Source organism: Hyperolius riggenbachi, chromosome 7, assembly GCF_040937935.1.
Source record: "Hyperolius riggenbachi isolate aHypRig1 chromosome 7, aHypRig1.pri, whole genome shotgun sequence".
Lineage (NCBI taxonomy): Eukaryota > Metazoa > Chordata > Amphibia > Anura > Hyperoliidae > Hyperolius > Hyperolius riggenbachi.
Genome location: NC_090652.1, coordinates 281,390,213 through 281,462,301, shown reverse-complemented (window position 1 = coordinate 281,462,301; position 72,089 = coordinate 281,390,213).

Below are 72,089 nucleotides of genomic sequence, written 5' to 3'. Positions count from 1 at the left end.
CCTATACTGGGCCACCACCTATACCTTGCTACCTATACTGGGCTGGAACCACCTATACCTAGCTATCTATACTGGGACACCACCTATACCTGGCTACCTATACTTGGGGGACCACCTATACTTAGCTACCTATACTGAGGGCACCACCTGTACCTGACTACCTATACTGGGGCACCACCTATACTTGGCTACTTATACTGTGGCGCCTATAGCTTGCTACCTATACTGAGGGCACCTGTACCTGGCTAACCTTTACTGGTGCACCACCCATACCAGGCTACCTATACTGGGGCAACTTTACCAGGCTATCTATACTGGGGCATCACCTATAGTTGAATACATATACTGGGGCACCTGTATCTTGCTGGCCTATACTGGGGCCCCAGCTATACCAGGCTACCTACACTGGGGGCATCTACACGAGACTACCTATACTGGGGCACCACCCAGGGCCGGGCCGAGGCATAGGCTGGAGAGGCTCCAGCCTCAGGGCGCATTGTAGGAGGGGGCGCACAATTCATTCAGCTGTCATTCCTAATTGTGTTTGAAGCAGAAAGAAATAAGAAAAGGAGATACATAGCAGTGACTGCAAGCCAGATAACTAGATATTAAGGTGTTGGGGAGGTTGTGGGCCCTGTGGCCCTCTTAGTGTAATAGCAATCAGTGTGTGACGGCTGGGGGGAGGGATGGAGGGGCGCACTTTGGTGTCTCAGCCTTGGGTGCTGGATGACCTTGTCCCGGCTCTGGCACCACCTATAGCTGGCTACTTATACTGGGGGAACATATACCTGGCTACCTATACTGGGGGTCACCTATACCTGGCTAGGGCAGGGGGACGAGCTGAGACAGAAGGGGACAAGAGGTAACACACGGGGACAAAAGAGGCACAGGGGGAACAGAGGTGGACAGAAGAGGCACAGGGAGGAAAGAGATGAGACGGGAACATGAGGTCACACAGAGGGACACAAAAGAGGCACAGGAAGGAAAGAGGGGGACAAAAGAGAACGGATAAAGGATAAGACCGAATCTACAAGTCCCTATCACATTTATTAACTGGGGACTACCTGTATTTTGCTAGTATTTGGCTCCACCCACAACATCCCATGGCCACGCCGACTTTTTGCTGCATCACACTGTGCATGCTACTTTCTTCAGTGTTGGATCCATGCACATTTTTCGCAACAGTGCACTTCGCCCATGGACACAGGGGGTGGGGTGGCTAGTGGGCGGGCACAGCAACCAGTGGGTGGGCCCAGGGAGGGGGGCCCAGGCCTGATGATGTGTGAGGGGCCCCAAAATATGTGATAGCACTTTGTACCTCATGCCCCCTTGTACCTCTTGTGCCTCCCTGTGTCCTCCTCTGTATTCCTGTGTCCTCCTCTATGCCCCTTTGTGTCTCTCATATCCTCCGTTTGTCCCCCTGTGTTCTCCTCTGTATGAGCACAGTACAAGGAGTCCCCAACATTGCAGCGGGTTGGAGGTTCGTATTGGCAGGCGTTCACAAGTCAGGAACTCCCTGCATTTGGACTATAAGATGCAGTGACATTTTTCGCTCACTTTTGGGGGAGAAAAAGTGAGTCTTATAGTCCAAAAAATACAGTAAATATTTTCTCCTTTATGGTTCTATCATATTTTAATTACACTGCAGCAAAACAAGGCCATGTTTGTACCAGCAGAGCTTGAGAATCACACCAGCAGGTGGAGCCCTAATCAGTCATTTCCTGCTGAAAAAAATATGTTCCGAATTCTCTCACAATTTTTTTTCACGTGTCGCCTGTCTGCCTCTGTTTATGTAAACATGATTCTCTTAAATAATGAAATATATATTTTATGTATTTTTGAATGAAAAATATGGAGCTATGCATCTTACCTATACTCCATTGTAGTAGAATAAGTCCTCTCTTGTAGAGAACAGAACAGAACTCACATTTTGTTCTGTTAAATTTCATTATTTCCTGATAAAAAAAAAATCTAGATTAAAAATTCCCAAAATTCCAAATATCTCTCATTTCTTCCTGGTTCTCTTTCTCTAATTTACCTTTTCTTTCTCCTTTCTCACTTCCCCTTCTATTTTTCCATGTCTTTCCTCTTTCTCTCTATTTTCCTCTTTTTATTTATTTTATATTTTCTTTCCTCTTTTTTGCATCAAAATATTATAAATATATCAGAGTTATTTTTTATTTAATTATTTATTTATTATTTATTTATTGTATTTATAAAGCGCCAACATATTATGCAGCGCTCCTGTACTCCGAGTACTAATATTAACTAGTTATGTAAACTTTATTTAACTGCAGCCAAAGCAGGCCTTTTTTGTACTTAAAGAGCTTGTCAGTCAAACCAACAGGTGGAGCTCTAAACAAATATCATTTTTTAATGTGTGATATTTAATATTGTTCTGAATTTTTTTTAAATAACAATAAAGTGATTAAAGAACAAAAAATGTGTACAAACTGTAGCAGTTTAGCTGTGTCTGACTGCTTGACTAAGGCCTGGAACCCACTAGGAATAACTGCAGCGCTGTGTGCAGCGATTCCTAGGGCGATTGCGCTCGTTTTCCCCTGACACTTAGAAGCGCTGTACAGTAAACTGTTCAGTGCTTTCGTTTAGCTATTTGCATTTTTTTTCCACTAAACTTTATTATACCTACCAGCTGTCTGGTTTCCGTCCGTAGCTCTGCCCTCTAAAGGAAGAAGTGCTTCTCTAGAACCAATAAGAGAAGCGCCTGTGACTTCTTCCTTTAGGGGGTGGGGCTACGGACAGAAGCAGGAAATCCAGACACCTAGTGAATATAATCCTGCGCAAGTGTCCAATTCCAGGAGAAAATCAGTCCACCTGAAAACATTTTTGCAGCATTGATTTCTAACAGATTTGATCAAATATTTGAATTGGACGGATGTCGAGGAAAAAAGCGATAAGTGTATGGCCACCGTAACACTAAAACGCCAGAGAGGTGAGTCAGAGTTTGGGGATTACTTTAGAGCAGCCTTTTTCAACCTTTTTACCCTGGAGGAACCCTGCAAATAACTTTTGGACCTCGAGGAACCCCTGCAAACAATTTTTTGATCTCGAGGAACCCCTGCATTTATTTTGCAGGAAGCATGGTTTTTAAAAGTATGTGTGGCTGTTTATTTCACTACTCCCTATTACACTGCCACTCATTATACTGTCTCCTGAGCCCCCCATTTAGTGCTTCTTGTTACACTACCACCTATTATAGTGTGCTCTATTATACTTCCCCCACGCTGGGGGAAAATGCCAAGGAACCCCTGCAGGGTGCTCAAGGAACCCTGGGGTTCCAGGGAACCCTGGTTGAGAAAGCCTGCTTTAGAGAGATAGCTACAGAGACAGATTTTTGAAAGGATACCAAGCTGAACCATACAGTAAAAATGGAAGGAGCAGGCATGTGTATGAAGTAGCCATCATGCCCACTGCTCCCCCATTCTCCTCTGTCAGCCATCTTTTGCCCACAAAAGCCCCCAGCAGCCATTTCCTGGCCCAGCTGCGCATGTCCTTGATGCCTCACCTGAGCATGTGTATAACGTAATGACGCCTTGAGCATGCACAGAGCTCTCCCTGCCGCGGTTGCACGCAGCTGGGACAGAGCCTGCGTACTGACGTGGCTGACCAGGAAGTGGCTGCGGAGAGCATTTGTGGGCGAAAGGAGGTTGACAAGGGAGAATGGGGGGAGCGGTGGGCATGAGGGCTTCTTCATACACATGCCTGCTCCCCCCGCTTTGTACTGTATGGTTAAGCTCTGGTATCCTTTAACTAGCAAATACAAAAAGTCACCTTTTTGGAACAACACAATGGCTGGATTCTGTCTGTAAAACAAACAAACAAAAAAAAAAAACCTGCTGACACACAGCCAAGCAGATTATAAGCATGAGAAATAAGGTGAATGAAATTTCAGTAAGTGATATTACTAGGGGTGCATTTTAATTTTGTGCATCCCGGAATGTAAAGGTTGTGTGAAGACGTTATTAGGAGAGGCACCTATCCCCGCTGTGCTGGAATGGTTCAGCCCGTTCTCCTCACAAAGGTGGGTCACACAGTTGTCTCCTTACATTTGGCAGGAAATCCTCAGCAGAAAAACACAGATGTCACGCAGGACAATGCCGGAGCTGTCACAGAAAATATTTTATTTTCACAGGGGATTATAGAGACACATTCGTACCACAACCAGAACTAAAACCCTGAGATAGGAGCTGCTGAGGAGCTCAGGATAATGCTGTTTATGGACCATACCTTCTGACCTGATACAGAAACCTAGCTTAACCCATTCCGCACTCAGACTCCCTGCACATATCTGCACAGACAGCAGAACACTGAGGCCACAGCACAATTCAGGCTAGGTACACACTTAGCAAAAACACTACATTTTTGCCGCTAAAGGAAGTCTATGGGCCGCAGGAAAAAAATGCAGATCAAAAACGCATATGCGTTTTCACTGCCTGCGTTTTCAAAAACACTGGTTTTGTTGCATAATTTTCAAAAACGCATAAAAAAAGCACATAATGAAAGTCAATGGAAATGCAATGGTATGCGTTTTCCATGTGTTTTCCATGTGTTTGTCTATGCGTTTTTGTTAATAAATTATTTTGTGATGTATTTTCGCTTCCTGTTGTCTTCCTAGTGATTTGCATAAAAGCAATTAAAAAACGCATGCAAAACGCAAAACGCTTGAAAAACGCATCTGTGGTAAAAACGCTAACATAAACGCAGAAAAAACGCACACAACATAGAATGAAACATAACATAAAACGCAGTATTTCATGTTATGTTATGTGTGCACCTACCCTCATACAGGATTCAGAGACACTTGTGTTGTGTTAGGCCACCCAGTAAAAGAAAAAAAGGAAACATGCAGACACAGGGGCATAACTACCATGTACTGGCCCCCCCTCAGGACCGGATTTATACTTTGTAGGCCAAGTATGTTGTGGCTCCCCTTTCTTGTGCAACAGCGCCCCTCCCATTCCATGTGCTGCCCCCCCCCCCCCCCCCCTGTAGCCCCTCTCTTTCAAGAACACCCTCCATCATTTTCCTTTTTTAATGTGTAGCTCCCTATTTTCAGCCACCCTTTCATGTGAAGTAACTTCTCTTTCATGTTCTGATGCCCCATTGGGCTGCATCTTCCCAAGGCTGAGGCCTTTGTGGCCTTTCCAGAAATCTAGCAATCCAGCCCTGCAAAAATAGATTGCATGGGCCCCCTAGGACCAAAGCCCCCCCCCCAAGGAACTAGGCAGGCAGCTAGTCAACAAACATCCCCGCCACCCCCTCCCACCATGCAGAGTAGCGCAGGGAGAGTTATATTTACCTTCTTCCAGTGCAGTGGATCTCTATGTATCACAGCAGCACAACTTTCTGCTGGCATTCGCCAAGCTCCCGATCACATGACTTGCATTGATCATGTGACAGGGAGACGGTAAACGGCTGCAGAGAGTGCTGCTGCTGCTGTGATGCAGGGAGGAGACCTGCAGCACCGGAACAGGTAGCGAGTGTAATATTACCTGCTTCCAGTCGTGCGGGTCTCCTCCATGCATCGCAGAACACTCTCTCTGCTGCCATTCATTCATTTGACCGACGCGAGTCATGTGATCAGGAGCTTGGCGAACGGCTGCAGAGGGTGCTGCTGTGATGCACGTAGATCTGCCGCGGCTCTGAAAGCAGGTAAATATAACACTCCCTGTGTACTCTGAATCAGTGGTGTAGCTAAGGAGCTGTGGGCTCCGATGCAAATTTTACATTGGGGCCCCCCAAGCACCAAAACCTGCCAATGGCAACTACAGTGTCAGAGGTGCGTTGGAACAGTTTGTTAATGATTACCACTATTCAAAATATCTATAGAAGTGATTATTATGAGCACAGGACCAATAGAGAGCTAATACTGTAGTTGAGGGAGGGCCCCTCGGGGCCCCTCTGGCTCATGGGCCCCGATGCCATCGCAACCTCTGCAACCCCTATTGCTACGACCCTGCTCTGCATGTGGATGGGAGGAGGAACCCCTCGCGTCACCCAGCAATACTGGCAGGGGCTATTATTACGCCCATGTGTGTAAAATTGACAGAGGTGCTACACTCGCTTTGGTGACACTTCAGTTGCTCCTGTTTTATACTGCCTGAGGAAGCGTGCTACAGACCCGCGAAACGCATTGCAAAATTTGTGGGAGTAAAAATAAATAAATTATTAATGATTAGTAATATTAGTGTCATTCTTGGGGTGGTAGATCATCCAATACCCCCCTTTTTATGACATTTTAATGTATTTTATTCTAATTGGCGCCTCTGTAATCTTTTGAACAAAATTGTATTCATTGGTTGGATGGGTGTGATTACCCAATTCTGTCTACGGAGATCGACTTCTTAGCCTAAGAGGGGACAGGCCTAATTTCCCCGCAAGCGCTATTAGTGGTTGCATGCACTCGGCAACCCATTTTTGTGAGTATTATTTTTCACACACAATTTCTACTCATCCAATCACAATAACGCACTGTTGGGGCTCTCGATTTTTTCCATTTTCTCTTACAGAATTGAAGCTGTGTTCATTTTGGCCCTACAGCTATGTACGGGGAAATTTAAAGAGAAAAAAGAACTTCTGGAAAGACAAAGTATGCCCCACTTTACCTGAAATTATTCAGGTAGTGAATGTAAAGAAGAAGACAGGAGACACCCTAAAAAAACAACTGAAAAACGATTCCTTGCAGGGGCAAACGCAGGATTTTTAAGGGGGGGGTTCCTGAAAGATCCAGAAGCACGTATGTCCCCGAGTGCTTCTGAATACAGGTGGCTCCATACTGCCCATGCACAAAAGTGCGCTGGCGTATTACGGAGCTGCCTATCTTTGGAAGTACTCAAGGACACGAGTGTTTCTGAGGGCTTCTGGTAGCAGCAAATGTGAACGGGGTACAGCGCTGGAACAAGTCCCCAAGAGAGGAACAGGAGATAGACTTAGTTTGGACAATTCAGTGGAATATGCCACATAGTGTCACATAGCGCAAGCGATACCCATATGATGCAGGGATATATGCATCTGCGGAAGATGGCGGCGCTATATAAATACTAAATAATAATATTTTGCCTCACCAGGATTGCACTTTTATTTAGCTTTCCTGTATGACAAGAACACACAGCCAGCTCTAGGGGAAGAGGGAAACAAAGGTGAATGAAGGAGGCTGGTGCACACCAAGAGTGCTTCTGAGCGTTTTTCAAATCAACAGTGATTTGAAAAGCGCTTGGCTAATGTTACCCTATGTGGGTGTTCCCACAGCAGCATTGTGATTTTTTCAAAATCGCAGGTATACTGCATGTAGCATGTTTTTGAGCAATTCATTCAAAAATCGCTCTGAAAATCACTTCACAAAATCACACTCACAAATTGCTAGCGATTGCTATTGTCATTTTGGCGTTGCACTAGCCCAGAGAGAGGAGTGGAGAAATTGAGAATAGCCTGAGATGGAGCAGAGAACGTATTTGTATTGCAGTCCCACATCACACAGGCTACTTGCCTGTAATCTGACTCCTGTCCCTGTCAGTCTCTCACACAAGTCAGAACGAAGCCCTCCTGGAGTCTAGGGACTGTCAAAAACTTTTCAGCTTGTTAAACACCTTACCCACACATGCAGTCATTATAACAATGGGGAGAGACCAGACAGATGTTTGCCCACAGACCCTGAGTCCAGGCAAGCTCTGCATCATGCCGTGTATATTTACCAGCTTGCCTGTACTCTAATTTCATCATGTCTGACACTTCTGTACTGTGGAGAGTCCAGGACTCCATAATCAACATTCTCTCACTGCAGGCTGCATCTTCTTGTGAGGAAAGCTGGGCTGCCTCTCTCATTCTATTAGCTGGAGGGAAGCACCAGAAGTAAGAAGGGAGGGAGAATGAGGCTGTTTATATTATGCGGGCTTCCCTGGCTGAATACACAGCTCAGTGCAGGGGGGAGGTTCCAGACACCCGGAAGAGCCCCCTCAGTTCGCCAGTGCCTTCCTTCAAAAGAAGATACGTGTGGGCTTCCCTTCCAATGATTCACTGATCATGATTTCAGTTTTTTATTCAATTACTACATATTAATAACAACGCGTTTCATGGCCTATAGCCACTTTCTCAGGTTGAAAAAAAAAAGGCTGAATCAGCGGTAATTCCTGAGCTCTGAGCACCTTAAAGTGCAATGCTGTGCAATTATTGAGCAAAAAGTCTGAAATCTTGATCAGTAAATTATTGGAAGGTAAACCCACACTTATCTGCTTTTTAATTTTATTTTTTTTTAAGTTTTATTCTTGTTAGATGCCTCCAGTAATCTCCTTTTTCATAGTTTCACCCCGTGGGGAGTTTGGAATTTTATGTTGTGCACTTAAAGTGGCACTTAAGTCAAATAAAAAAAAATGAGTGTTACTCACCTGGGGCTTCCCTCAGCACGCTGCAGCTGATCGGTGCCCACGTAGAGTCGCTCCGATCCTCCTGGACCTGCCGGCGGCCACTTCCGGTTTCGCCGTCAGTCGCCGACAGGCTGGGAACGCGAATGAATCTTCGCGTTCCCAGCCACAATAGCCCCCCCTATACTGCTATTGCGGCCTTCCTTGTTGCAATAGCAGCATAGAGGGCACTATTGTGGCTGGGAACGCGAAGAATCACTCGCATTCCCATGCCTGTCGGCGGCTGACGGCAAAACCGGAAGTGGCCGCCAGCGGGTCCAGGAGGATCGGAGCGACGCTACGTGGGCACCGATTAGCTGCAGGGGGCTGAGGGAAGCCCCTGGTGAGTAACACTCATTTTTTTTATTTGACTTAAGGTTCACTTTAAGGTTCTCTTTTTTGGAGTTGCGACCATTATGAACACCAAGGCCGAGTAGGGACGGTACGTCCCCAAATGCCATTAAAAGAGGTCAATTAAGATACCCACATTTGTGAATATAATACAATTGATACTTTTGTCTTCTCTACGTGACCAGAGACGTACTACACCCACACCTCCCAATTTTTTGATATATCCTCTTTCCCTGAAAATAAGACCTAGCCTGAAAGTAAGCCCTAGCAGGAATTTCCAGCATGCTCAAAATATAAGCCATACCCCGAAAGTAAACCCTAGCGGCAGTATGGGGAAAAATGATGGCAACTTGTGTTATTTTTGCATCCTCCTCTTACCCCCAGCTCAATGCCGCTGTGTCCCCAAACTTCAGCCTATGAGGAAGAAGTACGGCAACTTGTGTTCTACTGGGGCCGATGGTCTCGCGGGCAGGACCACGGCTCTGTGACTGAGCCAATTACTGTACTTGTTGTTACACAGAGGAGGAAGCAGGGGGACATCGGAGGACACGGAGGATAGAGGATGACAGTGGAAGGACATAGGGGGACACAACAAGAACACAGGGGATAGAGGATGACATGGGGATAGAGGGACACACGGGACACAGGAGGACAGAGGATAGAGAAGGGCATGGGGACAGAGGGGGGCACTAAAGGTACAAGGGGACACAGCGGCAGACAGTAGGTGGATCCAGCAGAGGAAGAGGAGGCACAGTGGGGAAGGCAGAAGGACACACAGCACAGGAACTTGTGTGTTCATAGAAATATAAGACATCCCCTGAAAATAAGCCCTAACACAACTTCCGGAGCAAAATTCATATAAGACACTGTCCTATTTTCAGGGAAACATGGGTAAGAAAGAAGGACACTTCCCTGCCACACCCTAATCACGCCCCCAGCACACCCCTAGTCATGCATACCATAACGACTTCATATGAAAAATATGCTGTTTTATAATTCAATACACACTGGTCCTTTATATCCTGCTTTATTTTTCTTCATATTAACATATGAAAATAAGAAATACATCAATTTAAATGATGGAAATAAAGTTTAGAGTCAATTAAACAGATTTACAGTAGAAAAATACAGATTTGTACATCGGTTCTGAAAGAGGGACAAATGAGGAAGAAAGAAGGACAGAGGGATTTGGCTCCCAAAAAGGGACTGTCCCTCCAAAAGAGGGAAAGTTGGGAGCTATGACTACACCAGATCAGGCTCCCCATGTCCGTGTTTTTTTGTTCTGTTCTTTACCCAGTTAGTGAATGTTAACTGTAAATATGAAATAATGACCTGTATGCAATTTATTTTTTCTCCTGAGTTTTCTCCTACTGTAGATGTTATTTTCGCAACATGTCCATAAAATGCTTATTAAACCACCGGCAAGCCAGAAAACACTCAGAATAATTTTTATAGTACTTTTTCACCTACTTGTTGGTACTTTTTTCCATTGCAAAGTACTGAAAAGTTATAAAGTGAAGCTGAAAAATTATCTCCTAGGAGAAAAAATGAATTGCATATGGGCCTATGCAACTGGTCAAGCTGAAAACACTAAAAAGAAATGGCGGGTTTGGAATGTTGACCCACAAAGGTTACAAGGAATTTTGGAGTTACAGGGCACACTATTACTGTATACCTTCTCTAAGCAACCACCTGGAAGGTTTGGCAGAGTAGTGAAGGTAGAGGAGAGTGATACTGTACAGTCACACACTGTATTTTTCGGAATATAAGACACACTTTTTCTTCACCCAAAACTGGGGGAACGTCAGGTATGGGGGGTGGCCTTGCAAAAAACACAAATGATGTCACAGGATCAGTGACAGATAAGCGTGAGTCCAAAGAGGCAGTAAAAGAGCTCTTTATTAGAAAGTAATTGAAATGACAGAAAAGTGCTAAAAATGTCCATAACAGCTGTTATGTTATGTTACAGGAAGTGGGTGCGGCTTATATTCCAAAGACACTGTAAATTGTTGTGCAGAATGCGCTGGGTGCTCCGGGTCCTCTGCTCCGCTTGGCCTCAGTACTTTCGTATTGGTCCTGTACTGTAACACCAGTGGTGCACGTGCGTCACACATGCATGTCATGGGCAGTGGGCAAAAACTGCTATTTTTCCTAGGGCCCCATGTCACCTTAATCCATTTTTGCTTATTTTGGTCTCTGATCAATTTTGAGACAAGCGAGGGTCGGCGGCAGATGAGCAGTGACGCAAAAGCAGCGAATGGAAATTGCAGGCGATGTGAACAAAGTGGCCCAGCCGCCCTGTATCTTCATCAGAGGGATGGCCGGAAATTTATGTTGGAATGAAAATGTCAGATTTTCCAATCAGAAATGCGAGGGTTAGTGTTAGGGATAGTGTTAGCACTGGGTTTAGTGTGAAAGAAGGAGATAGTTAGGGATAGTTTTAGTGCTGAGTTTTGTGTCAATGCAGGGGTTAGTGTTAGGGATATTTTTAGTACTGAGTTTTGTGCCAATGCAGGGGTTAGTGTTAGGGATAGTGTTAGTACTGGTTTTAGTATAAATGCAGGGGTTAGTGTTAGGGATAGTGTTAGTACTGGTTTTAGTATAAATGCAGGGGTTAGTGTTAGGGATAGTGTTAGTACTGGTTTTAGTATAAATGCAGGGGTTAGTGTTAGGGATAGTGTTAGCACTGGGTTTAGTGTGAAAGAAGGAGATAGTGTTAGGGATAGTGTTAGTACTGGGTTTAGTATAAATGCAGGGGTTAGTATTAGGGTTACTGTTAGTACTGGAATTAGTATGAGTGCAGGGATTATTGTTAGAGATAGTGGTAGTACCAGGTTTGGAGTGAATGGAGGGGTTAGTGTTACGGATAATAGTTCTGAGTTTAGTGTAAATTCAAGGGTCAGGGATAGTGTTAGTGATGGGTAGGTAGTAGGGTCAGTGTTAAGAATATCATTAGTGATATTGGGGTGTATATACTAAACTGTGTTAAGCAGAAAAACATGTGTAAAGTCTTACCCCACAATGAGTAGAGCTGAATGCAATGCATTACATGCAATGATTTACACGCGTCCATTTGAAAAGGGCGCCTGGAAAAAAGGGTGCCTGGTGTAGCCCATATATGCTAAATTTAGCTACAAAAAAGGGTGCCTGGTGTAGCCCATATGTCAAATTCGGCTACAAAGGGAAAAGCTAGTGTTAGTTTATAAAAAGGATGCTGCTATAGGCAAAATTTGTTTGGCTATAAAAGGGCTCTAGATATAGCTGAGGAAAGTAATTACTATGACCTAACTTCTCCCTACTCTCACAAAGAACCCTCCCCTGGTGGTGTCTAACCCGAAGACCCCCCTGGTGGGGCCTAATCCTAGCCCCCCCTTGGAGGTGCCTAACCCTAACCCCCCTGGTGGGGCCTAACCCTAACCCCTCCCTGGTGGTGCCTAACCCTAAGACAGCCCCTGGTGATTACTACTTCTCCCTACTCTCACGCAGAACCCTCACCTAACCCTAACCCCCCTTGGTGGTGCCTAACCGTAAGACCCCCCCAGGTGGTGCCTAACCCTAAGACCCCCCAGGTGGTGCCTTACCCTAAGACTCCCCAAGTGGTGCCTAACCCTAAGACTCCCCAGGTGGTGCCTAACCCTAAGACCCCCCAGGTGGTGCCTTACCCTAAGACTCCCCAAGTGGTGCCTAACCCTAAGACCCAACAGGTGGTGAGTGACTAACCCTAAAAACCCCCAAGTGGTGCCTAACCCTAAGACTGCCGTGGTTATACCTAACCCTAAGACCCCCAAGGTTGTGCCTTACCCTAAGACTCCCCTGGTGGTGCCTAACTCTAAGACCCCCCAGGTGGTGCCTAACCCTAAGACTCCCCTGAGAATACCTAACCCTATGACTCCCCCAGGTTGTGCCTAACCCTAAGACTCCCCTGGTGGTGCCTTACCCTAAGACCCCCCAGGTGGTTCCTAACCCTAAGTCCCCCCCACTTTTGATGCCTAATCCTAACCCCCCCCCGCACGACCAAATAAAAAATCTCAGCTATTAATGGGTACCCTTTTGTAGCAGAATCAAAAACCTTGTAGCCAAAAACATTGTAGCTGAATAAAAAATATCGGCTACAAAGGGGCACCCTACTGTAGCCCAACGTAGCCAAATAAAATATGGGTTACCAAGGGGTGCCCGCTTGTAGCCGATACCAAAACTTGGGCGCCCTTTTCACCACCTTGTAGCCAATATTTTCAGAAATAACATTGATGTTTATAGAGGCGCCCTTTTCATAGAGGCGGCTCAGGCGCCCTTTTCAACTGATCCAGCTTTACACTCTACTCATCCTATGTAAGACTTTGCACATGCTATTCTGCTTTGTGCAGTTTAGTCCATACACGCCCTCTTTAGAAAGAGGTTTATGGTGGTTCAAATGAGGGTATGAGAAGAGCGGATCAGTGAATAATGGCGCACAGCGCCTATGCATAAAAATGGCGCCGTAGTAAAAAGTTACACTTATCGCTATTTATCGTTAGTACTGCATAATAATGGCGCACAGGGAAAAAAGAAGAAAAACGGCACACACTAACGTTATTTATCAATAGCGCCATTCATATACCAAACAGCAGACGTTATTGCCCACAGTAACGTTATTTATCAATAGCTAACCTACATAAGCCAAACTGCTGAAGTTACTTAACTGCAAAACGGTGAATGGATTTAATGCAACACTGTCAAGGTTAGGGTTAGGAACCACCAGGGGAGATTTAGGGTTAGGCACCACCAGGGAGGTCTTAGGGTTAGGCACCGCCAGGGGTTCCTTAGGGTTAGGCCCCTCCAGGGGGGGGGGGTGGTTAGGGTTAGGCACCACCAGGGGGGTCTTAGCGTTAGGCACCACCAGGGGGTGTTTATGGTTAGGCACCTCCCGGGGGGGGTAGGGTTAGGCACCACCAGGGGGGTGGTTAGGGTTAGGCACCACCAGGGGGGTGGTTAGAGTTAGGCACCACCAGTGGGGTCTTAGGGTTAGGCACTACCAGGGGGGTCTTAGGGTTAGGCACCACCAGGGAGGTGTTAGGGTTAGGCACCACCAGGTGGGTGGTTAGGGTTAGGCACCACCAGGGGGGGTTTAGGGGTTAGGGATAGGTACAGAGAGGGTTCTGTGTGTTAACGCTAAATAACGATAAGGCTTTAACGCTAAATAACGATAAGGCTTTAACGTTAAATAGCGATAAGCGACAAACGGATTAGCGGCAACACCGTGCGCCATTATTCGCAGGCGCCATTTTCAGATGGATCCTGAGAAGAGTAAACCATGGTCTGTGTACTATAAAAGGAATCTCTTGATTGCGGGTCTTCATGATGATTACCGCAGTTTTCACAAATACTTCATCATGTAATAACAACTTTTACGGATGTGCGGGAAAGTCAGTTCTCTCAAAACATATCTACCTGTCATAATACAGTATAACCTCAATTTAAATGAATGTTACTTACTTTATGTAAGTACAGATGCAGAATTGTCTCATGGAGCATTATGGCTTACACCATGGCATGCCATTGGTTCTTTCACTAATGAAATAAATAATCAATCTTATTTAGGGTGCTGAAGGTTCGAGTTGACAAACAGCCTTGAAACCTTACTGACTTGGGGAGGATATGAAAAGAGTAGTGGGCTAAAATCCCTCCCTAGATATGCGCAAACCTAGTGGCCAACTATAAGTAACGTCCAACCTCTGTCAGGGCAGTTCCTAGGCTATATTGCTCCCAGGGCAAGGGTAGGTTCCGTGGGCTCAAGTACACTATCTGCAAAGCAGCATTTTGCAGCCCCAAACATTGGTTTAGCCAAAGATGTATTAGGTAGCCATATGTAGCCCCTCCGTATAGTTAGACAGGTATAGGTGCCTTAAGTATAGGTAGCCTGGTATAAGTGCCCCCCCCCCCCCCCCAATATAGGTAGCCAGCTGTAGTCCCCCAGTGTAGTTAGCAAGGTATAGGTGCCCCAGAAAAGATAGCCTGGTATAGGTGCCCCAAGTAAGGTGCCTCCTATATAGTTAGCCTGATATAGGTGCCCCAAGTATAGGTAGCTTGGTATAGGTGCCCCCAATATAGGTAGCTCAGTATAGGTGCTCCTAGTATAGATAGCCTGGTACAGGTGCCCCCAGTTTAGGTAGCCAGGTGCCACCAGTATCAGAAGCCTGGTATAGGTGCCCCAAGTATAGGTAGCCTGGTATAGGTGCCAACAATATGGGTAGCTTTTTGTAGCTGCCCCCATTATAAGTAGTCTGATACAAGTGCCCCCAGTATAGGTAGCCTGGTATAGAGACCCCTAATATAGGTAGTCAGGTATAGGTGTCTCCAGTATCGGTAGCCTGGTATGGGTGGTCTTCGTATAGGTAGCCTGGTATATGTGCCCCCAATAAAGTTAGTCAAGTATGGATGTCCCCAATATAGGTAGCCTGGTATAGTTGCCCCGAGTATAAGTAACCTGGTATAGGTGCCCTCAATATAGGTACCCTGGTGTAGGGGCCTCCAGTATAGGTTGCCTGTATAATTTCCCCCAGAATAGGTAGCCTGGTATAAGGAGGCACACACAGCCACAAAGAGGGGGGCAATTCTTTAGGAAGCATTCCCCCTCTTCCATGACTTTACCCCATCTCCCCCTCCCCCCTTCATTTGCAGCCTCATTTTCCATGTTCATCCCCCACCTTAGGTCGAAGCCATCCTGGGCCTTGTCCTGGTTATGTGTGGCCTCTCCACAAATATATATGTATGTTTTTATAACTCTATGCTCTTCCACTCTCTCGAGTACTGTTGTTGGCACGGAGCTTAAAGTTCTCTGCGGTGAATCACCCCCCGGGGGCCCAGAAGTGCAGCGAGGCCTGGGCTGTGAAATATCACTCCTACACTCTATAGGCAGTGCCTTATGGATTTAAATGAAATTGGACTTAATAAAATCCTCCGTAAGTCCTGCCGGCTGCTGAATATGGTAATCGGGAGCCTAAGCGGGGATGAAGTTCTCTCTATACCATCCAACCGTCTACGGTGGATCCTCTGCCAAATTATTGTTCCACGTATGGCAGGCAGCGGGCTTCATGCAATTCATCTTAATTGTCACAGTGGCGTCAGGTCCTGTGATAAGACTCCCCTGCTCTGTTTCGAGTGACAGTGCTGACAACAGGGAAAGGGGGCTTGCTGTTCAAGGAGGGTTATGCGTTGCGACCTGCCATAGGTTGATACGGACAGTCTGTAAGGGGATTTCACTTGTCACGATGTCCCCCGGGCGGCTGAATACAGCGACCGCCTGTCCTGCCTTCGCCGGTTTTCAATCCTGACACGTGAAACGCTGATGAACTCAGCACAAGGTTGAATGGGAGCATTTTGGCAGCTGAGACATAAGGGCTAAGCTGCAGGTCACAGATAACAGCGACACACATCTCCTCATGTACACACTTAGCAACATTCTTTTTTTTTTTCACCCCCCTCCTCCTCAGAGTACAGGAAATGGCTCCCGCTAAAGACGCTCACTCCTGACTTTTTTCTTTTCTTCGAAAAAAATGGAGCTTGACAGATTGGACGTCTCGGCTGCCTGTATTTTTTCACCACCTCAGGTTTTCTACCTCCAGGAAACGAGGCCGAGACGCACTGAGGAAGAGATAAGGTGATACTGGCCTTTCAAAGAGGATATTCCCTAACTACCTTGGAACTTCTCGGGAAACTTCCAGGCCTTTTTTCTTTCAAGAGATCCTATTGTTCTGCAGTCAACAAACATGATGACATGACAATGTTGGTGAAGGGAGATAAAAACAGAAAAAAAGCAATGTAACATTTTGTTAAAGAGGCACTGTAGTGACGTAAAGTAGGATGCAGTAAATTATTATTATTCCTGGTCCTAAGCATCCCGTCTCAGGGTAAAAGGGCCTCCTGTGATAGGGGGCGCTGGATTCCAGTGAGGTGATTTGACTACTGCTCCCGCTGTGCTCACTGCATTCGCCCCCTATTGCTTTATGGCTACCTAAAGGGGGGAGGGCTAAGTCTCTGTCTACCAAAAGGGAGGCTCTCTTGCTACCTAAAAAGGGGCTCTCTGGCTACCATAAGGAGGAAGGGCTCTCCGGCTGCCTAAAGGGGGGGGGGCTCTTTGCCTACTGCCATGGGGGCTTTCTGGCTACCTATAGGTGGGGCTCTCTGGCTACCTAAATGGGGAGTGGGGCTCTTTAACTACCGACACAGTGGGCTCTCTGACTGTGATTACCTACATAGGGAGGCATCTTAAATGGCTACGTACTACTAGGGGCTCTTGTGGCTACCTATACTGGGGGGCAGGGGCGTTTCTAGCCCCAAAGATCAGTGGCATGTGCCCCGGATCTATTCCGTGGTGCCCCGGATATCCCTCAGGCAGAGTCAGGCAGCAGTACTTGTCTCCGGCTGATTGGTCTCCAGATTCTGCTCATCTTTTTTGGGCTTCTCCCCTTAGTGTCTGAGAAGGAATCAGAAGCTAGATTTCCTAGTGTCTGATTCTTGGATGTTAGGAGAATTGCCAGCTAGAGAGGATCTCTCCAGACTTGGAAAGTGGATGGAGGAGATGAGCAGATCCTCCCGCTGTGCTGCTCTGCGGGGAAGGAGGTGTTCAGGGGGAGGAACAGTGAGGACACACAGGACAATGCATGCACCCTATGAAAGCTCCACAGCTTCTAGCATATATCACAACACCCAGCATGCACCATAGAGGCACCACAGCACCTAGTATGCCCCATAGAGGCACCACAGTACCCAACATGGCACCACAGCACCCAGCATGGCACCACATAACACCAGCATGCCCCAGCATGCATTTTTTTTGTATTAACCACCTGGGCGTTACAGCTCAGCTCGTCCAGTAACACCGCGGTGGATTGCTCAGGCCCTGGTGGGCCAATTTGCATAATTTTTTTTAAAAACACGTTTTTTCACCCTCGCCACCGATCCGCCGCTACCCGTCGCGAAAGAGGGCCCCCCGTAGACCCCTTGCGCAGCCTGGCCAATCACCGCCAGGCTGTGCTATGGGGTGGATCGGGACTCCCCCTGACGTCAATGACGTCGTTGAAGTCAGTCCGATCGCCGCCGACGGGGGAAGCCCTACAGGAAATCCCGTTCAGAACGGGATTTCCTGATGGGTATTAACGCCGGCGGCGATCGGAAGGGTGGGAGGGAAGGAGCAGGGAGGGGAGAACCTAGCTACATGAAAAAAAAATTAGGTAAAAAAAACCTTCCCGCGGCAGTGCGCCGCACGTAATCAAAACGCCAGGGAGGTTAATGGAAAGGGTAGCTTCATTCAACATTTTGCTGGGCAGGCCTCCTTAGACCGCTGTTAAGTTCATGTAAATTTGACTCCACCCATGACCACACCCACATTCTGTTGCGTGGTCACACCCATTTTTTGGCTGGAGTGCCCAAAAGTGCCCCGGATCTCCTAGGATCCTGGCATCGCCCCTGCTGGGGGGTTGAATCTGGCTATTGGGGGCTCCTGGGGCTACCTATGCTCTATGCTAGGAGGGCTACACCTGTGTAATTAATACTGGGGTCCACCTCTGGCTAGCTATATTGGGAGCTATCTAATACTGGGGTGCATCATACTGTGCCTGAATCTATGGGGGGGGGGGGCTTATACACTCTCACCCTGGCTACTCTAAAGGCCATAAACACGTCAGATTTTTGCGAACGACGGGTCGTTTGAACGTCCCGTCGTTCAGTCGTTCGCACGCCAAATCTGGCGTGTGTACAGACTGTCATTCGGGTGATAAGACTGGTCCTGAGCGATCCACCGGGCGGATCGCTCAAAACCAGTCTTATCACCCGAACAATAGTCTGTACACACGCCAGATTTGGCGTGCGAACGACTGAACGACGGGACGTTCAAGCAAACATCAGACGTGTGTATGGTCCTTAAAGTGGGCTTGGTGGCCCATGCTAGAGGCCTAGAGCCATGACCCTCCTGGTAAAGAAGTATACAATGAAAAAAATGTACAGCATATAGTTCTCTTTATAACTTCAAGTTCTTTTGTTTACGGAATACAATGCCTGTTGGTAAAAAGATAGTAACATTTACCTATTGCAATAGCGAGCCTTGTGGAAACTTTTTTGCAATATGGTCCAGACTGAGTTTTTTTGCAGTTTGTCTGAATGTGCCATCATTGAAATAAGTCACCTCTTATTTCTCAAGTTTGTTGGTTTTAAACAATTTTATCCATTTTGGGCACCTCTTTCCCCCTTTGCATTGTAACCTCTAAGTAACTTCAGCATGACAGAGGCCAGAAGCCCAATGGTGCAGTATCGTAGGATGAGTTGGTATATGTAAAAGTATAAGAAATATACTCTCAAAGGTGGGTTACAAGAATTTGATGAAGAACTTGCAACCACTGGCAGAGCCTGCATGAATATAACCATCCCCACTTGGTATTCCTGGTCTGTTGAAGCTGATGCTGGTTGGTCGCTCTCCTTGGAAAGTTGTGAGGACTGCTGAGTCCTCGTGACTATAAACCCTAAAGGGTATGGACTATGGTAAAAACACTAGTGGAGGCGCCAGGGGCGTACCTAGAAATCCCCGAGCCCCCCTGCAAAAAAAAAAATCTGCCCCCCCCCCCCAGGGCCCGCTCAGGGACTTTTGGGGGGCAGGAGAGATCACAGCATAAGAGGAGAGCGTGGTCGCAGATCGGTGGGGAGGGGGGACATTCCCCTCCCTCCATGTGTTATCCTGCCGCTGCCACTGCTGCTGCTGCCCGCTGCTGCCCGCTGCCACCCGCTGCTACCAATGATTGCAGGAGGGGAGCGCTAAGAGGAGAGCCCGAGGTGAGGGAGGGGGGGGATGTCCCCCCTTCCCACCGATCTGCCACTCTTATGCTGCGACCCCTCCTGCCCCCCAAAAGTCCCTGAGCGGGCCCTAAGGGCCACGACGGCAGGGGTCGCATCCCCTATTGTTACGCCAGTGGGAGGCACCCTTGATGATAGACAACAACTAAAGCTACTTTATAGGTGAGAAGTGTAATGTCTTACCTTCTCAAAAGGACAAACCAATAATTAATCATGCACAATAGACAACACGTTTCATGGGTCTCAGCTTGCTTCATCGGGTCAATAAAAGTGCCTGAAATGCTGTCGGTCATGAGAGTCAGCACCTTTAATTTGCCTTTATTTCATTGTCATTTTTTAGCCAATGCTTTCACAGGTTTGCTTTACTCACCACTATGGGGCAGGGATCCATTTTAAGAAACTGGCCTTGCGTAATATTATGCAAGAAGAACACCCGACTAGATGACCTCAGTTTGGGTCTATACTTTTCCATATTAGCCCACATTTTCTTGCGTTTTGCGAGATAAAAGCAGACCTCCTGCAGAAGGAGGAAGAAAGGTCTCGTCTTGTACCAATTAACCACCCCATTTGACTTCCCTTCCCTTATCGCATCCCTGTCCCATAATAGTTTCTCTAGACAAGTAAAAAAAAATTCCTTTAATAACAACCAGATGTGAGCAGAAGTCAGAGGGGAGTGGGATACCTGAACTCGCTGTGTGGTGGGAAAACTCACCACTTCCTGTACAGATAGTCGTTAGCGTGGGATTTTTCTGTTATGTGCTTATTAATTAATTCTCAAGGTATCTCTGGGAATCTGAGAGATTACATTCATTGGTCAGCAATTTTTAAATACTTAGGGGACCCCCTACCCAGCAGTTTTGATTTGTATTCAGTTTGTTATCCTACCCAAATGATCTCTATCCACAGCATGTAGGTATGATTTGATGGGTAAAGCAAAAACACAATGATGGGGGCCTGTTTTATAAGGATATAGTAATCTGATTATGGATTATCATCGTTTTAAAAGCATGGTTTGATTTTGTACGGTGCCTTTGATCTGTTTTGATCACCTGCTGTGATTTGCCCCAAAGTTGCCATCCACACAGCTGACTGGACCCTCAGCTTGAAAGTGGGGAATAACCGCAGTATTTGCCATTGAAGGGACCCCGAATACAGAACATAAATGAAATCTGGACTTACCTGGAGCTCCCTCCAGCCCACCGTAGCCCGTGAGGTCCCTCAGTGTCCTCCGGGTCCTTTCCGTGGTCCAGCTAACCCAGCGACTTCGGCTGAAGTTGCGCATGCACGGCCCGTCCGCTCACCCGGTGCGCCAACATACCGTAAGCGTTTTTGGCAGCTTTTTTGGATCGCTTTGAATTACTAGAGACTTCCCAAAATGCTTTGCCAATGTAAGTGGATGGAGCAGATCCCACTGGAGCAATGGTGGTTAGGAAAATCGCAGAACATGCAGCGTTTTGAGAGCATTTCCACTCTAATATTTTGTTTTGGAGCAGGGAAATCGCTTCCAAAATTGCTTAGGAAACGCTGCCACAAATCGCCAGTGATTGCAATAGCACTTTGCGCTTTGTAGTTGGTCCTAGGCCTACAAAAAACATTCTGCAGAGATCATCGGCCAGTACTAAAGATGTTGTTACCTGTGATGAATTTCTGAAAGTACTGGGTAACTCATGGGTAAGGGCCAGTGAACACCAAAAACTGCTAGTGGATCTGCAAACGCTTTTTGAAGCTGTTTTTCAGAGCGATTCTAGGCATGTTTAGAGAGGTTTACTAAACATGCCTAAGGTTTTTTGAAGCGTTTTGTATAGCAGATTTTATATTTTGTTACAGTAAAGCTGTTACTGAACTATTGTAAAAAAAAAAAAAAAAGCAACTTTATTCATTATATTATTTTGAGGACAGTGTTCCTCTTTAAAGACACCCACATTGACTTCAGTTGCTGTCTTATATATTTCTGAAGTGGCGATCTTCAGCACAGTTTCCAGATGGGTGCTTGAACCCCCCCCCCCCCCCCACACACACACACACACACACACACAAACTGCACAGCAATATTACCAGCAGTTTGTGCATCAGGACCTATTTTGGAAGATACGTTGTTTTTAACCTCCTCAACGATTTAATTTCACTTTTTTTTTCATTGTGGCCCTTTTTCCGTGTGCATTAAGGGGGCAAAAGGAAAAATGGGCGCCTGTTTTTATTAATAAGATTATTGTTAATATCTACCGATAGTCATTTTTAAAGTGTAAGTAGTGTAAATTATTGTAAAAATATTTGTATATGTAAACGATATTTGACTACAACTTAACCTAACCCTAATCTCACACAGAACACTCCCCCGCTTCGTGCCTAACCCTAAAACTCCCCTTCCTGACTCCTAACCCTAAAAACCCCTTTCTTGACACCTAACCCTAAGGGCTTGTTTCCACTGTTGCGACACGATTTCGGCCGCATTCCGACGCTTGTAAAAACGCATGCGGATGAGTTTCCGCATGCGTTTTTACCCGCGATTTCGCATGCGATTTCGCATGGCAGGGTGCCATGCGAAATTAACCATGACACTGCCAGGGCTAAATAAAATTGAAAAAGGTGCGAAATCGCATGCGAAATCGCGGGTAAAAACGCATGTAACAAACGCATGCGTTTTTACTATTAAATACATTAGCGGCGATTCGCACGGATTCCCGACGCAGGCGAAATCGTTGGCTCTTTTGTGCGTTTTTTTCACGCTGAAAAAAACGCACCTCAACAACGCTACAGTGGAAACAGGCCCATCCACTTGCATTACATGTGCGGATCTGCATGCGTTGGACGCATGCAGATTCGCGATAGTGGGAACGAGCCCTAAAACCCCCATTCCTGACGCCTAACCCTAAAACCCCCCTTCCTGGTGCCTAACCCTAAAACCACCCTTTCTGACGTGTAACCCTAAAACCACCCTTCCTGACACCTAATCCTAAAACCACCCTTACTGATGCCCTACCCTAAAACCCCCCTTCCTGACACCTAACTCTAAAAATCCCTTTCCTGGTGCCTAACTTGAAAGTCCCCCTTGCGGTTGCCTAACCTTAACCCCCCCCCCCCCCTCACCTTATAATATTCAAAACGATACACTTAAAACTTATAGTTTTTAAAAATGAATAGTTTGTAATTAGAAAACATAAAAAAAAGGCAAAAACTTTATCGTTGTAAGTAATTTCAAAAACTAAATTGGTGTAATTTTGATTGAAAACAATTATTATCGTTCACCCAAATTTTTGCTTTGGGTGCCTGCCTATTAGTCGATATTTGCATAAATGCCTAAGGGGTGCCCAAATCGTCCATTAGCTGCTGGGTGTCCAAATTTCCTGCTTCCCCTTTTCCAAGACCGCAAATTTAGGATAGAATCCATAAGTTAAGAGTTGCCTCTATCTATTTGTAATACAGAAGCTGTCCTTCTAAAAGACATTTTATAGCTCCGTATATTAAAAACCTGGAGATGCGCGGTGAAGATATCAGTATAGAGCATTATTATTATTATTGGGATAACATGCAGTAATGATGAGACGTAGCGCGGAATAAGAGTAGATCAATCAGCTACATTAATTTAACCGAGAATGAAGCCACATAAATCATTTGGTGTATAACTAATGAAAAAGTGAGGTTTAATTACCTATGAAAATGGACCTCTTTCTTCTCTTCATACACAACATTAATTGAGGTCTGCGGCTAAGCAAAATGGAGTCCGCCCGCGGGCTTGCTGCAATGGCTGCTATTACGTATGAGGAAATTGCATTCCATTCAAAGGTAATGTAGCTAATCCTTAATGTGCAACTCTCAGTGAAATATAAACCTAATCTAATAGTTTCCTAATATTGTTACCTATCCAGTTACACGTGCCTCACAACAACAGCTCTGCAGCCAGGGCCGGATTTCCGAAAAGGCCACAAAGGCCCAGGCTTTGGGTGGCAGTAGCCCAAGCGGGCACCTGTACATAAGAGGGGTTGCTACATAGGAAAGAGGAGGCTGAAAGTGGAACGTGACACATGGAAAAGGGGAGACTGATGCCCAAGGGAGCTGTTCATGAAGAGAAGGGCTACAGTAAATGAATGATACACATAGAAGATGGGGCTGCACATGGAATGGGAGGGGTGTGGCTGCAGATGAAATGGGAGCCACAACATACTTGGCCTAGGGGCACCAAAAGTATAAATCCGGCCACGTCTGCACCAGCAGAAAGTTAAAGAGGAACTCCAGTGAAAATAATGTAGTAAAAAAAGTGTTTGATTTTTTACCATAATTATGTATAAATGATTTAGTCAGTGTTTGCTCAATGTAAAATCTTTCCTCTCCCAGATTTACATTCTAACATTTATTACATGGTGACATTGTTACTGTGGGCAGGTTATGTAGCTGCTCCTAGCTGTTTTGGCTGTTAGAGACAGCTGTAAACAGCTAATTCCTGTCTGTGAACATTGTTACATTGTGGCAGTTTGCCCAGAGTACCGCGGTATTCAGAGCTTCTTGTGGGAGGGGTTTCAGCACAAAATCAGTCATACAGCGCCCCCTGATGGTCTGTTTGCGAAAATCATTATATTTCTCATGTAAAAGGGGGTATCAGCTACTGATTGGGATAAAGTTCAATTCTAGGTTGGAGTTTCTCTTTAAAGCAGCTAAGGTCAAAATGGCCGGCCGAAGATAGGCTAATACAAGGATTCCAAGTCCAGCCTGTCAAGGTGTCTCCGTAGGCTCCGAGAAATATTGATAGGGCCTTGGAGGAGAGGGGTCCAGGTGGTACTTGATGTGTTCACTATTAATTTTCCTTTGTTTCTCCACTCTTGGACCTTATCAACTCATATCCATAGGGTAGGTTTGGGTCGAAATTGGTCACATGTATCGATTGGACATGCTGCAAGATGTTGGGCTGTCATGGTCGATCAGGTGAACGGTGATAATGGCATGCCATACTGGGACGACCGATGAATGGGACAAAACCCCCAGCGCTGTTCTCCCAGTGCATAAATGTGACATCACACATGCACCGCAAGCTATGCACCGATGGCGTGTATACCACTAATGGAAGAGCGTCAGATTCCAAAGACGGATGGGTGCTGCGTAATGGGGGCGACACAGGACAGGAAATGTATAATTGCACACACAGGGGGCAATTACTAGGGGGGCAGCTGTGAAGCGGTGGACTCGGCCAATTCCCGAGATATTTCATGCTGAAATCAATCAGGAATCAGTCTGTGGTGTATGGGTAGCCGACAGATCTCTCTCTAATCAGATTTGATCAGAGAGAGATTTGTCTTCCCATGGCTATAATTACTAGGTAATGCCGCCGGTGGTGTTGATCAGAGGCGGGGGAAGATCCTCCAGCACCCAAGGCGGAGACCCCAAAGTGCGCCCCTCCAGCCTTCCCACCTAAGCTGTCACACACTGATTGCTATTAGACTTAGAGGTGCCCCAGGGCCCCAACACCTTAATTTCTAGTTATCTGGCTTGCAGTAAGTCACTGCCATGTATCCCATTTTCTTATTTCTCTCTGCTTCAAACACAATAGGGGAATGATAGCTGGGTGAGAAGTGTGCCTCCTCCTACGCTGCGCCTTGAGGCTGGAGCCTCTCTCCGCTCTGCATCAGCCCGACACTGGTGTTGATCCAGGGATTTTATCTGATTGCCATCTGGAGTCGGGAAGGAATTTTTTCCCTTTTGGGGCTAATTGGACCATGCCTTGTAAGGGTTTTTTCGCCTTCTTCTGGATCAACAGGGATATGTGAGGGTGCAGGCTGGTGTTGTACTTTAGTTTCAGGTTGAACTCGATGGACGTATGTCTTTTTTCAACCCAAATAACTATGTAACTACTGTATGTCTCTTGGTGGAATCTGCCCATCATCGCTAGATGTGTGGCTACCTTAAGTGAAGAGGTTGGTCCTTTGAGGGTTTCACTATTGGACCAATTATGCTGTGCCCCGCTGACCAATGCTAATATAGGTGCTAAGCCAATATGCACATGTTGATAAGTGTACAGCCATATATATAATAGTTTCCTGATCTGACTACTCCAAGGAGGTGATCATCACCCAGTGTCCACAAGTAGTCTTTGTCCAGGACATTCTGTTTACAGAACTACCCCCTGCTTAATCAGTCCTCCTGATATGACAGGTTACAGAGCTGTTTCCTGTCCCCATCTACCTTTCTATCTGGCCAGCACAGCACAGGGGACTGCTGATGAGGACGTCCTGTTTGCACTCTGGCAGTGATAAATACTGCCGGACTTTCTTCTCACGGGGAAAAGAAAACAGCTGCTCTACGCAAGAAAGAAAAATGTTGAAATTTCACCAAAAGTCCCTTTTGTCACCCGGCCGTCAGGCTAAAAATGTAACAAAGCCAACTTTCACAGAAAAAAAAAAAAAAAGAAAAGAAAAAAATATCTATTTTTAGTCTTGTTATTTACACACTTCTTTATAAAAATGGATTAAATCCTGGGAAGATACTGATCCTGGATTATTTGTATTAATTAAACACAGAATTCCAAAATTACAAATTAAAAAAGAAATTAACTTATATGTTGCATGTGAACTATTTAAACACAATGAGGCTTATTCACAAAGCTTTTCTGTTGAATTATCTCACCTTACGTATTAACTCACAATTTAACCTTAACCTTTACTGACTTAACTCATGATTTATCTCCCCTTAACTGACTTAACTCCTCTCTCATTGGCCTCAATTCACTAAGCTTATCTCCTATCTTTAATAACGTTTCTGAGCTTTTTCTAGTGTTATCACCATGGTGATAAGGCATGTAGTAAACTTAACCAGGGTTGCTCGTAGACTATGCCAGTGTGAATCTATGCGCCGTAGTCCGCAACTACGCATCGTAGTTCATAGACGAAGTTTAAAAACTTTGCCCACGTATTTCCGTGTAGTCGTAGTCCCGCTATGCGAAGCTTCGCCCGCTACGCATAGTTGACGTACGTATTGCAAAGTCAACTACGCGTGCGGTAACTGCGTCTATACGGATCATTGCGCATGCACAGAAATGTTATTGCCCTTCTATACGTATACAATTCCGCATTGGAAGGTGGAATGTACGTTTATATTAGTTCACGAATGCGCATAGTTAGCGGATTATTGCGGACATTTTTCCGCATAAGAGCCTAAGCATCCGCATCAACTACGCTTCGCACTAGGCAAAGCTTCCGTATTTTAATGCGTAGTGTACGAAATGCAAATGTAGTGAAGTTTCTGATTTTGTAGCCGTAGTTTGTGAAGTGTATAGGCGTAGTTCCAGCGTAGCGAAGTTGGCTGACTACGACCATCCCTAAACTTAACTCTTCTGTCTTTAAAGAGACTATGAAGTGTGATTAAAAATCGCTTTTTTCCTTATATTCAACAGGGGCATGTTTGCCCCTGCTAAAACTTTGCTATGCCGCGGCAGAACGAGGGGTCTTTACCCTCCAAATCCCCCCCTGCAAAATCCACGACTTTCTTGGTCGTGAATTTTGCTGCTCATGGAGGCAAGGCTTTCGGCTGCAGCCCTGCCTCCATGCGCGTCTATCAGCTGGCGGATCTCTGCCTCTCCTCGCCCCCAGTGGCGGCTCCAGGAATTTTTTTTAGGGGGTGCTATGCAGGTGCTGGACCAATTTCCGGGGGAGCTGACGACCTGCGGCGCGCAAAGTGCGCCACGTCAAAAAATGGGCGTGGCTACAACCTGCGGCGCGCTAAGCGTGCCGCGTCGGGAAAAAAGGGCGTGGTCATGACCGGATGAGGGCGGGGCTAACTGTAATTTAAAGTGAACCCAGGGTGAGAGTGATATGGTGGCTGCCATATTTATTTCCTTTTAAACAATTCTAGTTGCCTGGCAGCCCTGCTGATCTATTTGGCTGTAGTAGTGAACTGAATTACACCAGAAACAAGCATGCAGCTAATCTTCTCAGTTCTGACAATATTGTCAGAAACCCCTGACCTGCTGCATGCTTGTTCAGGGTCTATGGTTGAAAGAATTAGAGGCAGAGGACCAACACAGCAGCCAGGCAGCTGATATTACTTAAAAGGAGATAAATATGGCAGCCTCAATATTATTCTCACCTCGGGTTCCCTTTAAAAGTGCAACGCAAAGACAGAGGGCCCAAGTTTTGGTGACCCTTTCCCCAGAAAATTCACATAATTGTGCAGGTTTTCTCAAGAAAATACACGTAATGTGAGCAGATTTGAACAAAAAACATGTTCAATAACCCCAATATGCACAATCGTTAGCAGATATGGCCCCAATATGCACAATCGTTAGCAGATATGGCCCCAATATGCACAATTGTTAGCAGATATGGCCCCAATATGCACAATCGGTAGCAGATATGACCTCAATATGAACAATCGGTAGCATATATGACCCCAATATGCACAATCGGTAGCAGAAATGACCCCAATATGCACAATCGGTAGCAGAAATGACCCCAATATGCACAATCGGTAGCAGAAATGACCCCAATATGCACAATCCGTAGCAGATATGACCCCAATATGCACAATCCGTAGCAGATATGACCCCAATATGCACAATCCGTAGCAGATATGACCCCAATATGCACAATCGGTAGCAGATATGACCCCAATATGAACAATCGGTAGCAGAAATGACCCCAATATGCACAATCGGTAGCAGAAATGACCCCAATATGCACAATCGGTAGCAGATATGACCCCAATATGCACAATCCGTAGCAGATATGACCCCAATATGCACAATCCGTAGCAGATATGACCCCAATATGCACAATCCGTAGCAGATATGACCCCAATATGCACAGACCGTAGCAGATATGACCCCAATATGCACACTCCGTAGCAGATATGACCCCAATATGCACAATCCGTAGCAGATATGACTCCAATATGCACAATCCTTCCTCAGCAGTTTTGACCACAATCAGCACCACCTGAAAAAGAAAAGAAAAACCCATTTACTCACCTACAGCCAGAAGACCTTCTTTCCCGACCTCCTGTCCCGACCTCCTTGTGGCGCGCAGCGCCCGCGCGCCCACGATCCTCTTCCTTCCCGACGTCACAAGACTTCCTGCCTGCATGCTGAGAGCAGGGCTACAGGAAAATGGCCGCCCGAAGCCATGCACTGCAGACTCGAAGTCTGCAGAACAGGGCTTCGGGCGGCCATCTTACCGTAGCCCTGCCTGGCCTGCTGCTCCGGGCTGCAGCTGTGTGAACTGACTTGGCGTCTTTTAGACGCCTGAAGTCAGTTCACTCCAGGGGGTGCTTTGGAGGTGCTTGGACAATTCTAGGGGGTGCTCGAGCACCCCCAAGCACCCCCCTGGCGCCGCCCCTGCCCGCTCCTCTCAGTGAAGGAAGACTAAGAAGGGCGGGGAGAGGCGGCCATCAGCGCTGATAGACGCGCTCAGAGGCAGAGCTACAGCCATTAGCTCTGCCTCAACAGGAAGCAATCCCCGGGCACCACGGAGGGGATTTGGGGGGTAAAGACCCCTCATTTTGCTGCGGGATAGCGGCGTTTTAGCAGCGGCAAACATGCCCCTGTTGAATATAAGGAAAAAAAGCGATTTTTAATCACACTTCAGAGTCTCTTTAAAGGACTTACGAGGCCAAAATGTCTAAAAAAAAGCAAAGTACCTGTAAGCTGTTTAAATGCACTGAGGACGCCGTCCGCGCCCTCCGTGCAGTTCCGCCGGGTCCCCTTCCTGAGATCGCCCCCCGCGCCGACCCCGACCCCCCAGGCCGGGTCGGGCTCTCGTGCCGCTCTCAATATGGCCGCTTCCATTGGCCGCGGCTGCGCAGTCCGCCTGGCCGCGAGTGCGGCTGCGCAGCTCTACGGCCAACCCCCCGAACCACGCACTGTAGCGTAGATCGGAGGGATTGGCCGTAGAGCTGCGCAGCCGCACTCGCGGCCAGGCGGACTGCGCAGCCGCGGCCAATGGAAGCGGCCATATTGAGAGCGGCACAAGAGCCCGACCCGGCCTGGGGGGTCGGGGTCGGCGCGGGGGGCGATCTCAGGAAGGGGACCCGGCGGAACTGCACGGAGGGCGCGGACGGCGTCCTCCGTGCATTTAAACAGCTTACAGGTACTTTGCTTTTTTAGACATTTTGACCTCGTAAGTCCTTTAAGTTAAGGTGAGATCTCTAAAGTTAACATTTCAATCCTTAAAATCCAAGTCGATCAAGGAAGAGAGAAGGGCACTGCTGCATAAAAATACCCTTTATTGTGACCGGGTCGACACACAGGTTACAGCAGTGGGGGGAGGAAAGTTGTCTGACAGCTGTTTCGCAAGGATTAACCTTGCTTCATCAGAGACCATGATCTCTGATGAAGCAAGGTTAATCCTTGCGAAACAGCTGTCAGACAACTTTCCTCCCCCCACTGCTGTAACCTGTGTGTCGACCCGGTCACAATAAAGGGTATTTTTATGCAGCAGTGCCCTTCTCTCTTCCTTGATCGACTTGGACTTTGCACTGCTTGGGAGCACGCTGCAGGTAAGCCCAGTGTGACCTGGCATCCATCCCTGCCGCATTTAGTGCCAGTTTTTTGTTCTTTTTTCATTTCAATCCTTAAAATAACTCCAGAATTCTAAAGTTAAAGACAGGCTGTTAATTAACTGCATGTGAAAATAACTACAGAGGAGGTAAATTAACTACAGAGGAGGTAAATTAACTACAGAGGAGGTAAATTAACTACAGGAGAGGTAACTTAAGGAATGAAGAGGTAAGATAACTCTCTCACGTGTGGAGGTAAATTTTCTCTTGCCTTATTATCTCTAGCATGATCTTAGTGAATTGAGGCCTTAAGGACTTAATAACTCTCTCACTGTGAAAACTTATCTTTGCACCTTAATAAGGCAAGCTTCTTTAATTCAGTGAATTAACACTGAAAATACCATCGATGTGTGGTGGTAAGTTTTCTCTTGCCTTATTATCTCCAGCATGATCTTAGTGAATTGAGGCCAAATTACCTGTTCATCTCATGACTTATCTCCCCTTATCAGTTTATCTATTGCTTTAGCTTTCCTTATTCTAGGTACACACCATACAATTTTGTGTTAGATAGATGGTTCGATGGAGAATTTCCGACATGTCCGATCTTATTTTCCGATCGTTTTTCTGATCGCTTATTCATAGAAGTGAATGGAAATAGATAGAAAAGATAACAGAATTGAATCGGAAATCGATCGTAAAATTGAATCGGAAATCGATTGGGCAGAAAATCGACAGAAAAAATGCATCGTGTATACCCAGCATAACAGTTAAGGTGAAAAACAAGTAAGCTTTGTGAACCAACCCCAATGGCCCTTATGCTGGGTACACACGATGCGTTTTTTCCGCCGGTTTTCGGCCCGATCGATTTCCGATTGGATTCTGTTATCTTTTCTTATCTATTTCCATTCACTCCGATGAGAAATCAACCAGAAAAACGATCGAAAATAATATCGGAGATGTCGGAAATTATCTATCAAACCATCTATCTAACACAAAATTGTATGGTGTGTACCTAGTATAATTCAATTCATTTTTTTCTCCAAAGTTTTCTCCAAGAAGATATTTTTGCAGCACTGCCATTGAAAAAGCACCCAAAAAGCAGATGAAAAAGTACTGTAAAATTATTCTAAGTATTTTCTTGCTTGCTGGTGGCTTAAAATGCATTTTATTGATAAGATGTAAAAGTACCACTTAGGAGATAAAAGGGAATTAAATTGGGTCGTATGTGCCCTGAAAAAATATATTTCTGGCAGGTTGGGGCCATTTGATGGCCTGCAAGTCTCACAGCTGACACAAATCACTGCTGACAATTCATTCTGGTATTATGTAAAAAATAGTGACCTTAGCCTATTTAAAAACATTCTGACATTTATTACATGGGGACATTTTTACTGTTGGTGATGAAGCTGCTGCATGATTTTTTGGCAGTTAGAAACAGCTGTAAACAGCTATTTCCCACAATGTAGCAAGGTTCACAGACAGGAGACTGCCAAGAGTATGTACTTTTCTTGTTTCTTGTGGGAGGGGTTTCACCACAATATCAGCCATACAGCGCCCCCTGGTGCTCTGTTTGTGAAAAGGAATAGATTTCTCATGTAAAAGCGAGTATCAGCTACTGATTGGGATAAAGTTCAAATCTTGGTCGGAGTCTCTCTTTAAAGCAGTCCAGCTAAGTGAGGTGTTAAAAATAAGTCTGTGAGCAGCGTCCCTGCTCGTCTAATCCCATGTAAGGGGGCAGGGCAACTGTCTCTGAAGACCACAGCCTGAAGCTCCTTAAGTTTATGCCGCAGGAAGTGTTTTGTGAGGCTTGTACTTATGAGGTACTTTAAAGTAAAAGGGCAGCTAAAGTGAGAGGTACTGCATAAGGAGGCTGCCATATTTATTTCCTTTTAAGCAATACCAGTTGCCTGGATATCCTGCTGATCTCTGCCTCTAATACTTTTAGCCATAGGCCCTGAATAAGCATGCAGCAGATCAGGTGTCTATGGCATTGTTGTCAGATCTGACAAGATTAGCTGCATGCTTGTTTCTGGTGATATTCAAACACTACTGCAGTCAAATGGACAAGCAGGGCTAACAGGCAACTGGCATTGCTTAAAAGGAAATACATATGGCAGGCAGCCTCTTTATACCTCTCACTTCAGTTGTCCTTTAGGTCCTCCCTTGTAGTTTCCTTTCAGTTTGCATCCAGTCCATGCAGCTATACCACTGGGGTTAACCAGCGGTCAGCCTGAATTTGAACTGAAAAACAAAGGTTCCTGTAGCCTGGTTCCAAGAGATCTATGATGTCAAACTGTCTGCAGCTGGCCTACACTTGAACTGCATTCAAACTCATGTTAAACTGATGTGGAACTGAATGCCAAGGTGAGCCTGAGAAAGGTCTGAAAAGCTGCTTCAGATAGTAAAGGGTTATTTGCACATCTGCAGCTCCCTTACCAGATGTTTTGTTTACAACAGAGGGGCATGATTGAGTCAAACACAGACAGTATGGTTGCCATTATGGAGACTTCTCAACAGTAATAAAGCTGAATTTAGGAGTTTGAATTTGCAAAGAACATTATTTGGAATTATTTCTGTTTGTGAGTTCAGATACACTTTAACAACTACCAGCAGCAGAAGTACCTAAATCCTGGTCTGAGACTGCGTATTGTAGGCTTCTGGGGCCATGGGATTGAAAGCAGGAAATTGGGACACGATTCACTGCCTAGAAAACTGGGCACCCATCATGTGTTAAATTACAGATTTACTGGCAACAGCAGGTAATATGGGCACCACAGTAGCAGCAGTGGAGTTCCCTGCTTTGTAGCAGAACTCTGTAGCGACGACAATGTCAGAGCACAATAGCAGTGGTAGAGGAGTACATGTAAAAAAGGCGACTGGATGTTAAAGCGTAACTGTCAGGCATGAAATAAAAAATCAATTCTTTATTTTTATCTAAACAAGTAATAAGGATGCTAACCAGGCGATCCAAACGTTAAAAATCACTCTTACTTTCCTTCTCCATAAAACATCATTCCCCAGTTTCCCTAGCTCGTATTTGGTACATCTGCCGCACAAAGGAAGTTGCAGGGCATGCTGGGTTTTATTTTTTTTCTTCTTTACTTTCCCCTCAGACAAAACGAATGCAGCCTGATTGGCTAAAGCCTCTTTCCCTCCCATTTTCCTCTGCAACACCACTGTTCTTCTCTGATTGGCCAGTATTTCTCATGCTGAGAAGCTGCAGCGTCACACAATGACAATGCACTCTCTAATGCAGAGCTGGGTGGGAGTGTCTGAAGACTGGGAGGAGGGCCGGCAAAGCATACACAGACAGAGTAAGGGAGGACATGATGTCAGGATTGGCTTCAAGATAGACAGAGTCAATGTGGAAAATCCTAATAAGGATTTTCTCTTTTTTTTACTATAGAACAATCACTAAAATTTGTACAGTGCAAGGCACATGGTATGTAAGTAGAGAAAGTATTTATTTACTTATATATGTGTTTTTTTCCTGAGATAGGATGGCTGACAGCTCCACTTTAAGCTGATCACCACGTGGCCCTGGTGGCCTCTGAACTCTGGTATCAACTCAACAAGGAGCAACCAGAAAGGAGAAAAACATGAGGGAAAAGTATTGTAAAATGAACAGAGGCGCCAAAAGAATAAGGTCAATATTTAAAATATTTAAAAATGCTTAGGAGGCAGTGGTGGACTTACCTCCTTTAAGCAGACACAACAAGCTGTGTATTCAACAAAAGGTATATTTATTGGTACACGACAGGGGTTAATCACAACGCGTTTCGCAGGCCTAAACCCGCTTCATCAGACAGTAAGGGTAGGAGTACACAACAGCAGTATGTCAGGGTCACACCTGGAGGGAAAAGTACATCAGGCACTATCCTAGTCTATATTTACATAGCCGTACTCCACTCTCCCTTAGCCTGAAGCTTGGTGTCACCCCTTCGGCTGGTGACACCTGGTGCGGTCCGCACCTACTGCAACCCCCTAGTAGCGCCACTGCTCACGGCACTTCTAAATCGAGGCCCATGGGATGGTTGGATGGTGTGACCACATTTACCTCCCCCACAAGCCTGCGGGAAAGGCACTCGTGTTGCAGATGAGACTCACCACGGCAGATTCCCTTTTATAGCGTGTCCGAGCTCAGGGAGAGGAAGCAAATTCTTGAAATTTTAAGGTCAGATTGTGACTCAACGGAGGTTGATCTTAAGTATGATAAAGTCACGGTTTCCCCTTAATTTCATTCGTTTCAGTAAAAAGTTTTGGCAGATAAACAGCTGTGTTGTTTCCAGGGTTGTGTAAGACACCACGAAGGTGGATGATTGCTGATCATGAGGTGTATTGCACAAATGACCTCCAGTTTGAGGAAGCAAAATTGCCTATTCAATCAGACTGAGAGAGTCATTATTTGTGTAAGAAATCATGTAGGTGTTGAAATCGCGCAGTTGTGTTTTACCGGGGAAAAGCTATCATTTTCAAGGTATAGTTCATGCCCAGCTGCTGTAGTGGAAAACACGGTTATTGTTGTGTGAGATGAGATCTCCTTGCTGCAGCTAATCTTGTCAGATTTTGTCAGAAACACCTGATCTGCTGCATGCTTGTCTATGGCTACAAGTATTAGAGGCAGAGGATCAGCAGGACAGCCAGGCAACTGGTATTAATACATGTCAGCTTCCATATCCCTCTCACTTCAGGTTCCCTTTAAAGAGGACACCAACTCTTGCACAGCACACAATTGAAAGTCTTTTTTCCACATATAGTTGTTGTAGAAATTCACTGCTCTGAATTTATGTGTTTGTTTAGCCAGATCAAAGTGTCTAATTAGTTGTTATCATCAGCAACTGTGAATAGACTGCAGGAGTTCTATTCATAAACTAAAAGCTGAGGCTTAACCTTTTCAGTGCTCCCTGCAAGTGAAAGCAAAAACCAAAAACTTTAAAGATTTTTTTCTAGGATTTCCGTAAATTGTAATGAATAATTGTTTTTTCATGCAGGTTATCCTTCTGCGCCCAATCTTTCCGAGAAGCGAGGAAGTACTTCGTTTTCACTAAGCCCAATCCATGAAAAAGGAAACAAAAAAAAAATGTTACAGAATAATTGTACAATGGACGAGTTGGTTGCATTGTGCATGGCTGCCTTAAAGGAAACCAGAGAAGGTTAAAATTAAAAGTTTTATAAACACCTGGGGCTTCCTCCAGCCCCATCCGCACAGATCACTCGCACGCCGCCGTCCTCAGCCTTCTCCAGCTCTGGTATTGGGTCTCGTAACTTCAGCCAGTTGATGCCAGTCTGCGCGAGAGAAGTGGGCTCTCTACGTATCTCTCCGGCGGTATCTGTGCTGCGGGACAGGTGAGTTGCTATGTTGGAAAAAATGGTGCAGGGGCCCCTGGGAGCACAGTAGGGGGGGCTTGCTCAGGGGCCCTGGGGGTGAATATGCTATAGGGGTCTCCAGGTTAATTTTACTCTTAGGCCCTATTGTGGCATGAACCGGCCCTGGTCCCCTCACAGCTCTGGGCCCCCCTTCTGCTCCACTAGTTATGTCCCTGTCAGAGACTATTTTCTTCCAGTAGAAGGACAGATGTGAGCTATGTTATCCGCCTAACTTGGGAAATCGCTCTGGAAGGGGTGATGAAGGGTTAAACCCTCCCCCCCCCCTCCACCCACTTGTATGTGGCGTCTCTGGCTACCAAGTTAAATGACACTTCCTGCAGAATTTCTGAGAGGATTATTTATATTAACTTGACTTCTGGTTCAGTAATATTTCCTTTTGTGTGGTTCACCTCTTCTATCTACAAGCAAAACATGCCATTCGATATGACTTAGTTATGACTAAACAAAACTGTCCAAGGCTTCCAGTTCCTAAAAGCACTGAGATATCCCGAGAAACAGTCACTTCTCTCCTCGCCTCAACCCTCACACTTATCAGCTGCCGGCCTCGCTTGTTTTGCAATATATTTATTCCCCGCTTTGTGTGCCGCCTGCCACACCAACATTCTTTGATTCTCGCCAAGGTCCATCATAGGCCTCTTCTACCTGACAGAAAGCCTTAGTTTGGGATCACAGCATGAGGGGTGTCCTCGTTGTAAACTGTTCCTGTTTGGCAACCTAGAATCTCCCAGTTGCCATAGTTATGATGCTGATTTGTAAATGATTATTGTTTTGGATTTATATAGTGGCAACAGCTTCCATGACACAGAGAATCTGTCTGGTTAAAGAGGAACTTTACTGTAAAATAGTAGGGGGAGGATAAATTAATACATTGCAAAGTGTGAAGTTAACAAATACAAGATAGATCAAGTAATGATTGATACTCACTGTGTAATTCATTCATATTGTCAGATGCACCATCAGCCTGTAAGTAATCATCTTTACTACTGGCAGACATAAAAAAAACAAACAGCACCAACTGCTCTTATCTATAAACACATCAGCTAACAATGTGATAGGCTTAAAGTGGATCTGAGATAAACTTTTACTCATTGCATAATTGTGTTCCTTACGTATAGTTTATAGGGCATTCCTCAAGCCAAATACATATTTTTTTTGTTTTAATACTCTAATTCCTTATAAACTAAACAAGCCTCGCCAACAGCTCACAGTGCCTTGGCACTGCATGTAGCAAGGGCTTATGGGAGCTCAGTCTGGGCAGGAGGAGAAGATTACTAGCCAGAGATTTCAGAGGCAGAGGGGAGGAGGGAGGAGGAGAGGGGAGTGAGCTGAGGGCTGGAGATGCAGTTGCAGCTTGCCTGTGTGTAATGTGACAAACAAAACATGGCCGCTCTCATTGCATCACAGGAATAAATAAACATGAAACTGTTGAAGCTGTTTGCAGCTAGATTTGCTGTGTAAATTCTAAATATAAACTTTAGATAAGATATATAGACAAGTTACTTGACATAGTTAGTTTTTCATCTCAGATCCACTTTAACACACACACACATATATATATATATATATATATATATATATATATATATATATATATATATATATATATATATATATATATACACAGTATATATATCTATCCATCTATCTATCTATCTTTCGTTGAGTGGCTTAACTACAATTCATAGAGCCCCCCAGTGAACATTTGACCCCCCGCCCCGTGCTCATCATGATCTTCACACCCATAACAAGAGTGGCCACAAAAACACCTGATCTGAAGTATCAGAGGAAGGAAAGGTTAGTAGTTGAGGCCTCCCACAGTTCTGGGTCCCCCTGCAATTGCAGGCGCTGCTCCCCCTAAGTTACGACCCTAATCCCACTTCAGGTTCCCTTTAATGAACAGCCACTATTTGTATCTCTACTGAGGTTCAAGCAGCACGGTGCCTCCCACTTGTACCCCACCCCACCTACAGAGAACAGAGAACAGGCTGTTTAGGCCAAACTCGTTAGAAATCTGCATATTAATGTCATTTTCTTGTTTCCAAATGTGTAGCTTGAGGCAGAGCATGGGACCTAGGGAAAGAGTCTGGGGATGCATCCTTTTGTGTAACATATAGTCAGGTTTCAAGATTGGCAAGTATTCAAATCATTTGTGGAAATCTGATTCTCTCCACATCCACATAAGAGAAAGTAAAACTATGTAAAAAATATGTTTTCTAGCCTTAGAAGGAGGGTATAAAAAGGAAGAAATTATTTGTTGATCAGTGGTGGGCCACATGGAAATTTGCATTTACAAATCGTAATCGTAATGTGAAATTTCAGGGAAAATCGTAATTCATTTTGTATGTAATAGTAATATTTCATAATTTTGCGTAATTTTTTGCGTAATTTTCGTGCAATTTCACAAAATGTTGTGCAGAATTTGGAGGTTAATTAGCAAAGGCCCCATACATGCTATTGCTACCCAAATTGCTACATATTTTATTTATTTATACAATTTTTCAAAAAGACCTTGTAGTTCTTGAGAAAATCGATTTTAAAAATGCAAAGAAAAATGTTTTTTAAACGGTCATTTTTTTGTTTAAAAAACATTTTTTCTTTGCATTTTTAAAATCGATTTTATCATAAAACTACAAGGTCTTTTTCGAAAATTCTTTTTGTGACTTGTACCCCCTATTCTCCTTAAAGGGGAACTTCAGCCTAAACAAACATACTGTCATTAAGTTACATTAGTTATGTTAATTAGAATAGATAGGTAATATAATCTCTACCCACCCTGTTTTAAAAGAACAGGCAAATGTTTGTGATTCATGGGGGCTGCAATCTTTGTCATGGGGGCAGCCATCTTTTTGGTTGAAAGGAGGTGACAGGGAGCAGGAGACACAGTTCCAACTGTCCTGTGTCCTGATAACCCCTCCCAGCTGCACACGCTAGACTTCAAATGTCAAATTTAAAATGTAAGAAAAAAAATTTGCACCAAAACAGCAGAACGAGAACAACATCAGAAATCCCATCATGCTTTGCACAGCATCAGGGTAAAAATGCCCGGGCAGTTTTCTTCTGTGCATCTAAAAATGAGGCTTGTATAAGAGAAACAAAGTTCTGATGCTGTGAAACTGTTAAAGAAACACCAGGCCTTTTCAGTGCTGCTGAGTCGATTTTTAGTCTGGAGGTTCACTTTAACATATGTAGCAATTTTGGTCACTACCATGTATGGGGCCTTTGCTATTCACTGCCAAAGTCAGCACAAAATTACGTGAAAATGTTGTGTAATCCTAATTAGCTGATTACGATTATCACTGCTTATAATAGATACTGTTCCTGAGAACATGGAAAATATGTATACAGAGGTCAAGTGCACTTTAACCATTTCGGGACAGGCCACCTAACCCCCTTTAAGGACCGGGCATTTTGCGGTGTGTGTGTGTGTGTGGGGGGGGGGGGGTGCGCGCGTTTGGGGTAGGGGGTCAGGCAGCCAGATCCCCTCTATGGCTGGCTGGGCAGTGTCCCCCCATGGAGGCAGGTGTCCCCCCTTTCGCCAGCAGCCATCACCCACCTTCTAGGTTCCAGCGATGAGCCGCAGTAGCCCCCTCTTCTTCGGCCGGCATCTCTGCTCCTGATGATGACGTCATGTTCCTGATGATGACGCAGAGGGGGGCGCCGATCGTCGCTGGAACGGCAGGGAGGTGAGTGGATACTCTTTTTTCCCCCCTGCCGCCGCCGTCAAAGTGATCACTACAATCCGCCGGCGATCGTAGTGATCACGTGATCAGCAGCCATACGCGATGGCTGCTGATCACTGAGGGGAGATGTCAGCTGTCATATGACAGCTTAATCTCCCCCTCCGGGTGAGCACAATCGCGTCGAGAGCGGAAACGGCGGGCCGGCGTAGATTCTACGCCGCATCAGGCTAGAACAGCCACAAGTGCGGCGTAGAATCTAATGCAGGCGGTCCGGAAAAGGTTAAAATGATCCCGAGAGAGATCGGTGCTGTGCTCATCCTTTGATACGAGCGCAGCCATGCATTAGCCACTCAAGCACGTCTGAGCATGCTCAGTAGCACAAAGCCTGTGGCTCTGGTTACCGTGCATGCGCAGGTGTGCTCACTTGGCTACTGCACGGCCACGCCAAAGGAAGGGAAGGTGCGCGGACCGAATATGATTAGTGACAATACCTCGGCGATAATTATCTGGGGGGGGGGGACACTAAGGGACAGGGGACATAGAGTACTTAGGGAAACCGTAATCGTATTCTAAGGCTTCCCTCTCTTTAAGTAAGTATCTAATTTTGCATCTGATTTAGGTAAGTATCTTATTTTCGGGTACACTTTAAAGAGACACTGAAGCGGAAAAAAATATATGCTATAATGAATTGGTTTTGTACTATGAATAATTACTAGAAGATTAGCAGCAAAGAAAATATTCTCATATTTTTATTTTCAGGTATATACTGTAGTGTTTTTTCTAACATTGCATCATTCTCTAATATGTGCAGATTACACAACACTCAGCATTCAAAATGATTCTTTCAGAGCAGTCTGTGAACTAATGACCTCTCCTCTGGCAGAGAAAAAGTAAATAGTAGGAACAGTTGAGATAATAAAAGTCAGAAGACAGCCCTCTCCACGACTTTGAAAGTCGTAGAGCTTAATGGCTTTTTTGCATAGAGATAACAACTGGAGTTTCTTAACTCTTCCTGTACTGGAAACAATTAGACTGATGTATCTGATCTTAATGTTTTATTTCTTAGCTGTACTACACATACAAATCATAATATCATAATTTTTTTTTCGCTTCAGTGTCTGTTTAAGAAGGCAAAGCTAATACAAATAAGTAAATTAAACTAATAATAGGGCTGAATTGACAATCTAATACACTGCTAACACAAGCCCAATCTAGGGATAGTCAAGGCAGACAGTAAACATAAGTTTGATCTTTTTGGCTGTGACAGGAACTGATCAGAGCCATGGAAATATACAGTACCTCGCTGGAGTTGTTATTTACAATCCAGCAGCTCAGATGAAGTAAAATAAGGCCATTGTCACTGACAGGACATTCCAGGGACATCTCTGTGGTGCCTGGGGCCATGGTTGGAGACTAAGGGCGAGTGACAGCTTCATACCCCCAAAATCCATTAAGCACACGTGTTTGTTCCGAGCTGTAAATTAGGGTTATATCCTCTCTATAAAGCATGCATGCATTCCATGGTTGCAAAACTTTTCTGAGAATTTTAATTACCTTCATCGACTCACAATGGAGGACATTGATCTACAATGTGAGCACAGATGCGGCCTCTGTATAGAAAGGTACCCGTAGATCAGGTCATGTGGTCCGTGACTCAGCTGAGATGGGAGATGATTGTGATTAAGAATAAACTGCCAGAGGAGTCCAAATCAATTCAAAAATTCTAATTCAGTGAGGAATTTTTTTTAAATTTTGTTTTACTGCCACAATTAAAGGACAATTAAATTGTGTAACATTTAAAATACATACAAATTAAATCTACATTTTTCCCTCAGTGAAATACAAGGGCCATATGTGGAGATGTGTCGAACGGTTCCCGAACCGTTCGCCGGCGAACATCTCTAAATTCATGGGCCTTTTACTACTTCCGGGTCGCAATGACCCGGAGTAGTATGCCTGCGCTGCCCGGCGGAGCGCGTCCTAGATCGCGCTCCCGTTGCCGGGCACTCTCTGCGCATGTGCGTGACGTCATGAGTGACGTCACGCTCATGCGCAGAGAGCGCCCGGCAACAGGAGCGCGATCTAGGACGCGCTCCGCCGGGCAGCGCAGGCGTACTACTCCGGGTCATTGCGACCCGGAAGTAGTAAGAGGCCCAGAGAGGTTCGCCAGGCGAACTGTTCGGCCCAACTCTAGCCATATGCAATTCACTTTTTCTCCTGAGTTTTCTCCTAGGAGATAATTTTTCATCTTCAAATTAAAATAACTTTCCAACACTTTTCAACTAAAAAAGTACCAAAAAGTAAATTAAAAAGTACTATCAAAATTATTTTGAGCATTTTCTTGCTTTCTGATGGCTTAAAATGCATTTTATTGACAAATTTAAAAATATAACCCAGGAGAAAACTAAGGTGAAAAAAGGAATTGCGTATGGGCCAGAAGGTAGTAAAAAGCTAACAGATCTGACAGGTTTTGGACTAATTTATCTCCTCAGGGTGGATTCTCAGAATTGCTTTTATTCTTTTCAAAAACAACCCCTGGAAAGAATATAGACAAAGATGCCGTTCAGCCTCCCAACATGTTTGCATGCTATTGTGGCAGTTGGACTGAGCAACTGTCGTTCAGTGAGTATTTTTGTAATTGAAGAACTATTTGAGAATTCCCCATGAGGAAATGGACTAGAACAAAACCTGACAGATTTGTCCGATTTTCACTACCTACTGTAAGTGACAAGGACCTAGGGAAAAATATTTTATAGTGCATTTTTTGTGGGTGAAATCTACATTTAATACAGTATGTATTTTAAATTTTACAGTTTTTTTTGTGATAGTTGCCCTTTAACTGGGAAAAAATCCTTTCTTCCTTTCCTTCTTGATGTCTAGGTATTTTAATCCTCCAAAATGTCAAATGTAGTTTCCATTAATTTTTATTTCGATTTTTAAAATTTTACAGTAAATGAAAGACAAATTTTGGCATATCTGACAATCTCTAAAAATGATACCCATGGACATTGCTTAAAAGTGTACCTGAGGGTATACGTACCCCATGAACGGGGGCGTGCTGTGCCTATGCAGTAGTATGTATGGCTGGCATGACGGCTCTCCCTGCAGCCGCTCAGATTCTGGGCAGTGTTAATTACTATTCCCCTCCAAGTCGTAGCAACTTGGAGGGAGAAGTAATTCGCAGTCCGGCGATTACCGGCACCCGAATTACATTGCTGCATGGCCATAAAAATAATAACATTATGTCTGCGGCGGTGTCTGCGGCGGCGCCCAGGTCAGGCACGGGGAAAAACGTGAGACAAAATAACCCGCCTCACTTCCTCTAACCCCCTGAAGTCCCCCTGGTCCCTCGCCGTCTTTCTGCGCTGCTCTGATAAACAGCAATACCCTGACAGCTACATACATGGTCCTAGGCTGCACACCTCCTGATCGCACTTCCAAAGCCAGGAGCGTTCTACGTTTGTGCAGTGTGTAAAAATTAGGAACTGCGCATGAACAGAATCAAAGAGGTGCGCGGCTGTGGGCTGCGTATGCAAAGTAGCCCACAACTGGCCCAGTCATCAAGTTTTCAGAAGGACACTGCTGCTGAACAGAGCAGCGCAGACTGATGATGAGGGACCAGGATGATTTCAAGGGGCCGGAAAAAGCCCCAGGTAAGTTAAACTGGCGTTTTTTATTCCCTTCAGGCATCCTTTAACACTGCCGCAAGGCAAGGTGGCTCCCCTAGGACTGGGATAGCGCATGCCGATGCGTGCACATTCCCGCTTGAGTGACAGAGCTCAGCTCTGTCAACAGTCTGCCAGTGGCGATCACCGCTAGCGGACTGTTAGATGGCGAATCCGCCGTCCATTTTCATTGTACAGAGCTGCGATCTACTGCAGCGCTGTACTGGGGACAGCCCTGTCACTCGGCTGTCCGCTGGAGAGGCTCCAAATGCAATCCACTCTCATAGGCTGATGCCTATGAGAGAGGATCGCCCTGATTGGCTATCGGAGGGTGGGCAGGTGGGATTAGGGAATTTTTTTTTTGAAATATACAATTTTATATATATATATATATATATATATATATATATATATATATATATATAAAAAACCAAATAAATAATAATAATAAAAAAGCAGGAAGCAGCGATCATAGCCCACTAACAGAAAGCTCTGTTGGTGGGCATAAAAGGGGGGGGGATTCATTTGTGTGCTACATTGCATGGCTCTGCAACAAGCTATTAAAGGTGCAGAGCACTGATTTGTAAAAAGTAGCCTGGTCACTGGTGGGGATGGGGGGAAGCCTGTGGTCCGTAAGTGGTTTAAGATCTCCAGAGATAAGAATAGGGTAGAGATGATATGGCAGGAATAGGGTAAGGTAAGGTAAGAATAGCAAATAGGATTTGCTTTAAAGTGTACCCAAGGTGACATGTGACATGATGAGATAAACGTGTATGTACAGTACAAAACGTATTCATAACCAGGCTGTTTTACTTGCTTTATTTTGCTGCCTGAAACAGTTAATTTCTAGGCATGGAAGTGACAGCTTCTGTCTTGTAGGTACCTTGTCGGGAGTATAGTAAACATCACTGATAAGAAAATTACAACTATAAAAGTTTTCCTGACAGAATACAACTTCTGAGAGCAGGGGGAGATAGAAAAAAAAAGTCAACAGTTCATGTATTTTCATTTAGTGACACTCAAAAGGCTGCCACTGAGCAGAGGCCACAAAACATTCAATCTACTTTGTAAATGTTTAAATGCAAAATAAAACTATGGGATATCTAAAAATGTCATTTTTAGGAGTAGGAGGATAAACACAGTTATTTATCTCATCAGTTTATTTTCACCTCGGGTTCATTATAACAGATCAGCTTTTGTTGTTGTGGGCATTGCATACTGTGGCATAAGGTTCTATTCTGAAGATCCTGTTAGTGTGGTGATGATAGCCCCATATACAGGGGAAGCTATGGCTGAGGGCTGTGAGGCTGCCGCCTGGGGCAGGTGGTGCAGGTGAGAAAAGCCACACTCCATATTTTATATCTTAGGATTAGGGCTGGAAAAGAACATTATTTAAAATTCAGCACATGAATTTGTCATATGGAAGCAGCATCTCTCCTGTATTCCCATCTGCCGGAGCATCCGAAGCCTTCACCGTGTTTACACTTAAACACAGATTTAGACGCTACATTTTTCAGCCTGATGCTGACGGTGATTTGCATTTAAGGAAACCTGAGATGGTTGAAAGTAAAGCATTTCTACTTACCTGGGGCTTCCTCCAGCCCCCTTCAGGCCGTGGGCTCCCTCCCCACCTCCCCAAGCAGCTCGTATCATCCGCTAGGCATCCCGGTACATTAACTCATCGTGCATGTGCGGCCTGCCAGCCTGCGCACCCCCTGCCATGCTCCCGTGGCCAGGAGCAGTTTGCGCAATGAGGCGCTTCTGAGCTAATGTACCGAGATGGCCAGCGGATGATCTGAGTGGCCCGGGAGAAGGAGAGGGAGCTCACGGCCTGAAGGGCGCTGGAGGAAGCCCCAGATAAGTATAAATGCCTTACTTTCATCCATCTCAGGTATACTTTATTGGAAACCTTAGCTGTCTAAAATAATTAAAAAAAAAAACATGCCCACCGCTTGCCACGTTCTCTTCCGTCCCCCTGCGTTCTCTTCTAAAGGTCTCGCAAAGTTACTTCCTGGTTAGTGAGGTTGGTGACTAGTGCACAGTGTGCCTGCGGCCGAGATCGCTCTGTGTATGTGCACTACATAGTCGTGATGTAGTGCACATGCGCATAATGCTCCACCTCTCGGCCCTGGGTGCGAAGTCACATTTAGGCATCGAGGAGGGGTCGATTAGAGATTGTGTGAAAATAAGGTTTAGTGTTAAATAATGGTGGATTGGGGGAGGGCGGTTCAAGGATGAGCAGAAACTACGCCAGTGCGAATTTACGCATCCTAGTTCGCATCTACGCATCGTAGTTCGTAGGTGAAGTTTCAAAACTACGCTTACAAATTTACGCATAGTGAAGTACCGCTACGCTTAGCTTACGCCCACTGTGCGTAGTTACATGTGTATTGCGTAGTGAACTACGAATGCGTTACTAATTTTCCGCATGCGATTGTATGCTTACAAATTTACGCATTGGAAAGGGGAATGTACTTTAAAGAGGAATTAATGCGTAAAATGTTCTGCATGCGGGCATAAGCATCCGCATACATTACACTTCGCACTGCGCGTAATTGCGTATTGTAACGCGTAGTCTACGAAATGCATACGAAGCGAATATTTGATTTCGAAGCCGTAGTTTGGCGAAGTGTAATTGCGTAAAACTACGCATAGTTACAGCGTAGCAAAGTTGGCTGACTACGACCATCCCTAGGTCGGTTTGAGTTAGGCATTGGTTAGGGTTAGGTATTAGTAAAGGGCTCGTGTGAAAGTAGGGTTAGATTTAGCAATAGTGCAATATTGGTAAAATGTAACAATATTTTACTATCGGAATCCACCCTCCCCGATAATAGACTCTTGGCAATTTTACCCATATTCTACTATTGGCTATCTCCGGGGCCCAAGCAACTACAATGCTCTTACTGTATGTATGCACTACAGCCACCCTGGTGTACATGTACAGACTGCTGCTGGTGGTGCACGGGGGGGGTAAATTATATACAACAGACGGGATCTCCACTTCTCACCCACTCTATCAGTAACGGATATGAAATGTACTATTGAGCTACCGTGTTTCCCAGAAAATAAGCCCTCCCCGAAAGTAGGCCCAAGCTGACCATCTGAGGATCCATGTAATGACTCTCCCGAGCAGTAGGGGGCACTGGTCCCGCCATGTACACCCTACAGAGAGCAGAGAGGACGAAGGGTCTCTGGCAGTACCAGGAAAAGCTGTGGCATGCGCAACGTCTGCGGGGGGAGATTGTGTGTTATTGGGATAGGGGTGTGTGAGGCTCGTGGTGCCCGAGGATGGGTGAGCTGCCGCTCCAAGAGGTTACATAAGAGGTTATACACAGCCAGCTACTCCCTGCAGTATGTCAGAGGACCTATACAATAAGTTCCTGGCCCCGGATGAGCACTCCCTCTACTCTGCCAGCAGGGCAACATCAGTGAAGATATCTGAATATCTGAATATTAGTGACTTTGCCTCCTAGCTATGTACAAATGTATCAGCACACCGTTTTAGAATGCTGTACGCTCCTTTTAATGAGCTATGCGTTCCATAAGGATAATGAAGCCGACAATTGTTTTGGGGGCCACGCACCACACGCCTTGATGAAGGGGGACCCTGCGTGGCCCCCGAAACAATTGTCGGCTTCATTATCCTTATGGAACGCATAGCTCATTAAAAGGAGCGTACAGCATTCTAAAACGGTGTGCTGATACATTTGTACGTTGTTTCTAATTGGGACATGCCTACGTCCTAGTATCAAGCACCCGACCTACAGTTGATGGAGTACCTTCTACGACTTTCATATCATTTGCCTCCTAGCTGTCCTCCTGCCATCACAATGACCCCTGGGTCAAATGGCGCCAACCATGTTAGGATACTGGAGCCATTTACAGGTGAGCGGAGGGAGACGCAGCCACAAACACTAACATAGCCAGGCCCGGATTTACATCACAGGAGCCTGTAGGCACAGATGTCCTGAAACCCATGACTTCGACTTACCATTAAGTAGTCAGAGGTACCCTCAGTATAAAGTAACTAGAGGTGCCCCTGGCCCTGACTGAAGGGAGATCCCATCGGTGGAATGCCAAGAGCTCGGTGAGTAACCTCTCATTTACACTCTCATCAGGACTCGGCATAGGGAAAGAGAGAGGGGGGACTACGGGAGGGGAGTGAGCCACCTTTCCATCATCAGACGCCTGTAGGCATGTGTCTACAGTGCCTTATGGTGAATCCGGCCCTGAACATAGCGTCCGATTTTCTATACCCCTCAAAATAAAAGACATCCCTGAAAATAAGCCTTAGCACACCTTTTGAAGAAAAAAATGAACATGAGATGTTGTCTTCTGTCTTGTTGTATTAATTAGGGTGTAATTTGGAGCTGATTTAGCATATTTATCTCCTCTAACGCCTATAACTCTACAGCACAATGCAGTGTTTACAAGAAGAAAAAAGCAGAACTAAATTTAGTTCCTACGGACAAAGTTCTTGTGTTTCTTGGTAAATCCAGGTCGCTGATGCAGCAAAAACAGACAAAAAACATTAAGACTTCTGGTTTTATACTTCTCAGGCCGATTCCTTTTTTTTTTTTTTTTTTTTTTTTTCGAAAATAGCTCAACTTGTTATTAAAAACCCACCACCCACCTTCCTCCCTGGTCTTAACATTGTGTAATAATAGATAATGTTGATTTAGGTTCTCTGCTGGGCAGAAACACTACACTTGTGCTAAAGGTAACATTCCCTAAGTATGACAAAATGTGTTTTGCTTGGACGGGACATCAGTTATTGGGCTGCGCTGAGAATGTGGCTTATTGTGGGGCAACAGTTGAAACTCCGCTCTCGATGTGGGAGAAAGTTTGTTGGGACAGTGGAAAGCCAGTTTTGCGGTGGATTGAGATTTCACCAAAACTTTGGATGTAGATCAAGACTCTTGATGCGGTGGGGGCTACGAGATGAACAGTGTGTGTGGAGTCTGACAGGAGTGCCTGAGAAATGAGTGCTGAGACCTGGGAAGAACATGACATGTATCGGATATTTTAGTGTCTCCTGTTCCATGTCGTTGAAATACAAATTATTCCATTTTCATTCCTTAAAAGCAGCAGGGACAGCCATACTATAGGGAAAAAAACACATATATAAGTAGATAAATACTTGTTTTACTTACATACGTTATAACATATGTATTCTACTGCCCACGTTTTGATTTCAGTGAATTTTATATAATGGTAAATTAAGAGAAAATTGATTTAGGAATTCTCCATCTTTACTGCCTCTGACTGAAGTCAATCCTGATGTAATTTCCTCCCTTACTCTGTTTTCCCCTAGAAACTGCGCTGTCATATCTAGCTTGCTTTGTAAATGCATGTGAGCACAGCATAGATCGTAGCATCACTGCATAGATTTCAGCAGCTTTTGCAGAGGGGTGCGGTGTATTTCCCTTCTCAGCCTCCTGTCACACTGAACTGCCCTCAGCCAATCAGTGAGGAACAGGAATATGGGAGATAACAAGCTTCCCTCTCCTCAGCAATGTACCAGAATAGAGCAAGGCTGAATGAGATAAGGTTTATTACAGCAGAAACATTTAGAATTATATCAGAATACTTGCAATGCAGGGTCAGGTTGTGCTCTGCATCATAAACACAGAGCAATGGGTAAATGGAATTTGATTTTTTTTCTGACAAGCCTGCTTTTAAGAAATAAAGGGCTTGGTTTAGGCTGTGTTCCCAGTGTGTACAGCACTATACTTTACAGGGCCTGGCACCTATATAGTACTGGATCTGCCAGAGCATTATAAACGTTAAGGGACCATTATAGCAAAGAATTGTAAAAGTTTACAATACATGTGTATAGAAAGTACATTTCTCCCATATTAAAATGCACTGTAAATTATTATTATTTTTTTTTTTTTTTTGTCGCTTACAGTAGGCAGTAAAAATCTGACAGGCTTTGGACTAGTCCATCTCCTCAGGGGGATTCTCAGAGCTCTCTTTATTTGCACAAACTCTAATTGAACAGCAGTTACTCAAATCAACTGCCAAAATAGAGTGCAAATGAGTAGGCAGGCTGTCCAAATTGTACAATTTTGGTCCTTTAGTAGTTGCCCTTGTTGATCTTCTTTTTTATGGCGAACGTTACATGAAGTTTGTGTTGGCCCCGTATTTTAACATGGGGGTGAACGTTCGCCGTTGTTCACAGCAAACTGTTTGCCTATGACCAGTTTGTGCCATCATTATAGTCAGACCTAACTGAATAGAGACTGAAGAACATCAACATCCCTTATTCCACAGTAGCTACTGAAGACATAAGCTATTCTGGTCAAAGTAATGTCCTCTGTTATTCATTTATAGACCTTTCTGTTGCCCTGGAAAGTTCCACAAGCCAGTCGTTCCACAGTAGCTGCTGAGATGATCTCTTCCGTTTACTTACCTCTTAAAGGATACCCAAAGTGACAAGTGACATGGTGAGGTAAAGGTGGCCATACACTGGTCGATTTGCCATCAGATTCGACCAACAGATAGATCCCTCTCTGATCGAATCTGATCAAAGAGGAATCGTATGGCCACCTTTACTGCAAACAGATTGTGAATCGATTTCAGCCTAAAACCTATCACAATCGGTGGAGCTGCCGCTGCTGCCACCCCACCTCCCCCCCCCCCCCGCATACATTACCTGTTCCGGCCGGCGCGAGTCCCCTGGTCTTCTTCTCCGCTCCGGGCTCCAGACCGTTCCTGCAGCTACTGAACTTCCTGTCCAGGGGAAGTTTACACAGTAGAGGGCGCTCTACTGTTTAAACTTCCTGCCAGGACAGGGAGTTCTGTGTAGCTGCAGCCGGTCCGGAACCCAGCCGGGGAAAGAAGACAGTGGGGACCAGGGGACTTGCGCTGGCCGGAACAGGTAATGTATACCCGCTGTATTGCGTCGGTCATCGGGCATTCGAACACCGCTATCGACGCACTACCGACCCACCGGCGATCGAGAAAAATCTTCCGCACGGACGGATCGACGGGAATCGACGGGAACGATCGATTTCGGACAGAAATCAATTGTTCTGTCAGCGGTGTGCGCGGCGATTTCACAGCCGATTCGATCACTGTGATCGAACCGGCCGTATATCGGCGGGAAAATCATTGGCTCCTTAAACATGTGTATGTACAGTGCCTAGCACACAAATAACTATGCTGTGTTCCTTTTTTACTTTCTCTGCCTAAAAGAGTTAAATATCAGTAAAGGTGGAAACCAGCAGAAGTATTCTTTCCTTTTTTTCATATCACATTTCTTCTAAACCTGACAATGAACACTAAAAACAACAGGATAAGTAAGCTACAGTAATTAAGTCATATCTTATTGGATAATTTTCTTTATGATTTCAGTTAAAGCAGACCTGAACACAGAACTTCATATCAGCTCTAAAAGATAAGCAACATTATAACAACCTTTAAAGAAAAACAGTTGTTTGTTACAGCTGGTACAAATCCTACAGTAAATCTGCAGGGCGTCTACTCCCTGCTTTCTTGGAAGCAGACGTATTGTTAATATCCTGTGCTTTCAAATGAGCTTATCTGCTTATCTGACATGGCAGTCGGGTGACACAAGGAAGAGATCAAATTACAACTTGTGATTAGGCACAGATGAGGGGGAATTAAACTAGCTAAACTCTAAATTCATACAGGGTGCATTTCTCTAGGCTTTCCTTCTGTCCTGTGCAAGAGTTCAGGTCCACTTTAAAGAGACACTGAAGCGAAAAAAAAAGATGATATAATGACTTGCATGTGTAGTACAGCTAAGAAATAAAACATTAGGAGCAGAGACATAAGTCTAATATTTATTCCAGTACAGGAAGAGTTAAGAAACTCAAGTTGTTATCTATGCAAAAGAGCCATTGAGATCCATGACTTTCATAGTCAAAGAGAGCTCTGTCTTCTGAAGCTTATTATCTCAACTGTCAGTCACTATATTTTCTTTTTCTCTCCAGAGGACAGTTCAAAAGTTCACTAGCCTGCTCTGTAAAATGATTTAGAATGCCGAGTAGTGTGTAAACTGCAAATGTTAGAGAATTATGCAATGTTATAAAAAACAAACAAAACACTATATAAATAAAATTCTTTGCTACTAATGTTCTAGGTATTATCTGTGTTACACAATCAAATCATTTTTTCCTCCCGCTTTAATATGGATTTTCATCCAAGTTTAATGACAAATATTATTTCGGAGTGATGTCTAACTTTTCACTAAAGCTGCAGGTTTGCTCTCACTGTTCCTGTTCCTGTGTGGTGGTTTTGGGACCTCTGCACTGCTGGAGAATAACGCAGTGTAAGCTTCCACCTCTTTCTAATATGAACTTTCTCTGAAGAAAATGTTAAACTCTATAAGTACTTTTCATGACGCCTGCTCCTCCAGCCCTGGAAAACATGCATGGGAGTGAGGCCGAACATGAGGTTTCTATTTTACAAATTAAAACCAAATCTGTTGGGACTGGAATTGTAATCGGGTATTTAAAGAACAGTTTCCCATTTATGTCCTCACATAGTAGGGTGGACAATCTCTTATTTAAAGGATGTATGTTTCCCATAAAAATGTTTATATTAGGCACTTAATTGTCTGGATTTGCATTTCGTATTTCATTGACTTATCCCCGTGTCACTGCTTTGAGTCTCCGATTTACGTGCTGTGGGGTGACGACTAGGTCTCCTCTGGCGATATTACTGTAAAAGGCAATACAGGCGCCTCTCTACGGAGCTCCAGTGCCGGTGCCTAAGAGGCAGCGTTTTAGCGTTGGGCACACAGAGGTTTGTAGCAGTTACAAATACCCAGCACTAGTTGCTACTAGTTTTATCCAATGCAGTTGCTATTACAGCAGATAAGGAGCTACTGTAGCTACATAAACCACTACTGTAGGGGCTGGGTCAATGGTGTGCATGATAAAAGGGCGCAAGGAAAAATGGGGGCTGTTAATATCTACCTATATTCTTTGTTTTTAAAGTGTAAATAGGGTAAATTATCGTAATAAAATATCGGTATATGTTATTAACAATACTTTACTAAGACCTAATCCTACTCTTACACAGAACCTCCCCCCTCCGATGCCTAACCCTAAAACCACCCCTCCCTGATGCCTAACCCTAAACCCCCCTTCCTGATGCCTAACCGTAAAGCCCCCCTTCCTGATGCGTAACCCTAAAAACACCCTTCCTGGCGCCTAACCCTAAACCCCCTTTCCTGAGGCCTAACCCTAGAATCTCCCTTCCTGATGCCTAACCCTAAAGCCTCCCTTCCTGATGCCTAACCCTAAAACCCCCCTTCCTGATGCCTAACCCTAAAGCCCCCCTTCCTGATGCCTAACCCTAAAAGCACCCTTCCTGGCGCCTAACCCTAAACCCCCTTTCCTGAGGCCTAACCCTAGAATCTCCCTTCCTGATGCCTAACCCTAAATCCCCCCTTCCTGATGCCTAACCCTAAAACCCCCCTTCCTGATGCCTAACCCTAAAACCCCCCTTCCTGACGCCTAACCCTAAAACCCCCCTTCCTGACGCCTAACCCTAAAACCCCCCTTCCTGATGCCTAACTCTTAAACCCCCCTTCCTGATGCCTAACCCTAGAATCCTCCTTCCTGATGTCTAACCCTAAATGCCCCCTTCCTGATGCCTAACGCTAAAACCCCTCTTCCTGACGCCTAACCCTAAAACCCCCCTTCCTGATGCCTAACTCTTAAACCCCCCTTTCTGATGCCTAACCCTAAAACCACGCTTCCTCACTCCTAACCCTAAACCCCCCTTCCTGATGCGTAGCCTTATAATGTTCAAAATGATACATTTCAAAACAATAATTTTCAAAAATAAATAATTTGTAAATGCAAAACATTACAAATGTCAAAAACCATAACATTCTAATTTAAAACAAAAAACAAAAAAAGTCAAAATCTATAACGTTGTAATTTTGATAATGATATTTATCATGCACCCAAATGTCTGCTTTAGGCTCCTAATAGCTGATATTTGCATTAGCGCGTATGGGGAGCCCAAATCGTCTATTAGCTGTTGTACCCCCAAATTTCCTGCTTCCAGTCAATGACCTTGGGAAAAAAAAAACAAGAGAGAGGCAGGAGTCCAATATAATGTAATATGTTTAAAACTCAGTTGAGTGTTTAACCCCCAGAGACCCAAATAGGCAGGGACGGATCTAGACCAAGTTGCCCCAAGTTGCGCCTGGGGCAAGGTCAGGTTTTGGCGCCTAAACTGCCATTCCCCATTCAAATTTTGCTGCCTTTTTAAGAATTCAACAAACTGCGCCTGGGGCAAGAGACCCGCTTGCCCCCCCCTAGATCTGTCCCTGCAAATAGGCACCCGGGTTGTATGACTTCATGGCCAGATAAACAGGCCTATTTACACATTCAACCATCCAGAAGTGTTGCAGAATTAAACAAGAGGACCTGTTAGTAATGTACATGAGGTTTTAAAAAGAAGAAAATGGGGGAGGGTTTATTTTTGTAGCTTACATGTGGTGTTGTAATGTTACAACACTGGGGGCTTAACCTCCCTGGCGGTAAGCCCGAGCTGAGCTCAGGCCCTGCTGGGCCGATTTGCCTAATTTTTTTTTTTTGCAACACGCAGCTAGCACTTTGCTAGCTGTGTGTGCACTCCAATCGCTGCCGCTACCCGCCGATTGTCCATGTCCACCACTCGCCACCCCCCCCCCCAGACCAATCAGTGCCAGGCAGCGCTGAGGGGTAGCTCGGGCCTTCCAATGACGTCACGACGTCGATGACGTCATGCCGCCCGTCGCCATGGCGGCGGGGGAAGCCCTCCAGAAAATCCCGTTCTTTGAACGGGATTTCCTGATCGGAGATCGCCGGAGGCAAACGAAGAGGGTGGGGGGATGCCGCTGCACAGCGGCTATCATGTAGCGAGCAGTGGGCTCGCTACATGATTTAAAAAAAAAGAAAATGAAAAAAAAACTGCTCTGCTGCCCCCTGGCAGTTTTTAATAGACTGCCAGGGAGGTTAATTCACAAAGCGGTGCTAACTGTTAGCACGCTTGTGAAAAGCCCCTTTTCACGCCTAAAAACACTTTGTGCGTGCTAACTAGCGCTCACGCGCAAAGTCCGGTGCGCGCGAAACGTCCACAGTGGCGTAGCTAATGAGCTGTGGGCCCTGATGCAAGTTTTACAATGGGGAGCACCGGAGGGGGCAGGGGCAGGATGTCACCTTGATGCTGATGCAGCCTGAGGAAGTGGCGCCACCGGGCGTCATGGGCGGCCCGGGGCTGGGTGTAAAAATATCACTTAGGAGAAAACTTACAGGAGAAAAGCGGAATTGATTTAAGGCAAAGGGGGGTGTGTGGGGATTGGACTTGAGGCATATAACAGCCCACCAAAAACTTGTCAGGGGGCATGCTAAAAAAACTGTTCTGCCCCCAAGAAAATAGCATTACAGTTTGTGATGAGAGTTGGAGAACTGCTGTCTTCTTGAGGATAAACTGTTAAGTTTATTATTCATCCATATTACTTCTTCTTTTTTCTTTGCTTGGCACATTATTTTAGACATAACTTCACTTTTCTGACTAAAATCACATTGTAAAGTTGCAGGCGGTTTAAAAGCTAGGATGACAAACTTGAGAGGAGAAATCTAGTATGTCCTATTTCAGTAGTTACATGAAAGAGGCACTGTAGTAATATTTATATAGTAGAATTCAGTAAATGACTTAGGATACCCACTTTTACGGTCATTTTCCTGTTTTCAGGCAGCATCGGTAGGATTTACTAGTTACCAGAGGAGGCTTGGATCCAAGGAGGGGGCCCACGCTAACAGGGAAGATCGTAAGTGGAAATCTATGCTACGCGGGAACAATTTCCGCATGAATCAGTCAAATGCACATGCGTGGAACACTTCAATGCGTTCATTCCAATGTGCAATACGGAATTTTATATGCAAACCTCTGGGCAAATAACACTTATGCGCAAGCGGAAATGTTATCCGTAAGCGTCAACATTTCCACGTTAACACAATCGTAGTTGACTTTGCAATTGGCATGTGAACTATGCGTAGCAGTTGTAATTATGCTTAGCGGTACTACGTTACGCGGAATTTTGTAAGCGTAATTTTGGAACTACGAATTGAAGCTACGATGCGTAGACGCCAACTACGATGCGTAATTACGCATATGCGTAGATTACGAGCATCCCTGCATGCTAATTCTGCTTTCTGGGGTGGGGGTGGGGAGGTTCTGTGGGTTATTTTTGCATTCCGACTCAAACTGACAGTGTTTCAGTCAGAGACAGTCACCGGTGTGCTCCTTCTTTTGCTGCCTACAATGATGGGCATTGGAAGCTCTCGAGGGCCACACAAAATGGCAAGGAGGGCCACATTCGGCCCGTGAGCCTTGTGTTTGACACCCGTGCCCTAAACAAATTATTGTTTCGGGTGACCTAAGCTGCAAGTAGTGTTGGGCGAACAGTGTTCGCCACTGTTCGGGTTCTGCAGAACATCACCCTGTTCGGGTGATGTTCGGGTTCGGCCGAACACCTAATGGTGTTCGGCCAAACTGTTCGGCCATATGGCCGAACTAAGAGCGCATTCGGGTAACGTTCGGCTAGCGCTGTGATTGGCCGAACGGGTCACGTGTAGTGTTGGGCGAACATCTAGATGTTCGGGTTCGGGCCGAACATGGCCGAACTCCGAACATAATGGAAGTCAATGGGGACCCGAACTTTCGTACTTTGTAAAGCCTCCTTACATGCTACATACCCCAAATTTACAGGGTATGTGCACCTTGGGAGTGGGTACAAGAGGAAAAAAAATTTAGCAAAAAGAGCTTATAGTTTTTGAGAAAATCGATTTTAAAGTTTCAAAGGGAAAACTGTCTTTTAAATGCGGGAAATGTCTGTTTTCTTTGCACAGGTAACATGCTTTTTGTCGGCATGCAGTCATAAATGTAATACATATAAGAGGTTCCAGGAAAAGGGACCGGTAACGCTAACCCAGCAGCAGCACACGTGATGGAACAGGAGGAGGGTGGCGCAGGAGGAGAAGGCCACGCTTTGAGACACAACAACCCAGGCCTTGCATGAGGACAAGAAGCGTGCGGATAGCAATTTGCATTTTGTCGCCATGCAGTCATAAATGTAATACAGATGAGAGGTTCAATAAACAGGGACCGGAAACGCTAACCCATCACAGATGTTCATTGTTCATGTTACTTGGTTGGGGTTCGGGAGTGTTGCGTAGTCGTTTCCAATCCAGGATTGATTCATTTTAATTTGAGTCAGACGGTCTGCATTTTCTGTGGAGAGGCGGATACGCCGCCGATCTGTGACGATGCCTCCGGCAGCACTGAAACAGCGTTCCGACATAACGCTGGCTGCCGGGCAAGCCAGCACCTCTATTGCGTACATTGCCAGTTTGTGCCAGGTGTCTAGCTTCGATACCCAATAGTTGAAGGGTGCAGATGGATTGTTCAACACAGCTACGCCATCTGACATGTAGTCCTTGACCATCTTCTCCAGGCGATCGGTGTTGGAGGTGGATCTGCACGCTTGCTGTTCTGTGTGCTGCTGCATGGGTGTCAGAAAATTTTCCCACTCCAAGGACACTGCCGATACCATTCCCTTTTGGGCACTAGCTGCGGCTTGTGTTGTTTGCTGCCCTCCTGGTCGTCCTGGGTTTGCGGAAGTCAGTCTGTCGGCGTACAACTGGCTAGAGGAGGGGGAGGATGTCAATCTCTTCTCTAAAGTCTCCACAAGGGCCTGCTGGTATTCTTCCATTTTGACCTGTCTGGCTCTTTCTTCAAGCAGTTTTGGAACATTGTGTTTGTACCGTGGATCCAGAAGGGTATAAACCCAGTAATTGGTGTTGTCCAGAATGCGCACAATGCGTGGGTCGCGTTCAATGCAGTCCTAGGCCGAAGAGGTCATAGCCTAGGGTCACAAAACCTGTTTATTTGGGCAATTTCAATGGTGGCGAGTCTGACGTACATAAATCGCAGCAATGGCCGTTAGCAACGTCTGAATCTCACGAAATGTCTCATGCAGGTAGAAGACATATTGTTAGACTTGGGCTCCAAAGATGGGTTCCCTACATCTCTGCAAACCAGAGTTACAGGGCTCCAAATTTGGTAAAATCACCCATAGGCTTTCATTGGGCCTCCTATTTACAGTTCCAAAATCTCACATCTTTTCAAAGGGCAATTACTCAGCAGTGGCAAATTTTCTAGCATTGTAGGGACCCTTAGGGGGAACATGACTGGTGAGTTTCGGGCCCCTAGGCCAAAGAGGTCATAGCCTAGGGTCACAAAAACCTGTTTATTTGGGCTATTTCAATGGTAGTGATGGTGACGTACATAAATCGCAGCAATGGCCGTTAGCAAAGTCTGAATCTAGCGAAATGTCTCATGCAGGTAGAAGACATATTGTTAGACTTGGATTCCAAAGATGGGGTCCCTACATCTCTGCAAACCAGAGTTACAGGGGTCCAAAATTGGTAAAATCCCCCATAGGATTTCATTGCCTCCCTATTTCACTTTCCAAAATCTCACATCTTTTCAAAGGGCAATGGCTCAGCAGTACCAAATTTTCTAGCATTGTAGGGACCCTTAGGGGGAACATGACTGGTGAGTTTCGGGCCCCTAGGCCGAAGAGGTCATAGCCTAGGGTCACAAAAACCTGTTTATTTGGGCTATTTCAATGGTAGTGATGGTGGCGTACATAAATCGCAGCAATGGCCGTTAGCAAAGTCTGAATCTCACGAAATGTCTCATGCAGGTAGAAGACATATTGTTAGACTTGGATTCCAAAGATGGGGTCCCTACATCTCTGCAAACCAGAGTTACAGGGGTCCAAAATTGGTAAAATCCCCCATAGGATTTCATTGCCTCCCTATTTCACTTTCCAAAATCTCACATCTTTTCAAAGGGCAATGGCTCAGCAGTACCAAATTTTCTAGCATTGTAGGGACCCTTAGGGGGAACATGACTGGTGAGTTTCGGGCCCCTAGGCCGAAGAGGTCATAGCCTAGGGTCACAAAAACCTGTTTATTTGGGCTATTTCAATGGTAGTGATGGTGACGTACATAAATCGCAGCAATGGCCGTTAGCAACGTCTGAATCTCACGAAATGTCTCATGCAGGTAGAAGACATATTGTTAGACTTGGATTCCAAAGATGGGGTCCCTACATCTCTGCAAACCAGAGTTACAGGGGTCCAAAATTGGTAAAATCCCCCATAGGATTTCATTGCCTCCCTATTTCACTTTCCAAAATCTCACATCTTTTCAAAGGGCAATGGCTCAGCAGTACCAAATTTTCTAGCATTGTAGGGACCCTTAGGGGGAACATGACTGGTGAGTTTCGGGCCCCTAGGCCGAAGAGGTCATAGCCTAGGGTCACAAAAACCTGTTTATTTGGGCTATTTCAATGGTAGTGATGGTGACGTACATAAATCGCAGCAATGGCCGTTAGCAAAGTCTGAATCTCACGAAATGTCTCATGCAGGTAGAAGACATATTGTTAGACTTGGATTCCAAAGATGGGGTCCCTACATCTCTGCAAACCAGAGTTACAGGGGTCCAAAATTGGTAAAATCCCCCATAGGATTTCATTGCCTCCCTATTTCACTTTCCAAAATCTCACATCTTTTCAAAGGGCAATGGCTCAGCAGTACCAAATTTTCTAGCATTGTAGGGACCCTTAGGGGGAACATGACTGGTGAGTTTCGGGCCCCTAGGCCGAAGAGGTCATAGCCTAGGGTCACAAAAACCTGTTTATTTGGGCTATTTCAATGGTAGTGATGGTGGCGTACATAAATCGCAGCAATGGCCGTTAGCAACGTCTGAATCTCACGAAATGTCTCATGCAGGTAGAAGACATATTGTTAGACTTGGATTCCAAAGATGGGGTCCCTACATCTCTGCAAACCAGAGTTACAGGGGTCCAAAATTGGTAAAATCCCCCATAGGATTTCATTGCCTCCCTATTTCACTTTCCAAAATCTCACATCTTTTCAAAGGGCAATGGCTCAGCAGTACCAAATTTTCTAGCATTGTAGGGACCCTTAGGGGGAACATGACTGGTGAGTTTCGGGCCCCTAGGCCGAAGAGGTCATAGCCTAGGGTCACAAAAACCTGTTTATTTGGGCTATTTCAATGGTAGTGATGGTGACGTACATAAATCGCAGCAATGGCCGTTAGCAAAGTCTGAATCTCACGAAATGTCTCATGCAGGTAGAAGACATATTGTTAGACTTGGATTCCAAGTTCGGCCTAGGGGCCCGAAACTCACCACTCATGTTCCCCCTAAGGGTCCCTACAATGCTAGAAAATTTGGTACTGCTGAGCCATTGCCCTTTGAAAAGATGTGAGATTTTGGAAAGTGAAATAGGGAGGCAATGAAATCCTATGGGGGATTTTACCAATTTTGGACCCCTGTAACTCTGGTTTGCAGAGATGTAGGGACCCCATCTTTGGAATCCAAGTCTAACAATATGTCTTCTACCTGCATGAGACATTTCGTGAGATTCAGACTTTGCTAACGGCCATTGCTGCGATTTATGTACGCCACCATCACTACCATTGAAATAGCCCAAATAAACAGGTTTTTGTGACCCTAGGCTATGACCTCTTCGGCCTAGGGGCCCGAAACTCACCAGTCATGTTCCCCCTAAGGGTCCCTACAATGCTAGAAAATTTGGTACTGCTGAGCCATTGCCCTTTGAAAAGATGTGAGATTTTGGAAAGTGAAATAGGGAGGCAATGAAATCCTATGGGGGATTTTACCAATTTTGGAGCCCTGTAACTCTGGTTTGCAGAGATGTAGGGAACCCATCTTTGGAGCCCAAGTCTAACAATATGTCTTCTACCTGCATGAGACATTTCGTGAGATTCAGACGTTGCTAACGGCCATTGCTGCGATTTATGTACGTCAGACTCGCCACCATTGAAATTGCCCAAATAAACAGGTTTTGTGACCCTAGGCTATGACCTCTTCGGCCTAGGACTGCATTGAACGCGACCCACGCATTGTGCGCATTCTGGACAACACCAATTACTGGGTTTATACCCTTGTGGATCCACGGTACAAACACAATGTTCCAAAACTGCTTGAAGAAAGAGCCAGACAGGTCAAAATGGAAGAATACCAGCAGGCCCTTGTAGAGACTTTAGAGAGGAGATTGACATCCTCCCCCTCCTCTAGCCAGTTGTACGCCGACAGACTGACTTCCGCAAACCCAGGACGACCAGGAGGGCAGCAAACAACACAAGCCGCAGCTAGTGCCCAAAAGGGAATGGTATCGGCAGTGTCCTTGGAGTGGGAAAATTTTCTGACACCCATGCAGCAGCACACAGAACAGCAAGCGTGCAGATCCACCTCCAACACCGATCGCCTGGAGAAGATGGTCAAGGACTACATGTCAGATGGCGTAGCTGTGTTGAACAATCCATCTGCACCCTTCAACTATTGGGTATCGAAGCTAGACACCTGGCACAAACTGGCAATGTACGCAATAGAGGTGCTGGCTTGCCCGGCAGCCAGCGTTATGTCGGAACGCTGTTTCAGTGCTGCCGGAGGCATCGTCACAGATCGGCGGCGTATCCGCCTCTCCACAGAAAATGCAGACCGTCTGACTCAAATTAAAATGAATCAATCCTGGATTGGAAACGACTACGCAACACTCCCGGACCCCAACCAAGTAACATGAACAATGAACATCTGTGATGGGTTAGCGTTTCCGGTCCCTGTTTATTGAACCTCTCATCTGTATTACATTTATGACTGCATGGCGACAAAATGCAAATTGCTATCCGCACGCTTCTTGTCCTCATGCAAGGCCTGGGTTGTTGTGTCTCAAAGCGTGGCCTTCTCCTCCTGCGCCACCCTCCTCCTGTTCCATCACGTGTGCTGCTGCTGGGTTAGCGTTACCGGTCCCTTTTCCTGGAACCTCTTATATGTATTACATTTATGACTGCATGCCGACAAAAAGCATGTTACCTGTGCAAAGAAAACAGACATTTCCCGCATTTAAAAGACAGTTTTCCCTTTGAAACTTTAAAATCGATTTTCTCAAAAACTATAAGCTCTTTTTGCTAAAAAATTTTTCCCTCTTGTACCCACTCCCAAGGTGCACATACCCTGTGGGTATGTAGCATGTAAGGAGGCTTTACAAAGCACAAAAGTTCGGGTCCCCATTGACTTCCATTATGTTCGGAGTTCGGGTCGAACACCCGAACATCGCGGCCATGTTCGGCCTGTTCGGCCCGAACCCGAACATCTAGATGTTCGCCCAACACTAGCTGCAAGTATAGACAAGCCCTAGGGGGCACTTCTACAATATAACTTAATTAAAAAGGTTCAAAAAGCAGTGGGCTTAAATTATACGTCAGTCGTAAATCACTGGTGTGTGGAGAAAAAAGAGGAATGTGTTTCACAGAAACAATGTACTTCTATAGGTAAAAAAGCAGGTTTTTAGCCAAAATCTCTCATAAGCACATTTTTAGTCCAACTATAATATTGTAAAGCAGGACAGAAAAACACGAAAATCCGCACATAGGGGCTGTTATTGTTATTAATAATAATATAGATTTTTCAGGCCTAAATGAACCAAAAAACCTGACAAAAACAATGCCAAGGCAAAACTATGATATTAATATTTTTAACAATACTTTCATTATTATTTATTTTTGTAGTTTGACATTTTTTTTTCCTTTGCAGTACTTTATAGTTCTTCGAAAATGTACCATATTTCTATTGTTAAATTATAAAAAAAAAGTAAAGGGTTGGCTAAATATTCAGCACATAATTGTTATCAAACTGACTCAACGGGAGCAGGAAAAAAGGGCGCCGGCTGAGGGTGGACAAAAAGGGCGCCGCCATAGACTTTTATCGTATGCAATTATCGTTAATATGGCGCAAAAAGCATGAAAAAAGGCACCGTGAAAAATGTCTTTAATAAAATTATAACATTATCGTTTTTGAGGTAGTTAGAAGTTTAGAAGTTTATAACGGTATAGTTTTTGTCATATTATTTTGTTAATAAGTACATATTTTACGTTTTCAAAGGTATTATCGTTAATATATCTAAAAGGGTGTTCCTGCAGAGGGAGTGGTTAGTGTTAGACAACACCAAGGGGAATGGTTAGGGTTAGGCACCATCTAAGCGGCGGTTAGTTTTAGGCAACACCAGGGGGGTGGTTAGGGTTAGGCACCACCAGGGGGGTGCTTAGGGTTAGGCACCACCAGGGGAGTGGTTAGGGTTAGGCACCACCAGGGGGGTGGTTAGGGTTAGGCACCACCAGGGGGGTGCTTAGGGTTAGGCACCACCAGGGGGGTGGTTGGAGTTAGGCACCACCAGGGGAGTGGTTAGGGTTAGGCACCACCAGGGGAGTGGTTAGGGTTAGGCACCACCAGGGGGGTGGTTAGGGTTAGGCACCACCAGGGGGGGGGGGTTAGGGTTAGGCACCACCAGGGGGGTGGTTAGGGTTAGGCACCACCAGGGGGGTGCTTAGGGTTAGGCACCACCAGGGGGGTGGTTGGGGTTAGGCACCACCAGGGGAGTGGTTAGGGTTAGGCACCACCAGGGGGGTGGTTAGGGTTAGGCACCACCAGGGGGGTGGTTAGGGTTAGGCACCACCAGGGGGTGGTTAGAGTTAGGCACCACCAGGGGGGTGGTTGGGGTTAGGCACCACCAGGGGGGTGCTTAGGGTTAGGCACCACCAGGGGGGTGGTTAGGGTTAGGCACCACCAGGGGGGTGGTTAGGGTTAGGCACCACCAGGGGGGAGGTTAGGGTTAGGCACCACCAGGGGGGTGGTTAGGGTTAGGCGCCACCGGGGGGTGGTTAGTGTTAGGCGCCACTTGGGGAGTGGTCAGTTTTAGACACCACCAGGGGGGGGGGGGTTCTGTGTGAGGGAAGGGTTGACGAAAAATGTTACAACATTTACCATTAATATTTATTCGTTATTACTTCTCGTTTATTTTTGCAACAGTAATTGTCGTTAATGAAGCTTGACAACAATGATTCTCGTTAGCAAATTTCGTTAATACCTGGCGCCAAATTCGTTTATAACCCAGGCCCTTTTTTCACGCGCCCTTTTTTCATGCACGTGACTCAACCCCCACAAAGGGACAAGTGAAAATCATTAATAAAACAAACAGTGTTTTTTCTTAAAGAACACCTGAAGTAAGAGGGATATGGAGGCTGCCATATTTATTTCCTTTTAAGTAATACCAGTTGCCTGGCAGCCCTGCTGATCCTCTAATTTTGTGTTAGATAGATGGTTCGGTAGATAATTTCCAACATGTCTGATCTTATTTTTGATTGTTTTTGTGATCGATTTCTCATAGAAGTGAATGGAAATAGATAAGAAAAGTGAACAGAATAGAAAATCGATCGGACGGAAAATCGACGGAAAAAACACATCATGTGTACCCAGCATAATACTTTTACCCCTAGCCCCTGAACAAGCATGCAACAGATCAGGTGTTTCTGACATTATTGTCAGATCTGACAAGATTAGCTGCATGTTTGTTTCTGGTGTTATTCAGACACTGCTGCAGTTAAATTGGTCAGCAGGGCGGCCAGGAAACTGATGTTGCGTAATAAGAAATAAATATGGCTGCCTCCAGATTTCTCTCACTTCAGTTGTCCTTTAATATTACAACCCAAACATTATTCAGGCATGTAGCCCAGGTGGCCAGGAACGGGAGATCAGTAGTGTGCAGTCCTCCCCCTACAACCCCCATCAACCATGCTAGACTACTTGTATTTTACCACTGGGGGGGGCACCTTGCAAGGGGAGGCAGAAGGCATCCCCATCCTCCTTCCACTACACACCTTCATCCCAATATTCAGAGACAATCTGTAGGAAGATAAAAGAAAAACACACACTTTCCTGTTTTTATAATGAATGCAATGAATGTGCCCAGAAGTACATCCCATGTTGTCATGCAACTGTCAATCAAGTCATCCAGTGGCATAGCTCCCAACTGTCCCTATTTCGAGGGACAGTCCCTCTTTGGGAGCCATGTCCCTCTGTCCCTCTTTCCTCCCCATTTGTCCCTCTTTCAGGACTTTGTCCCTCTTTCTATGTAAATATATATATTTCTCTACTGAAAAATGTGTTTAATTGCCTCTAAACTTTATTCCCATCTTTTAAATTGATATATCTCTTATTTTCAAATGTTAATACGAAGGAAAATGCACCAGGATAGAAAGGACCAGTGTGTATTGAATTATTATACAACATATTTTTCTTATGAAATCTTTATGGTATGCGTGACTAGGGGGTCTGCCGGGGGCGTGATCAGGGGTGTGGCAGGAACGTGGTTTAAGGGCTGGTGCACACCGAGCGGCTTTTTCATCGTTTCTGCAGCCGCTTGCGGCTGCGGATACGCTTGGTCAATGTATCTCAATGGGGTGGGTCACATCAGAGCGGGAGGCGTTTTGCTGAAACGCATACTCCCGGGGTGAGGCATTTTTTGGATTGTGGATGCGTTTCTGCCTCAATGTTAAGTATAGAAAAAAACGCAAACCGCTCTGAAAAAGGCCTGTTCAGAGCGGTTTTGCCGGCGTTTTTGTTACAGAAGCTGTTCAGTAACAGCTTTACTGTAACAATATATGAAATCTACTACACCAAAACCGCTACACAAAACCGCAAAACGCTAGCTGAAACGCTACAGAAAAAGAAGAAAAAGCGTTTCAAAATCTGCTAGCATTTTGCGGATCTGCTAGCGGGTTTTGGTGTGCACCAGGCCTAAGTGTCCGTTTTTTCTCATCTCAAAAAGTTGGGAGGTATGCAGTGGTCTTAATTGATTATATCCAGTGATATTGACCTCTCAGTCACAGAAGTGTACGTGATGATGAAGTGTTTGTGATGAACTCCGAAGTCCTTTTTCTTAAAGGACACCTGAAATGAGAGGGATATAGAGACTGCTATATTTATTTCCTTTTAAAAAAATACCAAATGCCCTGGCATCCTGCTGATCTCATCCGTAGCATCTGAATCAAATGCCTGAAACAATGATGTCGCCCTTTTGGCTATTATGTTTGTCTACTAGAACTGCATCCTAGCATATACGAAGTGCTGACCAGTGATGAGCGAAAATGCAAATATTCTTTTCGCCAAATTTTCTCATAAATAAGTAAAATTTTCACTTCGACAAGCGAAAATTCGCCCCAATATTTTCGCGTTTATTTTCGCCTAATGTCCGTGATTTTCGCGGTAAATTGCTTACAAGCTAGAATCACCAAATTAGCAGAGTATGTTAAGGAGAACAGTGGGTATAAGGGGGAAAAATAATTTTTCAAAAAGACCTTATAGTTTTGGAGAAAATCCGTTTTAAAGTTACGATAGGAAAAATGTATACATTTGTTATTTTTTTTTGTTAAATGCCTCAATATACATAGTGATTTGAATAAAAAATAATTATTATATGAAGTGCACGTGTCAGTATTATTATAGTGCCAGGGGAACTCGGTCTGAGTGACCATCACCCCCATAATTCAGGAGAAGCAGGCAGCGTACATATCCCATAAATTGACAGTGGCGGGAGGGGGGGTCGGGTCAGCGGCTTGGTCTGAGTGACCATCACCCCCATAAGTCAGGAGAAGCAGGCAGTGTACATATCCCATAAATTGACAGTGGCAGGGGGGGGGGGTCAGTGGCTTGGTCTGAGTGACCATCACCCCCACAAGTCAGGAGAAGCAGGCAGTGTACATATCCCATAAATTGACAGTGGCGGTGGGGGTGGGGGGTGGTTGGGGGTCAGTGGCTTGGTCTGAGTGACCACCACCTCCATAAGTCAGGAGAAGCAGGCAGTGTACATATCCCATAAATTGACTGTGGCGGGGGGGGGGGGGGGGTCAGTGGCTTGGTCTGAGTGACCATCACCTCCATAAGTCATGAGAAGCTGGCAGTGTACATATCCCTTAAATTGACAGTGGCGGGGGAGGGGGGTTTGGGAGGGGGGGATCAGTGGCTTGGTCTGAGTGACCATCACCTCCATAAGTCAGCAGAAGCTGGCAGTGTACAAATTGAAAAAAAACATCGGAACATCGGCTTGGACACAGCAACCATGCTTGACGCCCCCCATTCACACTCGAGCGTTTTTCCGGCGATATATTGATTCTTTAACTACTAGCCGACCGCGTCACGCCGATGGGTGTGGCCGCAGCGGCAGCCCCAGGACCGCCTAGCGCCGATCTGCGCAAAGTCCTGGGGCTCTGTTTTGCAGGAGATCGCGCACAAGCTGTGCGCGCATCTCTTGCTTGGTGGGCGGAGCAGAGCCTTCAGTCTCAGAGCGGCGAGACTGTTAGAAACCGCCGTTTAATTACACGTACAGCGCTGCGATCTGCAGCAGCGCTGTACTGGGGACAGCCGTGTGACACGGCTGTCCCCTCCTAAGGCACAGAGGTGATCAGCTGTCATAGGTTGAAGCCTATGACAGCTGATCACGGGGATTGGCTGGCGGGGGGAGGGAGGGAGGGGGGGTTACAGTAATTAAAAAAAAAAAAAAAACTTTTTATTAAAAAAACATACAAACATACAAATAAACAAACAAACAAACGTTGGGGGTGATCAGACCCCACCAACAGAGAGCTCTGTTGGTGGGGAGAAAAGGAAGGGGGGGGGGGAATTCACTTGTGTGCTGTGTTGCGTGGCCCTGCAGCTTGGCTTTAAAGCTGCAGTGGCCAATTTAATGAAATATGGCCTAGTCTTTAGGGGGGTTTAACACTGCGGTCCTCAAGTGGTTAATACACTATAGACAGTGCTGTACCTATTAGTTTTACAGATAAAGAAATCTTGAAATGGGATTACTGGGGAATCAGAAGTGTGCTGTTGTTTTTTTCTATTGTTTGAACTTTTTGGACATACGGTCGGTATATCTTTTTTTTTTTCATTTTTACAGCCGACTACAGATGTACATTCAATAATGAGAGAAAATTAATCTTTTGTTGCTGCTAATGCAATAGGCTGCACGTATATGCAAAAATAATGTAAAGTCAAAGAAAGGATATTAATTAAATTTAGAAGTAATTATTATTAGACAGTCTTATTATTAAATTTTCTTATTCGAGCGAGATTCCCCAATGTAAATGAAAATGGAGAAATTAACATTAAACACTGCATGGCTCATCAAATCATTTTGGGTTTCCGGGCTTGTTTTATTGTTTAAAACATCTTTGTTTAAAAAAAAATCCCAGAGTAATTATAGAAATTCAGAACACTCCCGCTGCTAGTTTAAGAAGGAAGTTCACTGAAGTCCATCACTCCTCCTTTTTATGTACTTTTTCTATGAGGCAATATCTTTTAAAGGGAAGGTTCAGGGACTAACAAAAAAAAAAATAAAAATCCATATCCACTTACCTGGGGCTTCCTCCAGCCCGTGGCAGGCAGGAGGTGCCCTCGGCGCCGCTCCGCAGGCTCCGGTGGTGTCCGATGGCTGTCCCGACCTGGCCAGGCCGGCGGCCAGGTCGGGCTTCTTCTGCGCTCCATTGTGCGTTTCACGCCGGCGCACTGACGTCATCTGACGTCCTCCAGGCTGAGCCTGCGCAGTACAGCCCGGAGGACGTCCGATGACATCAGCGCGCCGGCGTGAAGCGCACAATGGAGCGCAGAAGAAGCCCGACCTGGCCGCCGGCCTGGCCAGGTTGGGTCGGCCACCGGAGACCACCGGGAGCCTGCGGAGCGTCGCAGGGGGCACCTCCTGCCTGCCACGGGCTGGAGGAAGCCCCAGGTAAGTGGATATGGATTTTTATTTTTTTTTGTTAGTCCCTGAACCTTCCCTTTAAGGGAATCTGAAGTGAAAATAAACTTATGAGATAATGATTTGTATGTGTAGCACAGCTAAGAAATAGAACATGAGTAACAAAGAAACAAGTCTTATATTGTTTCCAGTACCTGAAGAGTTAAGAATCTTCACTTGTTATACAGGATCTTCTCAAAAAATTAGCATATTGTGATAAAGTTCATTATTTTCTGTAATGTACTGATAAACATTAAACTTTCATATATTTTAGATTCAAATACACACAACTGAAGTAGTTCAAGCCTTTTATTGTTTTAATATTGATGATTTTGGCATACAGCTCATGAAAACCCAAATTTCCTATCTCAAAAAATTAGCATATTTCATCCGACCAATAAAAGGAAAGTGTATTTAAAACAAAAAAAGTCAACCTTCAAATAATGATGTTCAGTTATGCACTCAATACTTGGTCGGGAATCCTTTTGCAGAAATGACTGCTTCAATGCGGCGTGGCATGGAGGCAATCAGCCTGTGGCACTGCTCAGATGTTATGGAGGCCTAGGATGCTTCGACGGTGGCCTTAAGCTCATCCAGAGTGTTGGGTCTTGTGTCTCTCAACTTTCTCTTCACAATATCCCACAGATTCTGTATGGGGTTCAGGTCAGGAGAGTTGGCAGGCCAATTGAGCACAGTAATACCATGGTCAGTAAACCATTTACCAGTGGTTTTGGCACTGTGAGCAGGTGCCAGGTCGTGCTGAAAAATGAAATATTCATCTCCATAAAGCTTTTCAGCAGATGGAAGCATGAACCCACTTTTGAACCAGAAACAGCAGCAGAGGCGCCTGATCTGGGCTACAGAGAAGCAGCACTGGACTGTTGATCAGTGGTCCAAAGTACTTTTTTCGGATGAAAGCAACTTTTACATGTCATTCGGAAATCAAGGTGCCAAAGTCTGGAGGAAGACTGGGGAGAGAGAAATGCCAAAATGCCTAAAGTCCAGTGTCAAGTACCCACAGTCAGTGATGGTCTGGGTGCCATGTCAGCTGCTGGTGTTGGTCCACTGTGTTTTATCAAGGGCAGGGTCAATGCAGCTAGCTATCAGGAGATTTTGGAGCACTTCATGCTTCCATCTGCTGAAAAGCTTTATGGAGATGAAGAATTCATTTTTCAGCATGACCTGGCACCTGCTCACAGTGCCAAAACCACTAGTAAATGGTTTACTGACCATGTGCTCAATTGGCCTGCCAACTCTCCTGACCTGAACCCCATAAAGAATCTGTGGGATATTGTGAAGAGAAAGTTGATAGACACAAGACCCAACACTCTGGATGAGCTTAAGGCCGCTATTGAAACATCCTGGGCCTCCATAACACCTGAGCAGTGCCACAGGCTGATTGCCTCCATGCCACGCCGCATTGAAGCAGTCATTTCTGCAAAAGGATTCCCGACCAAGTATTGAGTGCATAACTGAACATCATTATTTGAAGGTTGACTTTTTTTTGTTTTAAAAACACTTTTCTTTTATTGGTCGGATGAAATATGCAAATTTTTTGAGATAGAAATTTTGGGTTTTCATGAGCTGTATGCCAAAATCATCAATATTAAAACAATAAAAGGCTTGAACTACTTCAGTTGTGTGTATTTGAATCTAAAATATATAAAAGTCTAATGTTTATCAGTACATTACAGAAAATAATGAACTTTATCCCAGTATGCTAATTTTTTAGAAGATCCTGTATATGCAAAATGTTTTTAACCTGATTCCATTCTTAAGTCAGAACGCTGTGCTGTCTCTGTCCCCTGTGCTTCCAGTGTCCCCCTGTGTGTCATCTCTGCTCCCCTCTGTGTCTCCTTGGTCTCCATTGTGCTTCCTTGAGTCTCCATTGTGCCTCCTTGTGCCACCTTATATCCCAGTTATGCCTCCATTGTGCCTCCTTTGTGCCTCCTTTGTTCCCATGCTAATGTTTGCCCCTGCTAAAACGCCACTCTTCCGCGGCAGAACGAGGGGACTTTACCCCCCAAATCCCCTCCGTTGTTCCCGGGCAGTGCTTCCTGTTGAGGCAGGGCTAATGGCCACAGCCCTGCCTCTCAGCACGTCTATCAGCGCGTATCTCCGCCTCTACCCGCCCCTCTCAGTTTTCCTTCTCTGAGAGGGGCGGGGGAGAGGCAGAGATCCGCCGGCTGATAGACGCGCATGGAGGCAGAGCTACAGCCATTAACCCTGCCTCCATGAGCAGCAAAATCTACGACCAAGTTGGTAGTGGATTTTGCAGGCAGGGATTTGGGGGGTAAAGAACCCTCGTTCTGCCGCAGGATAGCGGCGTTTTAGCAGGGGCAAACATGCCCATGTTGAATATAAGGTAAAAAGCGATTTTTAATAATGCTTCAGAGTCTCTTTAAACTCGGACTTAAATATGGTGTATTTCCTGAAGTAGTGGGGGTATAGTGAAGAATAAAGATCACCCTCTGTGAAAGATGGAATTCATGAATACAGATAGTACAGTGGTTTGATGAATAGAATAAAATATGAAAGTATGTTTGCCCTTAAATGACAGAAACAAAGATGGTGGATCGTGAATAGGGAGGAGCCACGATGCTGTGGATGATGACCTCTATAAGGAGGAGATGCTGCAGGGAAAGCCAACCCCTCCGCCAACTCCGTGGGCGGAGCAAAACGCGTCAGTGGGCAGGGCTAGGCTGACACATGTGAGCGCTCACAATCCTGGGATGACGGGCCGCGCTATGAACCTCCGCAAGCAAATAGGAGACGGACCGGAGCATGAAGCGTAGCGAGGTGTTGCGATCTAAGCGTTGGGCATCTGTGCACAAAGGAGCCCTGAGCATTGCTTTCTCTGAAGCACGCAGCAACTGCTGAAAGGTCGTGAGTATCATCTGCACTAACTTGTACAGTGCGACTGAAGACCTGACAGACATATGGTCTAGGCTGCAGTTGCAGCAGGGATGTGTGATCTTAGCCGGCCAGGCAACTAATATCAGGACTGTGGGAAATCTGGTCTGAGGACATAAGGGAATGAGGAAGGAGAGTGACTTTGATTGTCATCTGTTACTATACCCCCAATTATCTGTGATCTGAGCAGTTCTGTGGAGAAATCCTGGAAGATAAGGACTGCTCCAGGGACCTAAAGATCTGTCTTAAAGTAACAGTGCACTGTTAGTGTATGTATGAGTGTGGAGGCCTCGTGGTGTGTGCCTGGTGGAGGGCCCACAGATGTCCAAACATGATTGGGTAACCGATTGATTTGCATAGGCCATGGCTGGGTGATCAATACGGCGATATACCATCATGGGGACAGTGGGATGTTAATGATGAGCAGCTCTTGTGCCTACCTTTGGTTTTAGAATTCTAATAGTATTGTGAACCATGTCTTGTATGATGTAATTTTGCAGGCTATGATTAAAATTATTTAAGCACATGAAGACACTTGTTTTTGGTAGGAATAGTGTTCATGTTGCCTGAGTGTCTCCCCATTATGGGTGGTGCGAAATTATAAACATGTGGCCGCCAAATTTTGTATGGTAGTTGGAATCTATCTATCTATCTATCTATCTATCTATCTATCTATCTATCTATCTATCTATCTATCTATCTATGTCTATCTATCTATCTATCTATCTATCTATCTATCTCTGTATCTATCTATCTATCTATCTATCTATCTATCTATCTGTCTGTCTGTCTGTCTGTCTGTCTGTCTGTCTGTCTGTCTGTCTGTTTATCTATCTATCTAACTGTCTATCTCTCTCTCTCTCTCTCTCTCTCTCTCTCTCTCTCTCTCTCTCTCTCTCTCTCTCTCTCTCTCTCTCTCTCTCTCTCTCTCTCTCTCTCTCTCTCTCCCTCTCTCTCTCTCTGTCTATCTATCTATCTATCTATCTATCTATCTATCTATCTATCTATCTATCTATCTATCTGTCTGTCTGTCTGTCTGTCTGTCTGTCTGTCTGTCTGTCTGTCTGTCTGTCTGTCTGTCTGTCTGTCTATCTATCTATCTATCTATCTATCTATCTATCTATCTATCTATCTATCTAACTGTCCATCTATCTCTCTCTCTCTCTCTCTCTCTCTCTCTCTCTCTCTCTCTCTCTGTCTATCTATCTATCTATCTATCTATCTATCTATCTATCTATCTGTCTGTCTGTCTGTCTGTCTGTCTGTCTGTCTGTCTGTCTGTCTGTCTGTCTCTCTCTGTCTGTCTGTCTGTCTGTCTGTCTGTCTATCTATCTATCTATCTATCTATCTATCTATCTATCTATCTATCTATCTATCTGTCTGTCTGTCTGTCTGTCTGTCTGTCTGTCTGTCTGTCTGTCTGTCTCTCTGTCTGTCTGTCTCTCTGTCTGTCTATCTATCTATCTATCTATCTATCTATCTATCTATCTATCTATCTATCTATCTATCTATATATATATATATATATATATACATACATATATGCATACACACAGAGTATATGCTCTATAGCAGGGTACTCATTAGATCGCGATCTACCAGTAGATCGCAAAAGCCTTCATGGTAGATCTCGACCCCACTATATTTTCCATTCTGTAAATACAAG